Raw genomic sequence first — 72,089 nt, 5'->3', positions numbered from 1 at the left:
TGCACATGTTGCACGAGACACATCAAGGATCATCGGCGATGAAATCAATTGCTCGGTCAGCTTTCTGGTGGCCCGGAATGGATCATGACATAGAACAACTGTCAGCGGGGTGCACAAGCTGCATCCAAAATCGACCAATGCCAGTATCTACTCCGCCAGTTAACTGGCCGACCTGCCAAGAAAGCTGGTCAAGAGTGCATACAGATTTCGCGGGGCCAATCAAAGGACACATGATCCTTGTTCTCGTAGATGCTCACAGCAAATGAATTGAAGCGGTACCAATGAAACAGGCGACCACGTCTTCGACTATTGCCTGCGCAGCTTCTTTAGCAGGTTCGGCATTCCTCGCACCATTGTTTGAGATAATGGGGCGCAGCTCACAAGCCAAGAATTTACTGATTTTGCGAACAACAATAACATAACCCACCTGCGCATGGCTGCGTTTCATCCACAGTCGAATGGCCTAGCAGAGAGAGCTGTCCGAACAGTTTAAGATGGTCTGAAGAGGATGGATGAAGAGGATGGATGAAGAGGAGGAGAGGAGGGCTCTCGGCGTTCCGCAGGCTGCTTCAAACGATGCAGTACTGTATGAGTCTCAATCGAACCTCTTCGGCTAGCCGCTTCACAAAGACTTTGGCTGCAAACTGGCCGCCTCAGAGAGACTGTTGCCGGGAGAGCGCTTCTACAGCGCCTTCGATAGAGACCTGAGTCCCGGGCGTACTTGGCTTTAAATACTCTTCGTTCTCTGGGTCTCGACCTTCGAGATCGACCTAAGACGTTGAAGCCATCTTGGTCCTTTCCGAGCCTCGATTGTTCCTTGACAATTCCCCACGTTCGCGCTAAGCGGAATTCTCCTTTAGCGGCAATGCTTTCGCTCGTACTGGAACATCTTTAGACCGAATATGCCAGTCATCTTCAAATTTTTACAGACGGCTCTGTGGACAAGGTCAGAGGATCTAGTGCAGCTGCTTTTCATATTCCGTCTTTGAAGTATGATTGGTCTGTTCGTTTTACTAAAGTCTTGTCCTCCACAATGGCCGAAAGCGTTGCCATTGAGGCAGCTGTAAAGAAGCTACGGTGTTGTACGGCTCAACCTACTGTCATAATTACGGATTCAAAATCTGCCCTTCAAAGGTTAGAGTACGGGTTCCTCACTGATGCCTTGAGTCTTAGATCCCTACGTTTGGTGCAGAATCTACATAGCAAAGGCTTCTCAATACGCTTTCAATGGGTGCCCTCGCACATAGGTGTCTTAGGCAACGAGATAGCAGACAACCTTGCCCATACAGCTCTCTCCGGGATTCCAGTACATGGAGTCCCTCATGAAGTCAAGCAAATGTTCAGAGATGTGGTGTTGTGCCACTTCAGTTCTTTGTGGAGCTCTCCTCATCAGCCATGTGTGACCAAGGGTCTCAAAAGGTACCAAGCCACTTTGCTGCACCGCGTTCGCACGGATTCTGCTCGTACGCCGGCGTGGATGTATAAGACTGGCCTAGCGTTGTCACCATTGTGTTCAACGTGTGGTGTGTGTGATGACATAGAACATTACCTCTTGTGCTGTACTTTGTACAACGCGGAACGGGCTGTGTTATTCTGATCCCTCAAGAAGGCAGGAGTTCCTCACAGTTCTCTTCAGGACATTGTTTTCCCGCGCGGGAGGCAGTCGAGTAGAAGGGATGCTTCTCGCCTTCTTCTACTTTACCTGCAGGACACGGATTTGGCCTCGACATGGTGACCTCAGGAGTGTCTATTTGGGTTTTTTGCGGACAGTGTTTCTGTGATTTCTATTTAAGTGTCGCTACGGTGGAGCAATTGCCGGCAGCAACTGCAAGGCTAATCCCACCGGTAGCTTACAACCACTCAACTCCACTCAACTCAGGATGAACCAGGGCAGATTAGAAGACTGCCTTTGCCGACTACTTTTCAACTACCGGAGAACACCCATTGCCTCGGGCAAATCTCCTTCGGAACTTCTTCTGGGCTACCAAATCCGGTCCCGCCTCGACACATCTTTTCCTCCTTTGGTTGCAGGAAGATCGGGAACATCGGATGAGTGGACCCTTGCACCAGACACAAATGTTTACGTCCGTAACCTTGGTAAGGGTGATAAATGGAAGACGGGCACGATAAAGTCAGCAGTCGGAGCTCGGATGGTGACAATGTAAACGCCTGAGGGCCTCGTTCGGCGACACGTGGATCAAGTTCACGCAAGGATAGACCCAACGGCTACACAAGGCCACAGGGAAAGTGCAAGCTCGTCGATCTCGAGAACTCCGCAAGAAACTCCCGGAGCAGGGCCCAAGGCAAAAGCCGAAACGCGTGAAACGCCACCACCACAGCGTCAGTCATCACCCCAACCCCTGGACGCACAAGAGAGAAACGGTGAACCTACAGTGGCCACGGAACTCCGACGCTCAACACGAGAGCGCAGACCTGTGCAGCGTGTTCAGTATCATTGATGGAGAAGTGTTATAACTGCAATGTTCTTATCAGTTATCAGATGATGTCGACAGCTACACGTGCCAATCTGGTTGCTTATCTTGTTTTCTTACTTTGTTTCCCTTCCCCTCCTTTCTTAAGCTGTCTTATATATTTGGACATGCACTGCAAATAAACGCCCATTCTTCCAGCTTGTCACCTTGTGTCTGCCTCGACTGCGTCAAGCGCACTGTCCGAGCTACGATGTAACACTTTCGGCACCATGAGCGCCACTTTCCTCAGCAACAGCCGACTATTGATGGCCGCATCGCGCAAGAAACATCTACCTGCTCTCTTCTCTCTCATAACAGTGCAATCTTCGCTGCCTGTGGTTGCGATAGGTACAAAACTCTTCTTAGCCATACTCTATACAGCGACAGGATCTGTGAGTTTTCTCGCGAAAATTGGCATGACTATGTTTTCGATCATGACCACGCTGGTGATGTTCGCGATGATGAGGATGCGTGTGACGATGAAGAATGCCCATAGGCCGTTTTGAGTGCCAGTAGTGGTCATCCTCATAAACACTGCTATCTCGCTCACTATTTTACTGGTTCCTGTGTTGACGACGAGGGCGGTGGTCCAGTACCTAGTGGCGCTTGGGTGCGTCTTGCTCGGCTTTCCGGCATACGCAATCCTGAAAACTTCTCAGCGGTCCAGCGTAGGACAGACGCCGCATAAGGTTCTGCAGAAACTACTGCTGACTGTTCCGTGTGTTTGTTATGAAACAATTAATCCGGGCGATTGCTGAATTCTGAGGGAAAACTTCATTTCTTCTGCGTTACAACTCGGGCAGCAAAGTTGCCAATCATTTCGGGGTAAATCTCATAACTGCGGTGTCCAGTGGCGGGATAGTTGGTGCGTATAGTTCTTCAAAACTGCGGGAAAAAACACAGGACCAAGGGAAGAGAACACACGCCCAGAGCTTTTATTAACTCTTTGTAGGGCAGCGGATTACATGCGTCCCGCATACTTCAATTGCCGGCAAACGGAAATCGCTGCACTTAGACGGAAGTACGGATATTTATCACATTTTTGGGATATTTATACGAAGTCACTGGAACTGTGGCGCACCCCTTTTCTCTACTAAACCTTCAGTCGAAACAACTTGAAAGTTGTATCATACATTTCCCAGAGACATTCTGAGTGCAGTTTTACTATTTGTACGCTTTTGAGACAAGCACAGAGCTTGCGTCTTATGAAAGGTTAAAGACTCAAGTCTCTTTTCCAAGTGTAAATTCAGCTTCCACAAAACCTGCATGCTTTGGTTAACACGAAACTCTCGTAAGGTATATATTCTTTTTGCAAACTGGTCAAGCGCGCTAATATTATTGAGTTATGTTCATTGGAGGAATAGTCACTTCTTATGTTGCAACGGCTAATCTTCTTTGCCGCTCGTGAAGCGCGGCGTACGAAGAAACCGAGAAACGAATAACTGGGTACAAGAATGGTTCCTCGCTACAGCTCTACTAGCCATGTAACTTAGTTGCTGCTGTATGCTGGCCTTCGAGCTCTAGTTAATGGAAGCTCGCCGCTGCTCTTCGCACAAAAAGGCGCGCACTCTAGTGCGTAGAGGTTGTGGCAAAAGGTCTAGATCTCATGTACTCAAAGCACTACCCTTTGCGTATATGCCGCAAATCGGTAATACCGGCAGTACTGTGGAGACATAATTTTCTTAAGTGAAGCAATTATAAAATAGTCCGGATTATAATAACTAGTTACACCTCCGAGGGGCTGAATATCTAGATTTTATACTTTTCTTTCATTTTCTGTATGTCATATAGCGCCCTTAACCCCACCCGCCCGGTTTTGGGTGACGCCAATGTTGTGAGAGAAATTTTGCAAAAGGTGTGTCCGGGTTGAAGCATTGACCTTGCTATGCTAAAGCTCTTTCAACGGTTGAAGCATTTTCGTCAATGCATCGCTTGAAGTTTCAATGGCCTCGATGTTTGCAGGTGGCAGTCCACGTGAAGAATTCAATGTACGCATCGTGACCTGCGGCCAACACAGCTCAGCTTTAACGCGACTGTCGCTGTCTACGCGAGATTTTATTTATTTATTTTTATTTATTTATTTCAGTACCCTCAGGGCCAGAGGGCATTACAGAGGGGAGTGGGGTACAATAGAAAAAATAACAAAGGAACAGCAGTCACAAGTAACACAAAAATGTGAACAAGAATATGGCTCGCGCAAATCAGTAGGTTACAGCAAATACAATCAAACGAATTAACAGTCATTTAACACAAAATTTTGAGCAAAGAATAAAAGTAAGCATAAAAGTAAACATACCACGCAAACAAGCATACCACGCAGACCAGGTCTGCTTTAACTACCACATAAGCTGAAAAGAATAAACGGCAGGGCGCAAGAATTACATGTACTATGTTACCATCAAGTTAGTTAAAGCCGATTTAAACACAGAATGGTCACTTATTTCGACGACCGATCGAAGAAGGTGATTCCATTGTGCCGATGTGCTGGGGATGAATGAGTTGTAAAAGTGGTTTGTTTGGCATGAAAGAATACCAACTTTATGACGATTATCGATCCGAGCTGAAACGTAGCAAGGTGGCGTTATAAATTCAGACCTGTACCTTGGACGAGAGCGCGTGCGGGGTGCTTTAGCACAAGGTTCTCAACAACACGAAATCAGGAGCGCAGCACAAATAGCAAGGCAAACAACATGAGCAGCTGTACCTGTCTGAACATGGCACGCACGTTTCTTTCCGGTGACTCTATTACCTGCCGACATGTAAGGTGTGATGTATTGCGTGGTGCCTAAAAGTATAGAAAAATACACAAACATCGGTTTAGTGAAGAGGGCCAAAAGAAAAGGTTCCTACCACCACCCCAAATCGTCGGTTCTTCTCTTTCTTTTTCTTACTTGGTTTTTCTTTTAATATTCAAGAAAGAGAGAAAAGAAACGCGAAAGACGAAGACAACACACGCATAGCGTTGTCCCGCTCCCGTGCCAGTTGCGCGCTGCAGAAGCTGCAAAACGGCCATGCCCTCAAAATCTGAACGGTCCCTGGTTTCGCTTCTCCAAAAGAGGACCGGCTTTTTATAAAGTTACTCTCGGCCTCAAGAACGATTTCACTTTACAAAACTTAACCACGAAGCGACGTTCCGCAACGGCTCACCAATCAACTGTCAAAGCATGTTCTCTTTTCGAAACGTCGGCAAGCCACCTGAGGCTTTCCCTTCCTTGTTCACTTTGTGTCAAGAAACCATCTACCTGCCCTTCCTCTACAATGGAGATCCCGAAGTTATTAGGTGTGAGCAGAGCAATGCAGAGATCGAGACCATGTTCTCAAAATGGGTCTTTTGAATGAATTATTGCGACACATTTTTCTGCTATTTGCAACGCTAGCATTCTTATGTGCTTTATTAAGTTTTCAGATATTTAGCTAACGGTAATTGAATTAATGTAGTAACACGGCGCGTTGGCAGATAATTTTTTCGCCAATGCCCAGAGGTAATTCCTTGCACCAATCGCGGGGAGGGGGGTCTTAAGCCCTCCCTTGGATAGGATACATAAGTGGTAGGAATGAAGACTTGTAGAAATTAATAACAGCAGTGCTGTTTTTGTGGTTGGCGGTCAGAAGTGCTCCAGCTAAGTAAACTTATTGGGCACAGTTTCTAAGAATTCACGTTTTGAGATTAAGCCGTGCAACGAAAATTCATTTAGGTGAACTGTTTGTTTTCCGGAAGCCGCCTTTCAATTCAAATAAAATACTGATAATTTCTACACCGAGAACCCAGAAGCCCTTGAAATCCTACTACAGCTCCCGCAATGCCTGCACCTCCTGACATGCGCGCACTCTGCATGAGAATATCTACTATTTCGTGTCTATTTGTTGATTTCTATCTAAATACTTCCATTGATGCGCTCATTTTTGACAAACTTCCGCACGCTTTGGGCTCTAGAAGAACACGCTTTGGGCTGCAGGTACTTTGGCGATGTAGAAAGCTTACTGCAATTTTGTTCTTTTAAATTTTTAATAGAAACTGACTACGTTTGCAAATATTAGGAAACCAAGAAAACTGCATACAGTTTGAATATAGATATAAGAAGACATCACGTAAACAAGAATGCCTTTCAAAATCTACTAAAACCAAAAGAGCCAATCGAAAGCAGGTTCATCTTTCTGATGACAAATTAAAATTTAATTATCATTTATATCTTTGCAACCATTCAGCTTAAGAGGGAATAAACCTTTCTGCTCTCTGCACTAGTGGGTAAAATTTATGCACTGTTTCAGATCACCTACCTCTTGGCGACCGTGTCTTAAACGCAAATGCCCAAAGCATAGTGAGCAAGACAGCTAGCCTTAAGGTCACTCGGTTTACTCGCATGCCGAATACAGTGAATATAAATGAGACGTCTCCACTTTCATATAACTATTGCGTGCTTCATTACTCGTACTGATACGGAGTACCTGGGTTTGAACCCGACCGCGGCGGCCGCGTTTGGATGGAAGCGAAAGGGTAAGCCACCCGTGTGCTGTGCGATGTTAGTGCATGTTAAATATCCCGAGGTGCTCGAAATTATTCCGGAGTCCTCCACAACCCAGCACGTCTTTCTGCCTTTGTTCTCTTAGTCCCTCCTTTACCCTTCACTTACGGTGCGGTTCAGGTGTCCGCCAATACGTGAGACAGATACTGCGCCATTTTCTTCTCCCCACAGAACTAATTTCAATTTCATTTCATGACTCCTCGATCGTTTTCTGTATTAAGATGCGAGAGACGACTGCACGAGGTGGCGCGGCAATTTTACTTTAGTGGAATATCTGCACATTATCCTTTAATAAACTTGACAACTATGAAAAACATTCAGAATTACACATCTCAGCCAGACTTTGATCGCGCAAAAAATAGAGTAACTACTCAATACCATCCACCGAAGTGCAGCCATACTTCATTGAACGAAAGCTACAGAGCTTTCGCAGGAACTTCGTATTTGAGAAAATTCGTCGTGATCCCGGGTAGGAACCCTAGATCACCAGAGCGGCCAGCAGATGGTAAGGTGTGGACCTCAAACCAAGATGTTTTTTGCGACTACGAAGCTTTAGTGAAAGGTGTATGGCTTTCTTTTCAAGCCGTATGACTGTGCTTAGATGCTAATGATTATTTACTCCGTTCGTTATTACAAACCTTCTCCACTTTGAAAGATTCCCTTAAGTACTGATGTTACACTGTTTCTAGTTCGATTTGTTGATCATTTTTCTCTTGCCCTATCATATTCAAGCAATCCTGGTTAGCTGAGTTGGTAGAGGAACTGCTCTGCAAAGAGTTCGTGCAATGTCGCACCCCGAGCAGTACAAGCTAGGTCTCTACAACTACGAAGTTTCTATAAACGCTATGCAGGTTTTCATTGTAGCTGAATATCTGCTTTAAGGCTGATATTAATAAGCAATTTCTGCCATATTACACATCTGTTCAAAGAAGATTACACTAAATGTTGGCCGAACACCGTTCCCACTTCGAACTGTTGATCAATTCTCTCTCGTGATCTGCTCTGCTAGCCGTCCTGGGCAGCCCAGTTGATAGGTACACTGCCCCGGACACACGTTGGTCCCGGGTTCAAGCGCCAGACCAGAAATGACAATTTTTCATCTACAAACTTTCTGTCAAAGCTTTAAAATTTTCTTTTCAGCCGTAGTCTTGCGGTCTGATAGGTTTCATGAGTACTTACTCTCATAACAAATTTTCTTCTTTATTACAATTTTTTCTCTGTGAAATATCCCCTTAAATATTGGCTAATTTTCATCTTATGTGGCCTTTATAGGCCTCCAAATTCAGAGCTCGTCTTTACGCGCTAACATCAGGACTTTTTGTTCAAATATGGAAATAAAAAGTTTGATTCTGGGTGGCTGTTATATTTTCGTCACCATCGATTGTTTTATGAAACATTTTTGATGTCCTTAAAGCACTGGCATCCTTGTCGATATTATACTATGCCATGAATTTCTTAAATAGACAAGGAACAATCTTGGATACGTGGACTGCTGACGAAATTTTTGATACCATATATAAAAGCCACTACTTTTCTCATTACCAACTTTTTCTGAAACGGCATATTAGATCACAAACTCTTCGTAGTGTATTTCCTATAGTAGGCGACCACAATGTAATTATCGTGTATACGTACAATGAACATTGCTCAAAAGCAAAGAAACACCCATTGATTACTTGTAATTACCATGTGAAAATGTTGATCTAACCAGTACCACAGAATTATGAAACACATTCAAGGAACACTAATCATATTGCATCAATAACTTTATTGCCCATAACAGAAATACTTGGAATGATTAATCCTTGGATAAGTCAGCACTTTATTCGTCTGGTCCAAAGAATATGAAGCTGGAAATAACTAAGGATGGCAATTATTTCCAGTTAACTACGTCACTTAGAAACGCTCTTAGAATGGCAAATCAGCACAACCTTGCTTTATTGAAAACCTTGCACAATTTATATCAGGTAAAAAGCATACTTCCTAAGATTTCCTTCGAGTTTCGCACACCGAAATAAAAAGCAATTCTGAACATCAATGCTGTCACATCTCCTCTCTGAACTTTTACATATTTGAACATTTCATTTAATTGTGAAATTTGTGAAGAAAGAGCCACTGCTCATTTATGCGACAGTTCTTGTGAACCTCCAATTATTGCATCCTACGCTGGTGCCATTTAGTTCTTACTGCGATTAGAAGCAAAGTCCATTAGTGCAGATAACATCCAGAACGCCTTCTCGTGCTGTTAATGCGAAATCATGGTTTATTTCTTTACAAACATTTCGTTTTTTTTCTTTGTCATCCTATTCTTTGTCTACCGATTGATGAACAGGAACAGCTGCGCCTTTGAAAACAGGAGACACTGCATACACTTGTGCAGCTATCGTCCGATCTGCCTGCGGAGTTCCTGCTGTAAAATAATTCAGCAAATGATCCACAACCGCATACTTGGAATACTAAATCATAACACTTGTTTTCTCCACTCGAGCTTGGCTTTAGGAAAGACATTTTGACTTTCAAGCACTGTTCTACAGCCAAGAAAAACATTTTTTATATAAGGTGAATGATGGCGATATGATGTCATTTTTTTCCTTTCAGCACGGCACTCGATAAGCTTTCACGTAAATTAATTCTTGCCAAGATCTGATTGATAGGTGTGCCTTTAATTCTAGCTAAGCGGAGTGCTTCATATCTTAACAACTGACCTATTTTATATAGATCGAAGGTCTCTTTTCAGGCTGCTTCTCAATTCTGGCGTTCCTCAAAAAGCGTACTGAGTCCGGCGCTGTTCTTGGTTTATCTTGATGACATAGTGTCTTATATTGATCAAATCATAACACTATATTCTAAGTAGACGACTATATGCTTTATACAAAAATCAAAAATAAAGAGGCAACGAAATACAGGAACACGGAGATTGTTAGTAGAGAGCAGAGGCGCTGGGCCACGGGAAGACTGTGAAAAGGGCCACAGATAAACAGATGTGGTACATTATATCGGGTTGGTTGTTTCATTCTTAATAGAGGTAATGTTCTGCACTGCTCAATAAATACGAACACAGGCACAACACTAGACAGTGAACGATAAAGTTTTTTGCTGATCAACTGTTACCAAATAATGCCTTGAATAACATTGTCTCCTCGTGTGACTGATCAGGACTAAGAACGAAAACCACGCAAAGGACGATACACAGGGAAGAAGTAGACAGGACGAGCGCGGACTTGCAACTGTTTATTGAAACACATCTTCCTTCCATCACCAACCCTACGCATGCGCAACAAGCAAACTCTATCTTATCGAGTTCAAGAACTTCAGCTCCTTCTTGTACAGATAGACCGAAGCCTCGCTTACACACTTCTCAAGCCCATATCTATCAATCTGCCAGGCTTCGATGACCTCACGTGTTTTCTGGTCTTTGGCCCTTCCGATTATCTTTGTACGCTCAAAGAGTGGCGTGCATTTATTGTCACAAGAAAGACAGTGTTTGGGCAAATGCATGCCGCTGTGAGAGCCCAACGAATTTTTGTGTTCTTGTAGGCGCTTATTAATGCAGCGTCCCGTTTGTCCCACGTAAACTGACCCGCAACTAAGCGGGATTTCATACACTACTCCCATTCGACAGGACACAAACTTGATTTTGTGGTTTACACCACAGCCTGCTTTTGTTCTCGTTTCATTGTTAGTTAGCGCGCACAAACGGGACAGCTTACAAGGCGCCGAAAAGAAGATTTCTACACCGAATTTTCTTGCCACCCTCTTCAGGCCATGCGAGGTCTTATGTATATAGGGCAGTACTTCAAATTTCCGCCTCTCACGAATGCCAGATTCTCGAGCACTAGAAGTTGGGATGACGGTTTTCAACAGAGACCCGGCAGCGGCCTGCAGAAGCGACTAGGGAAACCCAGCACAACTTAGGCGTGCGACTTGAGCGGAAAAGCTGAGTGAAACCTTGTGAAAACAGGACTTCAGTAATGATGACCTCAAGCAGGATGAAGCAATTCCTCTCTTAATAAGCTTAGAGTGACAGGAGTCATAGGGTAAAAGGGCCTTTTGCTAGTGCTCGAGAATCTGGCATTCGTGAGAGGCGGAAATTTGAAGTACTGCCCTATATACATAAGACCTCGCATGGCCTGAAGAGAACAATGAAACGAGAACAAAAGCAGGCTGTGGTGTAAACCACAAAATCAAGTTTGTGTCCTGTCGAATGGGAGTAGTGTATGAAATCCCGCTTAGTTGCGGCTCAGTTTACGTGGGACAAACGGGACGCTGCATTAATAAGCGCCTACAAGAACACAAAAATTCGTTGGGCTCTCACAGCGGCATGCATTTGCCCAAACACTGTCTTTCTTGTGACAATAAATGCACGCCACTCTTTGAGCGTACAAAGATAATCGGAAGGGCCAAAGACCAGAAAACACGTGAGGTCATCGAAGCCTGGCAGATTGATACATATGGGAAGTGTGTAAGCGAAGCTTCGGTCTATCTGTACAAGAAGGAGCTGAAGTTCTTGAACTCGATAAGATAGAGTTTGCTTGTTGCGCATGCGTAGGGTTGGTGATGGAAGGAAGATGTGTTTCAATAAACAGTTGGAAGTCCGCGCTCGTCCTGTCTACTTCTTCCCTGTGTATCGTCCTTTGCGTGGTTTTCGTTCTTAGTTCATGGATTACCAACTAGCCCCCATCGTACACTCCTTCAACTGATCAGGAATTGCGTTTAACCTTGATAAAGCTGTACTTTTGCGGCTGATCAAAAAATCAATCCTCTTCTCTTTAGTTATTTGGTTAGTAACATGCATAGATATTCTGGAAGTTAAGATAAAATATTATGCTTTTAATAAAGTAGCACATAAAATAGAGTGACCATACTTATTAAAATGTTTTCATCTGCAGTGAATAATACGTATTAGGACACTTGCTGAAAATATCTCCCATTAGTGTCAAAATGTTAGCCTAATAATCTTTCAATAGACAGAACCTTAAATATCCGGCTATTGTCTGGGTCCCGTACAGTAAAAGATATTGCAAAAATTGAAAACATTCAGCGAAGAGTTGTGCAATTCATTTAGAGCAAATTCAAGAGGACTGATGTTCCGTGTATTTTGTGACCGGCAGCAAAACAAAATTCTTTTCTATGTGCGAAAAAATTGCTCGATTCGTATTTATTCTCCCATTCATTATTTTAAGTTCAGAATTTCAGTTTCTTCGTATGTCACACAATAAACAATACAAAAAACTCATCTCCAACACGTCGACCCGCACTTTAGTACCTTATTTCACGGAAAAGGACTTGTTTGCAATACTCACACCTTCCACGTAACAGAAACATTGTAATTTATTTCCTGAAGCGATAAAATCTGTAGTAGTTTCTGAAGGTGTGGGAATTATGAAGAAACCTCTTATTATATTTTATTCTGACTTTTTTGTTTGTTTTTATCACTGTTATACCTAACCTTAGCCACTGTTTATAGAATTGCTCCCCAGTCTGCATTTCTTTCTTGACAACGTGAGGTGCACAGTCGACAGCAAGTAAAAACGATGAAATATCTGTTACCTATTGTGGGCATTGTAATCTCATGCCTCAGGCTTCATTAGCACTGCCCAGAAGCATCAGTCGCATACTGTAGGCCACACTGTGTAACGTCTGCAATAATCTTTTTCTTTGGGATATGAGCTTTGAGATGTGCAACAGATCCATGCAATCCTGGGCACAAGCATTTTTAAACACGAATGGGTTTATGACCGCCACTTTTATATATATTTTAACGTTTGAAAATAACACTCAATATATCCGCTGATCGCCACTCGGCGGACTTGTATTTTCTGTTTTAACATTTTTAGTATCGTCAAAAATGTTCCCCACTGGTTTACTATGCCAGTCTTTACAAATCGATGCCAGCGAAGGAAAAAATTCAAAAAAGGGTTTCGCCGCTCATCGAAAAAGTGGACCATTACCTTCAATATTACCATAACAGTACCTACCGTTGTTTCAATATCCAAAATTGTTGTCTAGTAATGCTGGACGTCGAGAGGGCCTGGCCTCTCAGCGGTGGATCTCGCGGGGATGCTGCGGCACTTATGTGTTTTTACTAGTCCTGCTGCCATCTGAGCATTGGAAGGACTAGTAGGCATTTACTGAGCCAATATTTTCTTCTATCACATTAAATGCCACGATGTAAAATTTCTCAAATGGAGGTTCAAGAAACCAATTATCGCACGTACTTATTTTCAGCGCTTAGAATATTCTTCATGCAGGATTTTGCATAGTGTGGCACAATATGCGCAAAATGGGCGCAACATAAAATGAAGCCCGGAAACGAAAGATCAAATTCAAAGCGAGCTAAAATCTACAAAGCACAGCAAAGAGAAACTGCAACTATCACACAGAATATAGCCAGGACACCTAAAATCAGGGGAACCTACTATTGTTTTGGGATATTTAGTAGCGACGAGAGAAACTTTGGGACTCTAAGGCACTTGCACAGCATCTAGGAAAACTCTGTAAGGCAATTTTATTTGGAGGAAAGCTGAGGATACTTTTGCTAAGATCCTCGCAAAACCGAGACGATATCGGTATGGACGTCTTTCCGCTCCAAGGGTAAGACGTTCCGATACAAATCAATGAGCGGAACATTCTCATTACCAACTTTGCCGCGCATTGTCATTGCCAGCCTTGCTTCGCAAAGTGTGGCCACCTACGCATCGACTAAAACAGTAAAACAGGGATGATGGCTGACGCAATCATCACAACGCAAACACACATCGTCACCATCTTTATGGCGCCCAGCAGAAAATGAGTAGAATCCAACGACGCGGCATCCAATAACGTCCTGCCGTGTGTACTAGCACCGATGAAGAGCATACGTTCATGTGGGTAAGCAACTTAGGAATACTGCTTCAAAAAAGAGCCGTCCATAACACTGTGTAAATGAACACTTTGAATGAAGAATAGATTAAATGGGAGGTTGGCATGAATAGCAGATATTTTGTCTCAATTCACATATCACATGTATCACATTGACATGACCCCAAAAACTCCACGCGTAATCCGGCCCTGGAACCCGGGCAGGTGAAGCTGACCAGCACACGCCCCAGCGACCAGGCAGCGCTGCTGCTCATCGCCAGAACGTCAGCAGAAACCTCCAGAGCCCTGTACTGAGGGCCCACCCGTATGCTCTCCAGCCACCATCCTCTTCACTAAACGTTTACTCGCTCATTCGCTCGTCTGTACTCCAGGTTAGGACAGCGGGACGTATAAATGACATAAAGAAGCTGGAAATGTTGACTGGATGCGGTAGTGACCATATACAGTAAACTCTCCGCATTATATTTATAAAAAATCCACAAGATCATGTGAATAAGGCCCAAGCACATACATCACACCCAGCTTTCGCAATGCTCACACGAAAGAAGTTCCTTCTAAAAGCTGCAAGCGTGGCAAAATCACACTGGCTAGAAATTTTTTTTACTAATGAGGCCTTCAACTGCTCATGGTGCCTGAATTTTCATCGCACCCAGCATTATTTATAGTGACGTCTTTAGTCTGGCAAACGTTATGTGTGGGCTGTATCAGGGATGATGTCCAAAAATTCTAACAAAAATTTTGAAAATTAGAAAATTGAAAGATACTTTTACGGAAATATTGCAGGTAATGCCCAATCCTTCCGATATCTAGAAAACTCTTTTTTTTTCTTTGAAGGTTTTTGCATTGATTGCACCGAACAGTTAAGACAGCCATAAAAAAAAGGAAAGGGTTATGACGTTAGCAAAACCAATTTAGAAAAGATTCAACACTGTTTTCAAGCGAACTGCGGATATGTTGATTGTTATAGTGAAATCGAACATTTTAAAGGAAAAATATTGTTCATAAAGGGTTTCCCGTTCAAAAATACTTTTGTACAGAATTGTTGGGTTTGAGCATCCTCCATCATCAAGTTTGAGAAACTCTTTCCTATTCGTAACACCACACTGCTCACTTGATTATGTAAGTTTCAAATGCAGGTGGCCGTCAACCTTGAAAAGTAGACCATCTTCCCTCAGATGGTAACCTTCTTCCCCTTCGTTCGGCATAAGATTACGCACTCATTGACTGCATCTTAAGCCTATCTGGATTATCAGAGAGGAGCAGCTTGATTGATCAGAAAGCCATAACATGCCGAAACCAAATAGTTTTGTTAGCACAGCGCTTTCATGTTGACGCTTGAGTGGCGAAGTAGGGGCTAAAGGTTTAAGCCATTCAGTGTGTTTAATCAATAGGTTGACCAATCGCATCCAAGCTAATCTGAGCGAAAGCATTTTTCAACGAAAAAATTGCGTTCATAATAGTTTCATCGATAAAATTGTGCTCATAAACTATTATCAATGCAATTTTTTCATATATTCTAAACTTTCACAATAACACTCAATATATTCGCAGAACTTTCATCGGCAGGCTTGTAATTTTCGCTATAAAGTTGTTTTTTTTCTGTCCTCAAAAACGTTCCTCACTGGTTTTCTATTGCAGTCTCTAACTACTCGATGCGTCCGATGCAAACAGTTCAAAAGGAAGCTTTTGCTACGCATCAGAAGAATGGACCAATCTCCAATATTTCCCTAGCAGTTCCCTGCAATCTTTTATTAATTATATTTTTTATCCAAGAATGCTGGATATGTTTACAATATTGCACGCAGGGAACTGGATGGTTGAAGCCTTCGTAATGTATTCTCAGTTACAAATTCGGCAGTGTGGCAGCTCCTAAGCTTCACTACAAGCCGTCATATTTCAGAGTAAGCGTATACGTCACAGAGATAACACTTGTTGGCACAGTGTGTTCTTTCTCTTTTCAAAGCAATAAGCGAACGTCGTATCGCGAAACTGAGTACAAAAACTTTTGACGGCTGGTAGGCCATATAATTACTTCAGGGTTGGAGTCTAGTTCATGGTAGGTGCAGGGGGCCTGTTGCCTTAATTACTCGCCTGAAGCTATCACCAGTTCGACCACGACGGTCACGGCTATTCACGGGCTGTGTTGTCTCTGTGTTGTCCTGCGTTGTCTCTGCACTAGCCTGTCTTCATGCGCTATGTCTTATTCAAATGTGATGCACCAACAAGCCCAAAGTTCCACCCTATTAATATTCACGGGCTGATCACGCGCTACGCTTTCGATGTGGCCCACCAACTGGTTTGCAGGTAGTAGTTGTTCATGTGGAGTTCAATTGTGTTTGTCTCTCCATTCCGTTTGTCATTTCTGCCCCCTGCTTTAGAGCTGCGAAACCAACGCTCATCAACGACTAATGTAAAGAGCGAATCTTTGGAAAGTGTATGCATGCGGGGCTTGAACGGAAATATTAGCGCTATTTAAGGTTAGACACGTGCTTCCGGTAGCGCATCGAATTGAGTATATTGGAATGCTTGTGAGAAAAATTCTTTGGGTTATATTTTGTTTCCAGGAGTTAAGCGCACGGACGGTCGAAAAAAAATACCCCTCACCAAGGGGTCCATATGATGACGTAAAATGAATTCCAGAATTTAAAAAAAAAGAGACTAGATTAGCACACTTGTGAATGACTTGTTTCAAAATCTCCTTGCACTGAAATCTAAATCAAACCATACTGTTGGAGGCGGCGCTTTTTTGTTTCTCTATGTGAACAGCATTCCAGAAGGTCGTACTTTGCAGACATGCACCGCCATATCAATCGCTGCCGAACGAAACGAGATGTGCCGGCTTCTTTATAATGCGAAGTCACTAGCTGTCTATAATGAAATACCTACCGGCTACTTCACTCAATCAGGCACCAACCGTGACGAGATATTTTTATGTAATCAAGTTTACAATCACTTAGCGCTCGGTACGATCAAATGATAAAACTTTCTTCCTCCGTAGAATTGCATGAGGAGAGCTTCAGGCCTGAAAAGAGGTAAAAAAAATACCGACTTCTTGTAAAGCTCAGGCATGTTTTAAACAGGTAGTGGAACCTTCGCAGCGGGCCACTTCATACTGCCAAGAATCTCCGTACTGTTTGTTCACGCTCAAAGCCGCTGGCACTCCACTTTATCATTCTGCTTGTGACGCGAGATGCGACCAGACTTACCTCGAATTTTCGCAGCCACTAGCGACTGCTGCCGCAATATTGAAGTTGATTTGGCTCCTTATCTCGGCGCTTACCGGCCTACTGTTACTAAGGTACCGGGGTGAATTCCAAGGGAAGTAAAGCGTAGCAGGGGGCGGCAGAAAGTTAGGCGGGCGGGTGAGATTAACAAGTTTGCAGGCATAGGGCGTGCGCAGCTGGCACAGGACAGGGTTAATTGGAGAGAAATGGAAGAGGCCTTTGGCCTGCAGTGGGCGTAATCAGACTGATGACTATGATGATGATAATGATGATGATGATGATGGCCTGCCTACTTTAAAATGAGTGCGGTCGAAAGCGACACGCACTCGGTTCGACAACCGATGACCACGCTTTCTGCCCCCGCCGCCGTCAAATCGTCCAGTTCTTTGTGGGCATCAGCCATCCCAATAAACAGCTTCTTCAGGAAGCCCTTTTCGCTGTATTCCTACTTCCGGACAGCCGTCACCACTGCGTGACAGTACTCATCAATCCTCTGATACTATCCCTACCGCCCATTTTGTACTACTTAAGTGCTACGCAGGCTCGACCTTTGAGCTTGTGAGCTTTGAGGTTATCACAAACAAAGCATTCGGTCACGCTGATTCTACACAAAAACTAAAACCGCGATCTATACTTATGTCGATCCCGCAGAGCTAAACAAATCTATCTGCACATTTTTATCTGCACATTTATGTTTATCTGCATGTTTATCTGCACATTTGTACCACGTTATCAACGACTTTAACATCAGTATAAGAGCTGCTAACTTTATTCTTGTATTATGCACTGCCTCGTTCCTTTGATTACGGATCGTCAGTTGTCTCGTTACCGGTCGTCGCTATTCCTCACGACGTTAGCAGCCACTTGTTGCACTTGCCAAGGCTGCTGAAAGAATCAGTGACTAAGCATTGCAGGGTGCTACACTGTTTAGCAGCCCTTAGCATCAACCATGCAAGCGCATTTACATCACCTTCTGCTGTCCTAGGGAGGGAAAGTGCCGCATCGCGCTCCACTATCCTGCCTTCTTTTTCGTGCGGCCGCTCACTGCTAAAACATGTCGCACAGCAAGCCAGTGCAGCAAACGGGCATACTGCAGCTGCTTTTAAGGCTGCAAATCTTAGCAATGCCCTCGCATGTACAGTCGTCCACACACTTGTCTATAGGGTTCGAATGGCAAACCAAGGATTACACTCGTGTCATTTGCCAGTGACCTAGACCACGAAACCTGCCCTTATGGTGCATGTACATTTACATGGATCTTGTTTAACTTATAATGCCTTTAAAAGCTGCAACGAGCCCGCCAGGCAGCGGCGATTGTGATAAATGGAAGCCAAGCGCCCTATTCAGAGCGCCCTAGACAAGCTTTTGGACGACTGTACGCGCTTCCTTTGCACCGGATATCCCTTAGTTATGAGCAAAACTGTGTACCTGAAACAGTCTATTTTTTTTCTCTCTCTTTTCATCTCTCCTCAAAATAAATCGAGGATATCAGAGTTGCCTCGACTGTGACGTGTGGGGTTAACGAAACTTGGCTGTGGAAATTTTCTTTCCATTTCGTAACGCGGCTGGCTGCAGGTGCACAACTCAGAGTCTGTTCTCAATCGTGCGTTCATGTTGACGAATCGTGAACGTTAAAAGGTGCGCCTCGAGGGCAAAATGGGGCGCCGTGATGGTGAGCAAACAAAACTATTTCTTTCATTTTCTTTTGAATGCATGAAATAGAAACTACTAATTGGTATTATACGTTGCTAGTCACAAGATATTCGCCTGTGTTGTTGATCTGTGGTAAATAAAATGGTAGGGTTTTAACGAAGTTTAACCTAGGAGGCATGCGAAAACATGTGCTCATTCTTCGCCTCTTCTTTCTGGCATCTGCATGAGCACGCAACCACGTTTCTCGCTGTTGATCTTCGAACTCTCTCTCGAATCGGCGGCAGCTGTCGCGGCGCCCTCCTTCCATTGGCTACAGCTGGCGCGACGCTCCTTCGAAGTAACCCAAGCTTAGCCTACTTACTCCGAAGCTTCACACAAGACTTAATTGCGTTTGACCCTCTTAAGAAGTGCTTTCGCACTGATATTTAAGTTCTAGAATGAACAGCGATGGTGCTGCTGGATTTTTAAACACAATATGATCGCATATATACCTTCAAAGCCTTATTTCTTACTATGTAAATCCCTGTTATTGCTAGTCATATATAGCTCACCAGGCATTTGAGAGAAGCCATATGAACAGCTGGGTGCATTTTGCTATGAGAAGTAACTTTTGAAGTAAGATATTCTTGGACTTAATATGAGACAGCCGCATTTTAATAGATACCAACTATTACTCATCAACTCGCCCAACTTACCGTCAATGTAAAGTGCTTGTTCAATTATAATTCGATGTACGTTCAAAAACCAAATGTGGTCAAAAAATAGCTTAGTCGAAAACCAAGTCCACTCCCGTATTCATAGTCAATTCGCAGCTTTAATAGAAAAAAATGAATTACTCACAGTTTTATCCTTTCATTGTTACTAATTGTTTGATGTAATTACAAGTTTTTGTCGAAATTCCCGGAATTTTTCGAAAAAAGTTCTTACAAGCTATACATAGATGCTGCAACGGTTATGATCGAGGTAGTATTCTATTTCTGCCCTATGCTGTTATTGATTAAAAAGCATTATTGCCGCTTTTTCGTGATTACACAGATTCAGCGCCCGGTCGGCTACGACGAGACATGGGCCTGTTCAGCGCTACTGCTGTGGTGGTGAGCAACTGCGCTGGTAAGCACGCTCCGTAGTCTGACCTTCAGTGTACTGTTTCTTTTGCGTATTTTGAGAAGGGGATACCACATGTGATGTATATGTGCATGGTCAAAATGTTGTCTCTTTGGGAAAGGCTTATGTCGGTAAATAATTTCAGTGAACAAGCACTAAGCTTGCAGTAAGAGCGGAGCCTCTTTCAAGGTGTTTTCTCTCTGGAAATGGATGTCAAAAGTGCACAGCGACTGTGGCCTCTGTCACATTTGAATTTTTAAATTATCAGTAAAATATTACCCTTATCTTAACTGCTTATGTGTTGCCCTGGACAAGAAGGAACTTTCCGGTGCCTGTCGATAGCAATACTTTCAATCAATGAATTCTGCATCCTAAAGTTTAAGTACTGAAATAAACGCCTTTACTACTTTCAATTTTTATTTATCGTTCACATAAACGGGGATGTGCACCAAGTAACAATAGCTACATAAAAAACTTTTCCACCACCTTACTTAAAATAAGCCAGGCGCCTAATACCATATCACGACGCCGCAGTTCCATGCAGAAAAAAAATTTTTTTACTTATACCAAAAGAATGCCTATTTTTGGCACGCTTGCCTCCAGCAGTCTAGAAAATTCCAGAATTTTCTTCCATGTGCAATGTTGTAAACTTGTTAATTGTTTCTTACTTTTCGTAGGAATTACTGCAAGCCATGTGCACGGATTTTTCAAGCACTGCTTCCTTTGTGTCTTTGTGTTTTCATTTCCACTATACACCACGTTTTTCAAGCAGGGCCGCTATGTGAAGACAGTTAGCTGCCACCACTAAACAATGCCTTCGGGCACAAAGAAAAACTTAGAATTCAAGTTTTAAGCTATAAACAGTAAGGGTCCACTTCTTAATAGAATCAAAGGACTCAAGAGAGTAGATGAATTGCATGAACTCGTACTGTACCTTTACAACAGTGCTGCAGATGTACGTCCCAATTTGGCCAATCTCTAGTGAAGTTGAAAAAGTAAAAGAAAAACCAAAGCTTTGAGCCTTCAACATGCGATTAAGGTGAAAAGAAAGCGCATCGCATATCACTTCTCACCAGCGCCGTTATAAATGCGTTACCGGAGAAAGCGCTGTATTAACGCCCAGCGCAAAAACGAGCATGAAGGCGCGATAAATAGGAGAGTGCTTAAGAAGACGCGATATTCACCTACCTAGTTTTCTTTTATTATTCGGTAAACAATATAAGATTTGACTTGATTTATCGGTGTTTAACGTCCCAAAGCGACTCAGGCTATGAGGGATGCCACAGTGAAGGTCTCCGGAATTTTCGACCACCTGGGGTTCTTTAACGTGCACAGACATCGCACAGTACACGGGCCGCTAGAATTTCACCTCCATCGAAATTCGACCACCGCGGCCGGGATAGAACCCGGGTCTTTCTGGTCAGCAGCTGAGCGCCATAACCACTGAGCCACCGCGGCGGCTCAACAATATAAGAGTCCTTATTTTCACGGATGTCGTACATTAAGGGCAGCAGTTTTTCAGGCAGTTTTCTTGCCTATATCTGAAAAAATTTCCCACCTGCTCATATTCGTCTTTAGCTGAAAAAATTTGCTCATTTCTTGCTACCTTGTCATATTACCAATATGTTTTTAAGATTTACCATTTACTATGGGCACAGTTTTCGATGAAAGTTTTCAGAAAATGGTAAAATTTTTTCATTGCAACATTTCTGAACCAGGTCACAATAAAAATGTGTCCTGGCATTTTCTGATCACATCAGAAATTTTTCAGACTTACGGCGCTCTTCTAGCCACGTGTTAAAAGCTTGTAAGGCGTTCTCAGGCAGATGGAAGCAAGCAAAACCTCCTTTAGACGATTAGAAAGCCAGACACTATTGGTTGATGTTAAGGTTGCAACGGTCACACCGGGAATAAGCTTTATAGGCCGTAAACTACCGGCTGAGCATTACTATTACAAACTCGACCTTGGCCACGCTTTGTGAAACAGATCTAAAAACTGCGTTTCTATTCATATTGCCACAGCACCAATGAATCTAGTGGCGCCATACTGCGGCCGAACTGTTTTAGATAGGACTTGCCGTGCCTTGCGCACTCTAGGGGCTAGAGGTTTTGATATTCTTCCTCGCTCGACCTCCCTGCTGTCTTGCACGCCCAGCACGTTTAATTAAATCTGGTTTGAGTGCTTCGACCGTTTATCAGTGACATATTTGGTGGAGCCGCTGGGTAACGGTTCATGTACGCTGACCTCGAGGACACTCTTGACGTCAGTTCCCAACGCGTGGCTACAACACCAGTCCACAAGGCGAGCCGCCGCCTGCGAGGCCTACAACCAGAGTTCGGTCAACTCGCAAGATCAGCAAGGGCCATGACGTCCGCTACGGCTAGCCAGACAAGTCAGCATTCCGGTAATGCCCCGCCGTTCGTCCTTCACACGCCTCGGTCGCCCCATCACTCCACGGTGAGAGGTTTGAGGACGTCGAAGACTGCTTGTCAGCTTTGACCGTGTGGCGGGCTTCAACGAGTGGTACGGCGAGCGCAGATTTCGAAACGTGTACTTCGCGATACAGGACTCTGCCAAGACGTGGTATGAGAACCACGAAGCTTCCTTCACTAACTGGGAGGTCTTTCGCCGAGAGCTTTTAGCCACGTTCAACACCAGCGAACGAAAGGAGAAGGCTGAAATCGCCTTGCAATCGAGGTCGCAGCAGCCTAACGAGAGCGTCGCCATGTTCATCGAGGACATGACGCGGCTCTTCAATAGCACCGACCCTGCTATGCCCGAGGACAAGAACGTACGCCACCTAATGCGCGGCGTCAAAGAGCAATTGTTTGCCAGATTGGTACGTGACCCGCCAAGAACGGTGGTCGACTTTGCCAAGGAGGCAACAAGCATGGAGCGTTCTCTGCAAGAACGGGGCGCGCACTACGGCCATCAGGCTAGTGTAGCAGCCGCTCACAACTATACTTCCTCGTCGTTACCCACTGAGGAGCTTCGAGAGCTTGTGAGGAGCCTGGTACGCGAAGAACTGGAGAAACTTCGCAACGAAGCTTCACATGCCAGCGTCGCTGCCTTACCGGGCGTGGTCCGAGATGAAGTCCGGCGAGCTGTTCAGTCGCCACTAGCTCCGCAGTCAGTGCCCTATGTGATGACATACAGTCAAGTCGTCCTTGGCCAGTGAGACAAGCCTTTTCCCCCGTCACTCCTGTGCCTTCACCGCGGTACTCAACTGCAGCTGTGCCCGTCGTACCGCAGGAGCCCCTGTCCAGCATGAGCAAAGCGCGCGTTTCGCGTACGCCAAACAATAGGCCACTCTGCTACCACTGCGGGGAGCCCGGCCACATCCTCCGCCACTGCCTCTACCGCAGAATGGGCTTAAGGGGGTTTTCACCTGACGCACCTCGACAACGCTACGGAGAACGGCCGCGGGACATCGAGCAGTATCTGTCCGATAACGTGCAGCCAACGACCTCGCGGCGACGCGAGTCCCGGTCGCCATCACCAAGGCGGTTTTCTTCTCCAAGCCGCCCGTCTTTTTCTAGCCAGTTCAGAGGCGCGTCCCCACATCGGGAAAACTGAAGACGGCGCCCCCGGGGGTAGGGCCACCGCTATTGGATAAAGTCAAGAGCCTCCACCCGACGATTCTCGTCTACGATCCGACCGACGACGACCTCAACGACAATGACGTGCTGTGACCGACTGGTGTCTGCCGAAATCCTAATAATCGCTGATAATCGCGATGTGACCGCACTTGTGGATACTGGCGCTGATGTTTTCTGCAATTAGCCGTTGGTTAGCCACGGCCCTCAGAAAGGTCTGACCCCTTGGTCTGGACCACAGATCCGCACCGCCGGCGGCCATGTGGTTACGCCAATTGGCGTCTGCACGTCACGAATCCAGATCCGCGGTGCTACTTTCCCTGGTTTGCTGTGCTGCCCGAGTGCTCCAAAGACCTGATACTTGGTTTGGATTTCCTGCGGGAGTACGGTGCTGTCAACCTTCAGGAGCTTGTCGTGTCATTTTCCACTCAACCCCCTGTTGACGGCGATCCCGAGCCACGCGGGACTAAGCTACGCGTCTTTGACGACCACGTATTAATCCCGTCGAGAGCTAGCATGTTTGTTACCGTAGATTGCGAAATCACTGGAACTCGTGGCATCGCTGAAACCAACAGGTCGCTGCTCCTTGGTCGGCAAGTCTTTGTTGCTCGCGGAGTTGTTGAGCTGAACAATGGCCGAACCAAGCTCTTGGTAACCAATTTTGGATGTGAACCTCAGTGTTTGCCCGGCAGAACAGTTATTGCGTATTTCGAAGAACTCGGCGACTTCGCGGGACAGCACGCTTTGTCCGAAGCCTCGGCATCAGTGGAGGCACCGAACACTTACATAAGAACTGACGTGAACCCGAACCCCCCGTCTAATCAGAAACTCTGCCTCGAAAGCGTTATCCATTCTTTCTGTGACTGCTTCGCCCCGACATCTAAGCTTAGGCAGACACCGCATACAAAGCACCGAATTATAGTCGACGCCAACCAGCGGCCATTATGTCAGCCGCCTTACGGGATCTCTTCAAAGGAGCATGATGTCATTCACCGTCAAGTTCAAAAAATGCTCAAGGACGACGTGATACAGCCGTCGATGAGCCCGCGGGCGTCGCCTGTTGTTCTAGTAGTAAAGAAAGATGGAAACCTACGGCTCTGCGTTGATTACCGACGTTTAAACAAAGTCACAAAAAAGATGTTTATCCTCTGCCGCACATTGATGACTCCCTGTATCGGCTGCGCCACGCCAAGTACTTCTCATCGCTATATTTACGCAGCGGCTATTGGAAAATCGAGCGGTGGACGAACGCGACCGGGAAAAGACAGCCTTTATTACACCGGATGGTCTGTACGAATTCCGGGTGCTCCCTTTCGGCCTGTGCTCGGCTCCTGCAACCTTCCAGCGGATGATGGATACCGTTCTTGCCGATCTGAAATGGCAGTCCTTTCTCGTGTACTTGGTTGACTTTGACATCTCTGATACGTTTGAAAAGCACCTGAGACGCCTGCGCGCTGTGTTCGAAGAAATTCGGTCGGCCGGTCTTTCCCTGAAGCCCGAAAAGTGTCACTTCGCTTTCGAAGAGTTCAAGTTTCTGGGCCACATCGTGAGTGCTAAAAGGGTTAGCCCCATCCCCGATAATACAGCCGCCGTGGCTGCTTTTCATGTGCCCACCGATAAGAGAAGCGTGCGCCGCTTTCTGGGTCTCTGCGTCTATTATCGGCGTTTTGTGCAGAACTTCTCCCAGATCGCTGAACCCCTTATCCGCCTCACGAAAGATTCCGAACCGTTTTTCTGGGGCCTGGAGCAACAGAAGGCCTTTGAAGACCTCCGAACTCGTCTCCAAAGTACGCCCATACTTGGACACTTCGACGAGTCGGCCGCCACTGAACTGCACACAGACGCCAGCAACATCGGCCTCGGTGCGGTCCTTGTGCAGTGGCAGGATGGTCTCTAACGCGTAATCGCATACGCGAGCCGCACCTTGTCACGATCTGAGGCAAACTATTTCACCACCGAAAAAGAATTCCTGGCCGTTGTGTGGGCAGTGACCAAATTCCGCCCGTACTTATATGGCCGCCCTTTCAGGGTCGTCAGCGACCACCACTCGCTCTCTTGGCTGGCGAACCTCAAAGATCCCTCGGGACGGCTGGCACCCTGGAGCCTTCCACTTCAGGAATTCGATGTCACCATCGTCTATAAGTCTGGCAGGAAGCAAAGTGATGCCGGCTGTTTGTCTCGTGCTCCTATCGAGGACTCCCGAGCTGACCCCGACAACGATTCAGTTTTTCTTAGCGCCATCTCCACGTCCGTTCTGATTCAACACCAAAGAGACAGTGAGCTACGGCCCCGCATTGAGTATCTCGAAGGAAGCGCTCAGTCTCCCCCACGAATCTTCTCACGCGGACTGTCGTCGTTCTGTTTACGCGACGGCATCTTGTATAAGAAAAGTTACAGCCCGACAGAAGCTGTGTATCTGCTCGTCGTGCCTACGGCTCTTCGCGACGAAGTCCTGCAGGTGTGTCATGATGACCCATCTTCTGGTCACCTGGGTTTTTGTCGAACTTTGGCACGAATACTTCAAAAGTACTACTGGCCCAGGGTTGCTGCAGTTGTGAAGCATTACGTAACAACTTGCCGCGAGTGCCAGCGTCGCAAGACTCGCCGATTAAGCCAGCCGGCCTACTGCAGCCTATCGATCCGCCTCAGGTCCCCTTCCATCAGGTCGACATGGACTTACTCGGCCCATTTCCGGTGTCCTCAATGGGTAATCGCTAGATTGTGGCCGCCACCGACTACCTCAGCCGATACTGTGAAACTAAACCTCTTCCCCGGGGTACCGCTGACGAAATTGCGAACTTTTTTATCCAAAACCTTGTGCTTCGTCACAGTGCGCCCACCATCGTTTTAACTGACAGGGGAACAGCATTCACCTCGGCCCTCACGCAGGAGGTTATACGCCTGAGCGGCACCAGTCACCGCAAGATAACCGCTTACCGCCCTCAAACCAACGGCCTCACCGAACGGCTCAACAAGACGTTCGCCGACATGATTTCCATGTATGTCGATGCGGACCACCGGAACTGGGACACCATACTCCCTTACGTCACATTTGCCTATAATACTGCAGTCCAGGAAACGACACGCTTCACTCCTTTTCGTTTAGTGCATGGTCGCGAAGCCACAACCATGCTGGATGCAGTGCTGGTTTCAGCTAGCACTACCTGCTCTGTTACGGGTGCTGCCCAATTCGTTCGTTACGCCGAGGCCGCCCGCCAACTAGCTAGAGAGCGCATCCGGCACCAGCAAATTCTCGACGCTCGGCGCTATAACATCTGCCACCGAAATGTGCGTTACCAGCCCGGCGAACAAGTTTGGGTCTGGAGCCCAATCCGCATGCGTGGGCGCTCCGAAAAGCTTCTACGGCGATATTTTGGCCCCTACGAGGTGCTCCGCGAAGTCAGTGAGGTGAACTATGAAGTTCTCCCCAGGGAACAGTTCACTCCTCTAGACGGCGGACCCCCGAAGTCGTACATGTCACACGGATGAAGCCGTACCACGCTCGCTAGCTCTTCAGGCGTGTCTACACCAGCCGCCGGAACATTCGCCGTCCCTTGTCTTCCTGCTTCTCATTGTTGCGGCACCGAGTCGTTGCCCTTCAGAGAGGGGGAGTAATGCCACAGTACCAATAATCCAGTGGCGCCATACTGCGGCCGAACTGTTTTAGATAGGATTTGCCGTGCCTTGCGCACTCTAGGGGCTAGAGGTTTTGATCTTCTTCCTCGCTCGACCTCCCCGCTGTCTTGCACGCCCATCACGTTTAATTAAAACCTGGTTTGAGTGCTTTGGCCGTTTATCAGTGACAATATCAAACAAAGCAATAACATAGTCATGGTGCTCTGAACCGCAGATGCAGTTAATATACGCAACGTTTTTAAGCACATGAGTTTCATAAAGCAAACGAGTGTCACTTTGATGTTAATTCGTACTGAAGCGCAGGGAACCTCTGGTTGTGCTGTCATGTTGAATACGTTCAAGAGCGATTTTTGTGCAGCAGTAGTGTATTTAATTGGGCCGGCAAAAAGGCAGACGACTTTTTCGCCTTCTTCTGTGCCAAAAAATGAAAACAATGCCTACTGCGCCTCTTTTGCTCTCCCCCTTTTTCCCACGCTTGGTCTCATATGACGACAACCCTACAGCGCCCTACACTATAAGCCTACAGCACCATTTGCTTCGGACAAGTACGGGGAAGTGTCTTCGCGAAGCTCGAATATTTTATTCCACGTTTAGAGACGAATGGATACACGACAGAAATAGAGAGGAATTAAAAGCTGGAGGATGAGATGCAAAAGTATTTTGACCTGTCCCTGCGATGTTCATGCAAAATACACTAGAGCACGTCACATCCCACATGTACGTACACCACACGCACTTTTTGTCAAGGCTTACAGAAGCGGCTCCTACCGTTTTTAAATCGAGACGTCTATACTTACTGCCTCCTTTTGTCCTGTTGTCAACCACTCCAGGAGCGGGAATTTTCATCACACCGACCATTATCTACATGGACGCTGGTTCTTTGGCCGCTGATCTCTTGGTGTGGATTGGAGCCGGAGTGGCATCCCTGATTCGTAAGTTCGATCAAATGCTTCCTTTTTTTTACGCCACCGCTCAATTCGGTTTATGAGTTCCAAAAGCGGGCGGCCGTCGCTCTAAAAAGTCGATACCTTTAATGTTCATTTGCGATGCTCTGTTATCATTCATCCAGAAGCCAGTTATACGCCTTTTTTCTCTAGCTGGAGCTAGAAGGTTATATACTTCACTAGGCGTGGCATTCAGTTCGTTGTATACCACAGTACGACAATGTCAACCTGATCTATACAGGAAGACGGCAGTTCAAGATATTCTAGCGCTATTTAAGATTCAGCTGAGTGATAAGTGCGTCGCTATTATTGTAAAGTAGACGTTTGTGATTCGGTGATATTTTTACAGTGTGAAGTAATACTGAAACTCGTAGTTCGTCCTTCCCAAATGTGCACCAGCCGTGCCTTGCGTACCCTATCCTCTCTTCCTCTCCCCTCACCTCTTTCATTCCAGTTCTCCATTCTGCCTGTTATCCTTTATTTCCGCTGCCCCAGCTCAGGTGCTTCAGAGTCGATGGCAGATGCCGGGGCTAGCAAAAATCTTTTCCTTCCTTTTTATTATTAATTTAATAAAAATCACTTACTAATTACTTACTGCGTGCCTTGCGCTATCTTCGTCGTTATCAGGTGAAGCATGCGGTTGCAACAAGACAGCGCCGAATGCGATAAAACGACGCTCAATGTGCCTGAAACGGCTGCATGCATGGAGCGGCATCCTGCGTTCCGGTGCAGTAGCAGCCGCAGAAGGTCTTATGAAGCAGCTAGCACCGATATGTCAAATCATTCACGATACGGGAAGGTCATCAATGCACTCGAGGCTGCCCTCATACTGTCGGCCAGGGCCCCAAACGTGGAGTAGCTCGAACAGAGGACAAACGCTCTCAAGCAGCTTCCCGTAAATACCTCGCACAAGGTGTACAAAGCCCGTGCCAGCGCGTTTTTCAAGCCGTAAAGCACTCGCTGTAAACCTCGCTAAACAGACACAGCAATCACACACTCATGCATGGCAGCTTTATTCAGAAGAATGCAACAACTGCAAAAGAATGTGCCCCATCTATATATAGGGCTCATGACTGGAATCACAAGGAATGTAATGAAAAGTTGGCTTTTCTGTAGACTGGGTGGCCTCTGTCGCAATACGTTTCGTCTGTTCACAAAATTACAGACGGACTTTGCATCGCCGAGCTGGGTACCATGTTGCCATCCGCCGGCGGGCCGTACGAGTACGTCAGTGTCGGCTTCGAGTCCATGGGAAGAACGGGAGACATATTGTCGTTCTTGTTCGCCTGGAGCTTTCTCCTCGCGGATCCGACTATCGTGGCCTTACACGGACTCACTTTCTCCCGATACGCTCTCGGCGCAGTCTACGACACCTGCACACCACCGCATGAGGTCACCGTTCTGGTGGCGGTGATAGTGATTGGTGAGTTGAGTACGATGCTCGTAACATCTGGTAATCCTAAACCAATGTTATGTCTCATAAAATAGGCAAATGTAATTCTTAGAAATCACATTCTCTATTGCCATAAAGGGAGATATTCAGGTCGGTTTTCAAGTTTACCGCGTTTATTACCTGTTGGCCCGGTATACAGCTAAGATGAATAGCTGCGGTGGAACACACTACTTCTCTGCTAACTAGACTTCGTTCACAAAGAAACGAGACCGTTGAAGATGACCCGACGTAAGCACCAAACACAGAGCGCTAACTTCGTACTTGACTGGATGGAAATCAACCGCCGCGTATATAAGGCACGACACGCAGTCATACGCCAGTTAGGCCTGGTATGATGATCGAAACGGAGTCAAATTTTGCGCATGAAATAAGGTCTTTCAAGGCAATTTAAAAAGCTCAAGGCGCCTCTTGATGCACCACATTTCAAGATTTATTTAGAAATTGTGAGGTAGAAAAGAGAGCTGTTGTAAAGGGAACACCAAGTAAGGGGCTCAATATTAACATACACGACCATATTTTGACATAACATCGACACACTAGGGACTTCAGACTAAAGCTATCGAGTATGGTGTAACAATGCTTTATTCTTTACTACTATTTCACTATGTTCCGATATATGAGCTCAGTACGTTTTGGGCTTAAGAGAGAGATTAATTTACTGCAAAAGTTTGGCTCGAGGTTACGTATTGTGACCACTCATAAAACTTGAAAAAACGCAAGCTGCGTGCAATTAGTGGCACCACAACATTGCGCAGTTATGTACGGGCCACTGATTATGTTCCTGCTATGGTCAGCCAGTCATCGCCGATCAGATTAGGTGCATTCATGGCCTGGAGACTTGCGTGGCGAAAGTGATACTGTTTTTGCCACCACTCCTTGGCATCAGTGGGCTAAAATGTGCTGTGCTTTTTTTGATGGTGCACTCGATGCACCTTCTGTCGTGGGACATTTATTACATAGTAACAAGAGCTGCAAAGTGCAGAGTAATAAATACCCATCAAATAAAAATGTTCGCCGCAAGAAAATAGCTTTGAATTGTCATCAGTGACTTAGACACATTACGATTCTTTAGGAATTATAAAATCCTAAGATTTAATGTGGTGTCAGGCGACAATGTTTTCATAACAATCATTTGTGGAAACCTAACAAAGCCTAACCTAACGAAAATAGCATTGCGAAGACTATCTTCAGCTTGAGCGCGCAAATACTAGCTGACTTTGGCATCGATGACATTGGCTCCCGTATGTGGGTTTCATTACAGCACTCTCAGCTGTTGTGAACACGTTTTCGCTGAAGACGTCCATGAAAATTCAGAACGTCTTACTGGTTGTCAAGCTTGGACTGCTTCTTGCCATCGTATCCACCGGCATCGTATGGTGCGTCCGAAGTAAGTCAACATTTTCTTCGGTGCACATAAAAAAAATGAACATGCTCCTGAGCTGCTATCGAATGTGCCAGTTTTGTGTCACTGATCCTGTATTAATACTGCTTTTTAACAAACTCGTGCATGAAGTTTAGGAACAGAAAAAGCGATTGTAAGTGCGCATATAGACATACCATCCTACTGCAACGCCAGCTCACGTTCCTGAATGTCACCGCCTTAGGTTTAAAGCGCTCACACAACGTTTCCTGAGGAATACTTCGCATACCATTGCTGTTTGTAAAATAATTTGTAGGGCTAAGCCCGCCGGCTCAGCGCTTTAATAAGAAAATCTGTTATAGTTTCGTTTAAGTCATTTAGCCCTTCATTCGCTGTGGAATCTACATTGTTACCCGTAACAGAAATCCTAGCCTCTCTAATGACACCCAAAGAAATCTTCTAATCTGGACGACTGTCGCCTCCCGCCCTTCCTCTCATTCGTACACTTTCCCTTTTTCACCTCTAAGCTAAAGGTACAAAAAATGAATTTCTCTCCACTTTGTCACCTTCAAAGAGTGGCCGGGGGCAAATCGAATTTCCTTCAGTTTAGTTTAATTGCATTAGATTAATTTAGCTCAGTTAATTTCTGTTTTTTTATTGTGCACTAGGAAAACCAGACAGACATATTTGCTCGGTGTCCACAATTATATTTTAATAGATCGACTCAGCCAGGCGTAAACCAGACTGTGTGCAGACTGGGCAGAATCTCTTCGGGGCGCGCACAGCGCGTAAGCCGGCACGAGTCAACGTTCTCTTCGGCCGGGCCATCGTGTCACGTGTAGGCCACTACAATATAATTAAGATACACTGAATATAAGTGTTTAAGTAATTAGGATCTTTCGACTGACTCTGCAGATTCCTTGGTAGAACGAACGGGCTGTGTGGCTAAACCAATGATATAATCACTTCCGCTGTACAGTCGAGGCTGCTACAAGGGCTCAACTCCTGAATAACCAGACAAGTATACAATAGTTGAAATTTGCGACATTCAAAACGCCAGAAGTCATAGCTTCATTCCCCAGCTATCACCTAGCCGTCCGTGCCACCGAAAGTGTCCGGGAACGGCTGAACCCAAGCGCAGGCGCTAGCGCCTAGGAGAGAGTTGTCAACGAGTTAGACATAGGAGGAGAATGCGAGTAAAGTTGTTCGCGCGGCGGAAATTCATGCAGGCCACCTGCTCGGTGAAATTAAAGCCGTGTTTCAAACTGCCATGGCAGTCGCTGCAATAGCAGGGCTATGGTCGTGGAAGAACAGCGTCATACCCAAGCGATTGCTCCTCACGCGGTGTGTAAGTTGGAATGCCAGGCAATTTCTTGCAGCCCAGGGCAACGGTCATCAACAGTTTCCAAGCACTGGAGACGGAACGTGACGCGGAGCGCCGGCCTCGGTACGCAGCGGGAATCCGCGAGAAACGTACTGACCACGTGATGCGAGGTGCGGCCCACAGTGAAAACGAACGGCGTGCCAGGACCCCGAGGAAGCCGCTCTGGAGGCGGCTCCGTGACACGAGACGCAGGAGGACGGACCCTGCAGTGAAGCCGAAGCCGCTAGGTTTCGCTGATAGTAGGATTAAGCGGGTGCAACGCGGGTGCATCCGCTGTGCAGCAGACTGTGGTTTCAGCGCAATCTAGCATTGCTGGGAAGAAAAAATCTCAAAGCTCGCAATCGCTTTCCTGATGCATAACTTAAAACGTTCTACTTGTGTCGCGTGCGCGAGGTAGCCACCGCTCGGCATAGTGAGTAAACGTCTTCTAATTTGAATTTTCCCCACCAAGAATCCAATAATATTACGTCACGTCTGTTCTGGGTAGCCCTCGGTGTTTTATGAGAGTTCCTTTGTCTTCTGAGATGCGGAAACAATCTTTGTAATCTCTACAAACAGATCGTAAAGAAACGCGGCGGAAAGCCAATGCACTTATCCGTAAACCTTAAACAATTTCCTCCGCAAATTGATGTGCTAGACTCTTTATAAAAACATGCAGCCCATTCTCCTGTGCACCCGAGCGGTTTCTAAACTGTCGCTGAGAAGTCACAGAATAAAGCTGTTTACAATCCACACACTCAACCACTCTGGGTACCTAAAGCCTCAGCGATGCCTCAAAGTTCGGTCCTTATGATGTAGCATGGTAGCTTGCTTGTTTCCAAAAATTTGCTTAATTTCATAGATTTCTCACCGATTACTGAAATATGCTCCTGGTCTATTTCTATCTTTCTTTTACAGCGCCGACTTTGCTCAACAAGGTGTCGTTCAAGGGACACACGACACCTGGTAGAGTAGTCGAGGCCTTTGCTGTGGCTATCTTCGCCATGGCTGGAAGGTGAGTACCTGTGCTTAGCGTTCACCTTCAGTGCGCTGGCAATGGCTTGGGGAGAGCAGTTGACAATATGGACTAGCCCTTCAACACTGACGTCTTCTTTTCAGCTTCATGATTGCCTGCATGGCCGAAGAAATGTCAAGCCCATCTCGAATACTCCCGAGGTCGCTCTTGGGTGGCCTTCTCCTGATGACAGCGTTGCTGGTCTTGACCAACTTCGCCTACTTCGTTGTCTTGGATCATGACGCCGCGATCTCTTCCGAAGCGACTGCCATGACCTTCGGGCGCGTAGCTTGGGGTGCTGCTGGCACTTTTGTGGCGCCCGTTATTGTGTGCTGCTGCTCATTTGCCGCGCTTAGTGCCACATTCTTGAGCAATAGCCGTTTGTTCATGGCCGCAGCGCGAAGGAAACACCTTCCTGCCGTCTTTTCTTTGATCACAGTGCACTCTTCACTGCCTGTTCTTGCGATCGTTACCAGACTGTTCCTGGCCGTTCTGTTTACGGTTACGGGGTCTGTGGGTTTGCTCGCAAAAGCAGCCACAACAATGTACTGTTTCTTGACCCTACTTGAGACCTTCGCAATGATAAGGCTGCGCCTGACCATGAAGGATGCCGAGAGGCCGTTTAGAGCACCGGTGTTTGTTATCGTGCTCAACTGCGTCATATTTCTCACCATTTTCCTCGCGCCAATACTAGGAACGGGCGAAGTGGTCCATTATATAATGGCATTCGGATGCATCCTGCTAGGATTTCCCGCTTACGTTGCCCTCAAGGCTTTCCAGCAGTCTAAAGCACTAGTTCCAGCTCAGAAATTTCTGCAAAAGCTGTTTCTTAGTGTGCCTTGCGTTTCACAAGACAGAATGCATGCCGCGAGAAGTTAGCATAGATATCGTTCCGTTTAGTGAAACGAAGAGTTCTACCCTAGCGTTACCATTTTATTTTCATTTTTAATTTCATTTCTTTGCATTTATTTACCCAAAGGGCCCTTTCGGGCATTACAAGCGGTGGAGGGGGGGGGGGGGGGCATTGGTTGTACGTGCACATAAGCAAAAATTGCACTTACAAGAAACCCATAGTATATATACCTGGAAAAAAATGTAGGAAGAACTTTAAATTATTTTTGAAACCTGAGTATTTATACAATAGATACATAGTTTTTAATTATTTCACAAAGGTATGAAAGTATTAGCTATATACACGCGCAATACCGGGAAGGGCAAGCAATACAACACGAAATAGAGTCATAAACGCTACAGCAATAACAACACAACAATAAAAACAGCTAACATTCTATTCTCTCCAGAGCGTTGAGGAATGTTGCGTGGCCAGATATGGAGGCGACATCTGCTGGCAAACTGTTCCATTGTGAGATGCCTGGTAGCAGAGGTGAATATTTGAACGATTTTCTGCGCGCGATTATGGGGCTGATTTTAAATGGGTGAAGAAGATATGTGATGCCTGCCTATCCCTTGTGGGGTGTCGTTTCTGCTGAAGGACGAATCCTAACATAAAACGTAATAACTGCTTATTAGCAACGGAAGCGGACGAGCATACCAACGCTACGCTCGTCTCGGTAGCGGAAGGAATACAGCCGCTCTTCCCAGCCGGGCAGCATGTTTTTGTATCCCCCGTCGGTGGCGTATGCCTCGGGTGACGCAGTGGTGGCGCTGCCTTTTATCGGTAACGCAGTCCAGCGTGTGGCCGTGTTACGCTGGGCCGAATGATAACAAGGCGCAGGTTGCACGGAAATATGCGCAGACTGAGTCGCCACACGCTCATGCAAAAACTGGATCATGGTTAATCAGACTTTCGAAAATTGTTTCTCAGCAGCAGAGCACAGAAACAATTCTCGAAAGTCTGATGACCCATGATACAGTTTTTGCGTGAGCGATAGGCAGGCGTTTCGTCTTCCACTTTGCAGGGGCAATAAGCTAAATTGTGGCTTAAGGCTGTTTACGCTGGTTCGAAATGAATAATCGTGGGCAATAAACCTGGCTGATTTACTCTGAAGTGATTCAATGGAATGTAATAAGTAAGTTTGATGAGGGTGCCAGTTGATGGAAGCGTATTCAACTTGGGACCGGACAAGAGATAGACAGGCTAGAACTTTTTTTTTGTTCGTTAGCTTGATACAAGTTACGCTTCAGGAAACCTGATGTTTTAGCGGCCTTCTTAATAAAATATTCAGTACAAACATCCCAAGTAAGGTTGGAAGATATATGAACTCCTAGATATTTGATGGATGGTACACGTTCTATGCCATTGCCTCTAATGAAGTATGTATCAAGCACCTGTTTCTGTTTTCTTTTTAGTTTCTTTTTAGTAAATGTTAATTCCTTTTCATTAACCTGTTTCTTTTTTGTAAACATAAGTAGTTTAATTTTGTGAATATTTCATTGCATTTGCCACAGCGTGCAATAATCAAAAATACCGTTAAATCATCCTGCAAGAAATTGTGGTAAAGAGGGTTTTTAATGGAACTGTAAATGACGCAGTCCTCTGCGAATAAACGATTACTTGAGGTGATGTTATAATGCAAGTCATTTAAGTACATGAGAAAAAAGGTTTGGTTTCGTTTACGAGGGTTTAACGTCCCAAAGCAACTCAGGCTATGAGGGACGCCGTAGTGAAGGGCTCCGGAAATTTCGACCACCTGGAGTTCTTTAACGTGCACTGACATCGTGATTTCACCGAGACAAGAGCGGAAACATTTTTTAATGATAAGCGACTGAAAAAGATTGGTTTAAAAAAATCTTCAATCCGGTTCATTACCTGAGATGACAAATTCAATATATTAAGTTTATAAATTAATCCATTCTGAGGAACATGGTCGAAGGCTTTAGCAAAATCAATGAAGATTGAGTCGATGGGATGAGTCACTTAAACGATTCATGGTGGATGAACAGCGCAACAAAAGCGGGACAAAGGCAAAACAAGCGCTTTACGATCTGTTTGTAAATGTCAACTTTACTCGCTTAAACTAATGGGACTCATTTTAATGTGAGTCATTTAAACTTTCACACTTAATCTCCAATAATCATAAAATTTTAAAAAGACTCCAAGCAACACCGGGGACATTAAGTGCAACCTGACTTTCATTTATTCTATCTCCCGAGTTTTTCAAGCGTGACATAAAAGACTCCTCTCGGCAAAGCGCGTAAACTTTAGGGCTCCTCGATCAACGAGAGCGGCTTTTGTGGTGTGGTGGGAGAGGGGGTGACCACCGCTGTAGTGTTTTCCATATAGTGTCAACTATCGCTTGTAATTCTGCACACTTTGTAGACTAACGAGCGATAAAGCCGCCAGACAATGTTGCAGCACTGAAGTTAAGTTCGGAAAAGGTAGCAATTAATATGATATGTATATTCCATTACAATGTCTTCCTTCTGTATCGCCATGAGCTTCGGACAACGAATAAAGCATATTCCTTTGCAAACTGTTGAAAAAAATACTCTCAGTTACGCCAAATTTTCCAACACCAGCATGAATTTTTCTGTTGATGCGTGGAAGCGAGGAAGGCGGTAATTGTTCGTCCTACTCCCCAATGAAATTTTGCCTGGCGTGTTTCAAGACCCTGCACAAGACCAGTAATGAGGCGCCCGGTGATGTCGAGCTCTTACCGAATTCCGTCCGCATTTACGCTGCCCGAAATAAGAGGTCGCTGGTGACACGTCCTCCATGCGCCGACCAGTTTTGCTTTCGTGCGCTTCTACGCTTGCTGTTAAGACTGAAAAATTAAATTTTTATTGGGCAAAATGGAGCACTCGTAGAGCCGGTGATCAACATTCTTATTCGGAACGCTGGTGGCTGCCGCTGCCGCTTTTATCCGGTCGATGAGCTGGTGCTGATCTTCCGGATAATTCCTAGACAGTGCTTCCTCGCACTGCTCTAAAGATGAGCATTTTGTTTTTAGTTGTGGTGGTTTGCCACTATAACCCTATAAAATGTGGAAGAGTGTTGGGTGGCTGGTGCACAAGAGGCATGTTTTGAGCACTCGTTACGGGAAAACAAAACGTATGAATAGAGGTTGGGTTTTGAATTTATTTCTATTTGTCGCCAACATATGTCCTCTTCTATGGTAAAGATGTTATATGGCTGGAAATATATTCTCCTGTTTAGCTTGAGAGTTTTTAATCGGTTTCTAAAATTTAGGGGATGGTGGTTCGTGCGTCACAAAGTGTTCGAGCTATAGCAATTCAGTTGCATTTCTTTCGCAAAGTTTAATCGTAACCCTTTGTGTTTTAAGCAAGAAAAGTTTTGTTAGTTGAGCACGCATTGCCTACTCCGGCATTACCCCATGCTCACTCTTCACTGCACAGCAAACCGGCGCTGCAAGTAAGGCAACACGTAAGGAGCTCGCAGTGGATGCTGCGGACGTCTGGGTGTTGAAAGACCAGTTGGCAATTTCATTGATGCCGCGACAGTTTAAGCCGTTTTTACGCCCAGTACTACGACTTCAGCTTTCACACTTGACAATGACAAAGGAAATCCAAGTCAGGTCATTACCTTTTTGAATAATTTCTTGCGGCACGAAGAGGGCTATGAATGGCATGCTTTAAATTTTTCCCCGATAAAATATTTTAACCCTTATGGGGGCACGGGTGAGTGCTTGAATTTTGTATGGAAACGGAGACGTAGAAGAACCAGCTGGTTTGTCTCGGTGAGTTTCCACCAATAAATTTTTTCCCTCCTCGTCCCCCCTCGACAGCTACCACGAGGTTATCGGAGCCAACTCCGCTTCGCTAAGAGCATGCGGCACGATCTCTCGATACATTTTTCACTTCCATTCCTTTCTGCCCACAGAGTGCTGTTCTGGTCAGGAGTGTAGCTTCGGATGTTCATATTACGAGCCCTATACTCTTTTCGTCGAGGTACACTGGCATCAGTAATGGTACTCAGACTGATGGTGGATCTTGAACATGGTACTGAAGCAAGGCTGAATGGCGGGCCAGTTGGTATGACACGTCGAAGAATAAATTTTACCAGCCGAAAAAAGACGAGGGACAAGAGGAGAAACTACACAGGACAAGGCTGGACTAACAAATGACATCTTTATTGTGCACATTCCTTCGAGTAACCGTCACGCATGCGCCAAGTAGGTTGTCTGCTGTGGCTTGGCGTATGCGTGACGGTTACTCGAAGGAATGTGCACAATAAAGATGTCATTTGTTAGTCCAGCCTTGTCCTGTGTAGTTTCTCCTCTTGTCCCTCGTCTTTTTTCGGCTGGTAAAATTTATTCCTCGACTTGAACATGGTAGCGTTTTTGTTATGTTTTTTTTTCTTGCTAGCGTTTTCATGTGGCCTCCAGCATTGAGGAATCTATTCCTTCTTCCACGTAAGGAGTGAGGCTGCAGCGATGTTTGGACTGCCTGTAGTTACCACCGATGCCATGTTGCTACTGGTAGGCGGCAACATCGGTTTTATCTTTCACAAACTTGCCCTTGAGCAGATCGCCCAAGATTCATTTGCTCTCATTTTTCATATCACGCTAGCGTTTCCGCACTAAACTTCCAGCTTAATCTCCCCACATTAGCCTGTCGACACAACATCGCCCGTTTTTCCTTATATCATAAATTTTACCATACCTTTAATCAAGAAGTTATTCCTATCGCACACGCTCATCGTATCTTCCGTAATTGTCACCCTAACACCGTCTACCCCGTTAAAGCCCGCGACGAAACATATCAACAGTCTTTTTTTTACTGAAAACAGCCCCAGACTGGAATGACCTTCCATACGAAGTGCCAACCATCATCGACTTCAGCAAATTCAAAACCGCCATCGAAGATCATCTGTATTCATGCTAATTGCCCTTTTAGCCCACCCCTCATGTAATGCTCCTTGAGGACCTTTGAGGAAAAAATAAATAAATAAGCACACCATCACATTATGGCAGAGGAACAGTGCATCTGTGCTTAGCTGCGGAGGCGGCGTGTAGTGTAGTAAAAACCGATTGCGGTGCAGTGTGCGGTGGTTAAGCTTAAAAATTAATTTTTTAAAATAACAAGCGCTTTCGTTAAACTTCCTGACAGAAATGTCATTCAAAGATGTCGTGCAAAGCTCTACCTTACATATATTTACTCGGATCACCTGACTGAGTAATTGATGGTTCAACATGCCGCGAAAGTCTTTCTAACTTTAGAATTTGTATTTTCTCACGTGGTTTACATGCCCTACGCATCGAACCATGTTTAGACACTTTATTTATCTCTGCAGAATATGGGAAATAAACATCGATTTAGTTTTATGGCATCAAGAAATAAATTTAAAATTTTGAGGTGCCATGCGTCTATATTTTTTGGAGAGTTTCATACATGAGCTAAAATCTTACAAAATCTTATGAAATTATTTTATATGCAAGCACAATGTTTCTATTGACATAAAATGTTTTCATAGCCCTGCGTGAATAATTAAATACAGAAAACGTGTGGATGTCCATAATAATATTTTTCTATATCACACGGACTCCATGATCTCGTAATTCTATACTCGTGTGGAACATTTCAGTAGGGTTGGACAAGAGATCTAAACATCCTAATCATCACTAATCGCATATATTAATGATAATACTTTAAATAACATCAGAGCAATGGCTATGAGACTGAGTTATCTGCTGGGCTGCGGCGAGATGTGTCTCAGTGCTTATCGCCGTATCTGCCTCATCCCAGATTCATTTTTAAGGTGATATTGACGAAACGAACTTGGGGGCTTTCCCAACTACATTCTTGGAGGAGAAAATGTTATATCATTTATATTTTGACCCACTCGCAAATTTTGGACTTGGGCCACCCCAGAAGAATAATTCAGGTGGATTAATGGTGACTAGTTGGCGAATTAAGCTGGATTAGTGGGGGTCTATGGGTGAATTACAGTATTTTGCCGAGGATTCACGCGGATTAAGGCGGACGAGTGAATCGGCGTAATAACCTTATAGGATAATCGATTGGAATGTACAGCCGCTGAGGTGGCTCTGCTGATATAGCACTGGGCAGCTGACCCGAAAGACGCGCGTTCGATTCCGACCGCGGCTGTCGAATTTCGATGCAGGCGAAATTCTAGAGAACCGCGTACTGTGCGATATCAGTGCACGTTAGAGAACCCCAGGCGACCGAAATGTTCGGAGCCCTTCACCACGGCATCCCTCGTACCCTGAGTGGCTTGGTACATTAAGCCCCCGTAAACCAATGAAAATGACTCCAACAGTATCCTTCTCAGAATTTCAAACTTGGCGTTGCTGATGACGTCACGACCCTCTCGACACAGTGGTTTTGTAAGACAACAATCGGAATGATATCGCATTAAAAAGGATTAGAGGACGCTCTGCGCAACTGCATAGAAAGCTACTGTCGCGCAATGAGGTGGGTTGAAGGCGGTCGTGAGTAAAGGTTTCCGCACTGGCATCAACTCAACCATTTTCTCCTTCCACGCCATCTGTAGCTGGGTTCGGGCCTTTGGAGGCTGTCTTTAATGTTTAGCAGAAAATTGTTTTTTCTAAGGAAATTCTCTTAATTTCCTAGTGATTCTTAAATTGTCCTGAAAACTTATGATTGTTCTCTGTGTCATGACAGGCCCGATGTTACACCAAATATTTCTTTAAAAAGGCAGCATTCCCGGCATGAAACATTCCAGCATCCGCCACATATTTACCTTCTAACCCATCATTCGTAGTTCCTCAAGACTGTCTTCTTGTTGCTGAGAAATTTGGCGCACTACTAGGATATTTTTCCTTCCTAATTCTGACATGAAATCTAATGGAATGCGCCCAAAGAGCGAATTCAGCGAAGAGCAAATTCAGTCTTGAAAAGTGCCCTGGACAATGTTTTTGCTTTCCGACCACTCGAAGTTCTGAGATGTGCTGTGGTTACGTTCATTAAGCTGGAGTTTCTGGGAGAGATACAAGTGGAACGGCCATAAACCAGGCTTCGACAGAAGTTTTGTGAAAAGCCTTCTTTCAGTTGTGGAGAGCCATATAAGCTGATGATGATGACAGATTGCCCTCGTCCAACGTGTGTTGCGGCGGAGACTCATTTTAAATGAGACCTTGCAGAGCATGATGAAATTTCATTCAGGTCCTTGGCAGATTATTCTCTTTTAATTCGTCCTTTTACCTGTACCACCCTGACATCGGCTCGTGACGGCGAGAAGTTTGTCCTACGTTCAGCAGCAATGCGAGGAATGCTCGCTTGTGATAGTCGGAAACACATGTGCACTAAATATGAACACTATTCTGTAGCACAGCGCACTCGCTTGAGTCCAGCTGTGCGAACTGTTCGCACACGCGGAGATAATATCATAATGACACTTGTCCCGGTGAGGACTGCCACGTGCCCACTGACCTTTGTTAACGACGCATTCAGCAAGCTCGGCTTCCCGCTTCTTGTAACGCGAGTGTCTGAACTGTGGCTTTCTTGCTGCTGTATATAGCGACCCAAGAAAAAATAAGAACTGCTTCTTGAAACTCCCTCTTCCCGGTGCTTCCTTAATGTTCACAGATCGTTTGCTTTCACTTGAGTTTAGTAGTGATTGAGGTTAAACTGGCGTGGTTCAGTTGCAGCTCAGGAGAAAGAGGTTTCGTTGCAGCTGCAGACTTTGTAGCCTTTCCGCTACAAACACCGAGGGTCAGTTGAGTTTGCCAATCCAGTTTCGCCTACTGGTTATTAGGTGGAGAAAATTATAGCATTGGCTGTTAATTAACTACTCGTACATCAGTCTTGAAAGACTATGTAATAGTGTTATCATCTCGCTGATATTTTTTCTAGTATGTAAAATACACCAATTTCACTAATAAGAAAGATCGGCACGGAATAAAACCAAACCCGAACATCAGGACCTGAGGCATCTCACTGTGTAACCTTTTCTTCCGAAGGCTGATGACGATTGCGATTCTAGCAATTTGAATAGCTGCATGAGCATTCTGAATTGCTAGTAAGACGCAGATACTCGTGCAGGAATGAAAGAACATACCTTTTATTTTGCAACCATTCTTTTCATTTACATTAAGGTATCGATACCGGTACCTCATTCACTAAAAGCACGCCGACAAAAAAAAGGGTTCCTGTAAAGTGAGCCATGGACGGCTTTCGTGGTTTCGGTTAAAGTGACGGCAACGTGATCGCACATTCTATGCACGAACCAGGGAGTCTATCGTAGATATTCAGCGCTCTTGTTGCAAAACAAAACCAGCGCCGAACGAACGGTAATCAATCTGATCTATGAAAAGCATTCACTTGTGGTTGGAAGCAAGTTGAAAAGGATTTTCACATTTCGCGACGAATGTCGTGCCGTACACCTTAACCCTTTAGAGCCCTGCAATTGGAATCCAGTGCTTAATCTTAACTTTTCCGCGTGTTTGATTCGTCGTAAGGCGTAGGAGCACAGAAAACGCAGGCACGAAAAGGCACGCATGATAACTGAAGAGTTGGCTGGCAGTATTCTGTGTTTTGTATAAGTGCTGTCATAATAATTTTGTTGTGATTTCAGTGCACAAAACGTTTGCTCCGTTTGAACCAAGCCTTGCCCGTAGAAATTAGAAGTCGTAAATATGCATTATTATAATTGGTGGCTAGACGAGTAAAAATAATTGTAGTTTGCAACGAATGATAGCCGGTAGATAACCGGTTACAATAAGGGACTCATCAAAAAATGTTTTCGTCAAAAATTTCCTATGCTATTTGGTCAAAACAATGTCATCAGAACCTGCGGCGCTTTTAGCCTTCAACCTAGGTAGTCATCTATAGGCTGATAAGACTTGTGCTTTAAATACAACGAGTTCCCTATTATAACTCTGCGCATCGAACAATAATCAATCACCGGATAGGAAATTAGAAATTTTGGGGTTTATCTTCAAGAAGTGACACATAGACTGGTAGACGACGCAGCTCAAGATCCTGATTTAGACCACATTAATATCTTGAACGAGCGCTGATGTCGCACAGCACTGGAGCACTCTTTTTTTATGATATCCCTATCAGAATCCTACCGTTGGCCAGGATTTAAACCCGCGTCCATGAGATCAGTAGTCGAACGCCAAAGCCACTGATTCACTGGGGCGGGCAACTTCGATATTTAAACGCAAGTTTCTTTCCTTCATTAGTCGCCTTTTCTCTTTGCGATTGCCAAAGCCATAATTTGCCAGTAATGGCTCTTCTAATGGGTTCCACTGAAAAAGGATAAATGACGTACAATACCCTCCGTGTAATTTACTTCGAAAGATTATTACTTTTCATTGCTACTGGGGCATCATGCACATGCGGCAGGGGTAGCCCGTAAAAGCCCCTTACGTTCAGTAATACTCATATAGAAAGTCGTCAATCTAACCTTCTTATTTACGACCATGGTCTCATAGGCAGTAGCAAGGCAGGTGGATGAGAGGACCTGATTTTCTCCCTTCAAGCTACATCCCAGAATGCGCTGCTGCCTTTTCTACTTCCTTCTTTTGGCATCGGGAGCAATTGCTTGACATTTCAAGCAACTTTTCTAACTCTTCGCTGTTAAGAACAAATTGGTCTACCTGTAAAATTACGCAGTTCAAAAAAGACGCTTCTGAGATGGCAAAAAACGAAAGAGGGAGGGGTTATCTTAGGCATATCCTAGGGTTAGGGTTATCTTAGGGCTATCTTAGGAAGGGTTATACCGTAGCACTCAGGCAACTATATTTTCAAGAGTAGATTTCGCTGCCCACTTTGGTAAGCCCGGAACCGCCGTACCATAACGTAACCATAGCATTACTGATGCGCACGCACCGAACCACTAAAATATCCGTACTTTGGTGTGATAGCTTGGTAACTTTGAACGTTCCGCTCACGCCATGCCACTAAGCACACTTTTTCTTCAGATGTTGTTGCCGCAAATGGCGAATGCTTCATACTTGACTAGTGTGCTTAAGATTTACTCAAGTATGTATGCACCAGAGCATATTAAAACGTATGTAGTAGAACGCCGTGGGCTGCCTTGAAAAAAAAAAGTTAAGATATTTCTTGCAAAAGTTTCTATGTCTGATTCACGGTAAGATTGCCGCTTTTGTAGAGTCATGATGTGCGCAGCACCGCTGTTGGTGGTCATAGATAACTTCAGTGTTAATCTAGTGGAAAAAATTGCGGTTTGGCTGATCTTATTTATGAAGCATACAACAAGGAGGTTCACTGTGAGCTTGTGCTATTTGTGTTCGTTCCATCCGGGTAAGTATTCCACATATACACCCCTGGTGATCACGATAACCTTGAGAATTTTCCCTCAGTTTTTTTTTTGTTACAGCGAAAGATGGCGCATGAAGTCTGCCCCATGGATACAGTAGCGTGGCCGCTTAAGTGACATCACGTGAGCAGCAACTCCCATGTGGCCAGTGTCAGTTGCCAGGCGTGCGATTGTTATGGTAACATGGGTTTCCATAAAGTCTTTACGTCCTATACTTTTTTGCGCGTATAGGCATTACCAAATGGCAGGCAGCAGCACGGTGATATATTCCCGGCTACGTGACAATTATCTAACTTCACGTAGCTTAATCTAACCCATACTTCTATATGCGACTACCGTGATATATATCTGAAAGCAACCAGATATTGGCTGATCTTTCATGAGCACTTCGATACGGGGGCAGCAATAGGCCGAAGCCTCTCTGATGGCTGCAGTAGCCCGAGCTGTCCCCTCTCCCAGCAGGAACCTTTCTCACGAACCGTTACCACGTCTAGAAGCACCTACATTAATCTCGCCTTTCAGGGCAGAAATGTTCAAAGGTATCAATCATGTCAGCGTGCACGCAATAATAACACTGAGTCACGGCAGTGCGCTAGCTGAAACACAGGCAGATCGCATGGTGATTCGCCAGTATGCGGTGGCGTCACCCATGATGTCATCCCAGCGCCGCGCTCAGTGATCCGAACACAGGAAATATTTGACTCTTAGAAAAGTAATAAGTAAAATACCGCGTTGCTGAAACCACTGACGTATAGCGGGTTTAAACCAAATTTCAATTACAGACATATGCCGGAGAGGACAAAAGGGTACTGACACGCCCCAAGGTGGAGAAATAAAATACTGACGTCATGAGTGAGAGCATAGGAACGTCACGCATACTTCACCAAAGAAGAGGACAAAAAAAATTGGTGGCGGTTTAGCTCTGGTTAAACCTGGAGTGACGCCAAAACTACAGCTGGCCGAGTGGAACTTGCTCAGTCGAAATGCAAAGTCAGTCATTCACCGCTCCGTTTCGCTGGGCGTTCCTTCTTCATCTTCGTCCCACTTGACACGGCGCATGCGCACAGCTGTGGCAGTTGCTGCTCCTCACCACGTGGCGGGCCGCGTGACGAACCACGTGATGAGCCACGGTGCCGCGTCGCCGGCAGCTGCTGCGCACCACGTGACCCACCACGTGACAGCGTTCCGGCGCCGCCACGACGAAGGCTCGAAATGCTAGTGTAATGTAGCTGTCGCTACAATAAACAATAAAGGCGACATTCGCCCCTGTTAACAGCTGTCGCTAACTCTGGCGTTGCACGCTGGTAAACGTATCCTGAGCATTTTCCTTCTTTTTAAATGCCACGGCCCTCATAGCCTGAGTCGCTTTTGGACGTTAAACTCTCCAGAAACCTATAAATGCCACGGCATTCATTCCTTCTCCGCATCTTTCCTTACCTGTGAAATTCCGTGCATCGAATTGAAAATATTTTGGTGAAGAGAAGGCGGTCAGCTTAAGCAGGAGTTCAGCCATTATAATAGAGTGTGCTGTCCTCATCGCTTGTATGCCGATAACTATTTTCTGGATGCTAAGCAGTACAGGGCTCTCCACAATGGCTCGCTTGGTCGTTGCCCTCATACACTGTTTATCTCGTAGCCCTAACCTTCATCTTGTAGCCCTAACCCTACCATTTATTTAAAATAGTCTAGCGCCATCATCATCATGTCGACGATGAGTGGGATAATGCTGCAACTAAAGTCTTTGTATCAAGTAGGCACAGCCTTCGTTTTCTACACGCGGTATTGAGTGGAATGTACAAATTAAGAGAAAATAAATTAGTGGGAAAACAGAAAAAAAGATAGCCAGGGATAAAAACAACTTGTACAGAGCCGAAGTTCTGTCTGAAGGCACTAGTGGATCTTTTCCCATAAAAGGAATCCAAATTAGCTTGGCTTCTTTTCCCCACAAAAACTCTGGATGAATTCTCGCTTACAAGAAGATGTATTTTGTATTGGCCTTGACACCAAGGCAACATGAAAAATAATAGTAACTGGAAAGGGCAAAGTCGCAAGGAATAAACGACGAGAACAATCTGAGCCTCAGGCCAATTGTATGCACCGTGTGCACCTGTGCTTTGTGCGGAGGTTTCAGTGGGTGAGAATTAGTCACGTACTTTAGCACCGACTACATCATTAAGTGGGCTGCTGTCCATGCATGTTTCACACCCTCTGTGCAAATTGCGCTCCTGTGATGAACATATATATCAGGCGTTTCAGAAAAGACTTTCAGAAATCTTCAAAAACAGGCTTTTTGGGGTAAAAATGGGGTAAAAAAAGTGCCACGGTGCGCCATTATCACTAGGCCAGGAAAGAACTCTACTTCCAAGGAGAGAAGAACCAACCCTAATTAAACGTGCAGTTGACGGACTCCGTATTTTCACGTCGCTCGCGAAGAAATTCACTCCGCTTATTCTTACCTTTGAGACTACCGATAGTTTCAGATCATTACATTCAAATTGTTTTAACGAAGGAGTACTGAACCTCTTTTCGTGCGTATTTAAAAAGGGCTTTTTCCTCATTCGCCTGATATAAATCATCTGTGCCCTGACCTGAATTTCAGGCGGCCACAGCTACAGAAACATATCCAGTGCAGAAGCACACGCCACAATAACGCGGCTTTGAATGTTCTTTTTGTTCCTGTCAGTGTTCTCAGTACACGGCCGTCAGCGCATGCTTTGCTTCGGCACATGTGCAAAACTAGCCTACTTTGGACATATTTTTGTTTTATAGCGCAAAAACTGCGACCGACAAACCTATGTTTAACGGAACACTAGAGCAACGAAGAAACACGTGTAAAAAATGCAGATGGCACTAAATAGCACCCTAGGGAAATAGGTGGTTACCCATAAACATTTTCGGCTGGAGAGGTGCATGACGGTCGGCAGGTGTTTTGAAATTGAAATTGCCCACCATAGCATACAGACAGCTCCAAACTGCTGTGATAAGTGTTAGTTACCAGGAAATGAAATAATTTATTTAATAATTTTGGAGTTCAGTTTCCATTAGCAAATTGCCTGTTTAGTTTCTCCTTCATCACATAATGCTTGATGTGCTCTCGCCGCCACGTGACGGGGCTATCCCGTTGCTTTGAAATCGCTACCGTAGAAGCTTATTTGGCAAATAGGCTGTACTGTAGCCTGCAAAAATTTGTTATACAGAAACTATAAACTCCCGAAGGTGCGTCTGAAGGAATGCTTGTCCCGTCAACACGCGTATTTTCCACAAATTTCTTGTTGTAAAGTATAGAGCGATAACAAAGTCGAAAAACTGCAACTGCGCTTACAGTTTTTGCTACGGCCAAGTTCCATTTTTTTCTTTCCAGCCTACCTGAGCAAATAGATTTTATACCTTCTAAGTGGCGTCTGGTTCCGGAAGTAGCACATAAAGAATTCTCGCGCTCTAAATCACGATTGGGTCGCCGGCCATGCATTTTTGTGGCGGCATTTTATGCGGACAATTACCGCTATTTTCTGGCAAGGGCTGAGATAATTGACGCTATAAGATTATCTTAACGGTCACCAAAATCCAACAAATGTCGCGGGTGTCGCATTGTCTCAGTCTGTGCAAGCTCGTTTCTCTTTTTTTCTTTTTTGTTGTTTGCGCTGTTAATGCAGGCCGCATTTTACAGGGGAAAACCGTAAATAACACAATATGAAGTTGCAATATGAAGCAAAGCTATTCTCAATTTGCCTTGCGGTTTGATATTGCTAACAACAAAATATTGTGCGATAGCGCAGTTTTTTGCAGGTGGACACCTACACTACGTACGTAAAAGCGCGATTGAGGTGTCCACTGACCCAAAGAGCCATTTATGCGTGCCTTCAGCTTTTTCATCGTCAATGCTAATTTACCCAATGTGCGCCAATTGCCTAAGCTTTAGTGTCATGTTTGTGCAGAAATGTCGTCAACGCCAACGCTTTTTAATCAAGTGCCCTGTTTCTGCCACAACGTTGTCCGCGTCAACGCATGCAGCGCACATCTTTCTGTCACTACCGCCACATAGATCAAAGCTCATTATTAGTTTGATGGTAGTATTAGATGATGAACTAGACGATGTGAAATGCACAGCGTGAGGGTGTGCTGCCATTTAATGGCTGCTGCGAGATCCTATTGCTGTCGTGCAGTTGCCAGCGAAGCTGATATGTTTGCTCCACCGCGGGTTCGAATCCCAGACGCAGTAATATTTTGTTTATTTATGGTTTGTGCAAGGCAACTCTCAAAGTCAACCTACACACAAACCGCTGAGCAGGTTGGACATCGTGAAGTAGTGCCTTAGCACTAAAAGCCGCTAGACCGTATCCGGTGAGCATTTTCAGCATATTAAGGCCTCTTGATTTGACGGTTCCGAAGCGATCGAATCGTGCAGCCTTTGTACGCGCGATGAGTTTTTGGGTTTTAATACTGATAAAGAACCACTATCAATTACTTTGAAAATAAAAGAAAGACTAATTGCATTTGGTCGAGTCTCAGTATTTGATTTAAACGCCCGCAGCTGTAATAGCACATGTTTTAAATTCTGATAAATGAGAACGAGGATATCGACACATTCTAATGTTTTTACTCCGCACACAACTTGAGGTCAGTGTGCAGGGCGTTCTACATAACAAGTGGCCGCTGTGGCTTAGTGGTTGTGGCGCCCGGCTGCCGGCCCGAAGGACGCGGGTTCAATCCCGGCCGTGGCGGTCGAATTTCGATGGAGGCGAAATTTTAGAGGCCCGTGTGCTGTGCGATGTGGGTGCACGTAAAAGAACATCAGGTGGTCGAGATTTCCGGGGACCTTCTCCACGGGGTTCCTCATAGCCTGAGTCGCTTTGGGACGTTAAACCCCCATAAACCAAACCATACCTTAACAAGTATTTTAAAACAACTGCGTCGCACTTGCTAAGCGTATTTACTCTCGTGTGGAGCAACTGAAAAGTTCATCCGGTGGATGAACAGGGCACCAAGAACGCACAGAAGCAGCGACAGGAAAGACGACACAGCACCAACCAGCCCAGATTGCTTTTTTCGTGCTAATCAGAGTATATTTAAATTCAATCAATTTAGTAATTTAGCTGCAATAATTACTCAGAAATTGTTCTTATTCATATTAGGCCGAAAAGCACTTCGTGATGATCTGAAGAGGGTCCAAAACCGGTGTGCAGTGTTTGTAATACTGTACTGTCAGCTTCAAATGAAACGCGAATAAGAGAACTGAAACGCCAACTGTGCAAAACTGGAAGATATTAAACTAGGAGGCAGAATACCTGGGCGGTTCGCATCGATGGTGTGAAGGTATCTCTCTAAAAGTGTTAATAGGCCACACCTGTATCTCCTCTTCCGCCGTTATTATTTTTGATTGATTGTTCTCGCAGTTCACTCGTTTTGTTCCGTTTCATTTGATGTGGATGCTAGAACTTGTGTCGCCCTTTTTACAGCATTTAAAGAAATCCCGTGAAGTCTGAAAAAAAAAAGCGACAGTGCTTCTGCGCTACCGTACTGCAGCGCTCTCAGCTTTATACGGAAAGTAAGAAGCTTGCGCACTGGCCGCACTGGAGTGAACTGCCGACTCAACTGTCGACGTCGGCCGGATAATTCGTTTTCATCTTTGTCGGTGTCGTAGAAAGGGCTCGGTATCATCTGCGATAAATGATAGCCTGTCTATCGAAAGCCGGTTGCGACGAAGCTTCTCTTCAGTCACCACGCAGACATAAACAGGAAAGACAAATCGGCGACATCACATAGTTCAAGGAAGTCTGCGTTTTCTTTTCATTTTGTGAGTCGTAGTTCACCCCGTCGAAATCAACGCCGGCTGCTCACTTCGGCACATCAGCGTGCACGCTTAGTCCATTCACAACATGGTTGAGAGCGCCGCAGTATAGTCTAGCAAGGCGCCAGCCATGCGGGTTTTTCTGTTTCTCGCGTCTTCCTCAAATTCAGTAGCTATTTGTATGGCTACAAAAAAATATGGTGGGGTTTTAGCACAGTTAAATCTAGTAGACAGTGAAATCACGAGTGAAAGCATGTGTTTATCCTGGTTGGCTCATGGTTTTGCTTTGCTGGGTCACCGGCAGGTCTGGCGAAGATATTAGTCCGGTAGTAGTATTAGTTGATGAAAACGACGATGTGCAATGCACAGCGGGGGAGTGTGTTGGAGTTTAACACGATGCGCCATCTAGTGTGGCGATAGCAAAGTGCTCTCGTGCAATGGACAGAGAAGCTGATCTGTCCGCGCCGCCGCGAGTTCAAACTCAGTGGCGGTGGTATTTTATTTATTTCTTTGTTTATGGCTTGGCCTAGGTAACCCTCAAGGTCAAGCTTCATACAAACAAAAAGTAGTGCTTTCTCATTAAAACACGGTCGCCGATTTCTTAACCCACTTCATATTTTAGCAAAGAAAATTTAAGAAATAATCTGAGTGCTGTAACGTCACTGCAAAATATGTACGTTTTTTTTCGCTTGTGCGCGGAGAACCACGTTTCTTTAATGCCTTGGCTTACACCACAAGAAGTGCCCTGCATGCGCTCTAATTTTAGTTCCCTCAGGTTATATTAACCTTGAATCTCACTGCTCCGAATATGAAAAATTTTTAAAAATGAAAATGTCTCGCTAAACAGCAAATGTTCATTGGAAACATCATCTTACACTATGGACAAGGGTGGCGCTTATGAGCACTCTCAAGGTTGGGTTACACGTGAACATAAATACGCCCGAAAGGACGATATTGGACCGCTGTCGCCGTAGCTCAGTTGGTAGAGCACCGCACGCGATATTCGGAGGTCGCGAGTTCGGATCCCATCGGCAGCATGTAGCTGTTTTTAGTTCTGCTTTATAATCAATTATCGTTCACCTTCAATTAGTTACATAATGAATTTACCATTAATTATCGCCATGATTAAAGAAGTTCGGACCATTTCATTGTGCTTCTTGGTTTCGAAGAGTGTTGGCTTTCTTCATATGAAAGGCTAATATCCTGTTACATTACTAGACTATTGCAGTGGCAGGATTATTTGTGATTGCATTCGTAATTGCGCACTCCAATGAAGTTTCGCACTGTTTGAGTTGCCCCTGCCTTTGTTTGTTTGTTTGTTTTTTCAAAGGAAACAAAACCCTCTTATTTACACAGTGCCGCCACGTATTACGAAAGTTATGCGTGACCTATCATGAACGTCCACGCTCTATTTTATTGAAAGGGGTGCACGGCACGGACAGAAAAAGCTTTTGCAAACAGGTAAAAGCAAAGACCGCAGCGTTCGTCCTACCCAGCGCCCTGAAGACGCAGAACGCAGGCATACCGAGCAAGCAGAAGCATAGCGTCACTAAATACTCGGTCACTTCTCTGCCTCCCAAGAGCGGAATGACAGTAAGCAAACTGAGTATTCCAATGTTGATGAAAATGAGAACTGTGGGCACTCTGAATGTCCTGGAAGTGTCCTGAACGTGACCGCGCCACTTGAGCATGGCGAACATCGTCAAGACGTTCATGAATGATATGACACCCACGAATCCTTTGGCGAGGAATTCGACCGAACCTGTGAGGGTGAACAATATGGCGAGACACGTCCTACATATTATGGCGACCACAGGCAGGGAAGAACTGGTGGTGATTAAAGAGAGCATCTCGGGCAGATGCTTGTTGCGCGCCGTGGCCAGGAGCAACCGACTGCCGGTGAGGCAGGCGGCGCTCATGGTTCCGAAGGTGCAGATGCAGACGATGACGGGCACCAGGACTTCACCTGCAACTCCCCACGTTGGCCGGGCAAATGTGAAGGCCGTCGCCTCCGAGCTCGTCAGCCTTTGCGGGTCTAAGACGATGAAGTATGCCATGTTCGTGAGGACGTGAAGAGAGATGACCAGGAAAAGGCCACCCAAAAGTGATCTCGGGATTATCCGGCCGGGATTAGACATTTCTTCAGCCATGCAGCAAATCGGCGTACTGTAAGCGACAAGAAGGTAGAAACCAGTGAACGTTAAAAAAATTGTGGCGGTTTAGCATTTCTAAGAACGAAATATTGTGTGAAAGTTGATTTTCCCTTTTTCTCTCATGGTACTTTTGCGCACATATGGAATTTGATGAAGACGACGACGTGCAATGCACAGCGCGAGAGTGCGTTGCAGTTTAACACTAGGGGCGATCGGCTGCGGCCATAGCATAGTGCTCTCATGAAGCTGCCAGCTCAGCTGATATCTTCGCTCCGCCGCATGTTGAGGCCCTGTCACGGTAATATTCATTTTAATTTTACACGTATCAGAGAAGCTTCAGACACGCCTCGCCTTTTTCATGATTCCTAGTAAACAGTGCTTTCTCTATAACAAATTATTTTAATGCTACCAAAATTCAGTCCATCCCACTTGTAGCGGCTGCAGTTACAACGAACGTTTACTTATTACGAACCAGGGTGGAGCTAGCATGAAAAAAATGGGCGGTGGTTTATCTCTGGCTAAACTTGGAGTGACGCGATAGCTACCGCTGGCTGAGTGTAACTTGGTCACGTGACCAACCACGTGACGAACCACGTGATCAGCCACGGCGCTACGCCGCCGGCAGCTGCTCCGCCCCACGTGACAGTATGGCGGCGCAGCCACAGGGTGGCGGCGCCGCCACGCTGAAGGCTCGAATTGCTACCGTAATGTAGCCATCGCTACAAAAAATTCAGGGGGCCCTTTACTGACCTAAAGTGTGATGAGGCGAAAGAGTTTAGCGTGATGTTGCTGCTTGTGTCACTGATGTGTGGTTAAGAAGTCGATTAAGTACACAACTGTTTGTAAATCTTAAATGCTGGAGACACTGGAGGGCGTTTGGGCGGCATCTGTCTGATTCGATGCCTATCCGCGAACACTATCCAGCGTCCTAGACAAGGCGAACTACATATGCGTTGGCAAGAAGTAACGTAGTGGTTAGCACGTCCGGCTGCGGAACGGAGGGATGGTGGTTCGAATGCCATCGTGCACAATGATTTTTTTTTCTTATCGAGTTGCTGAAGAGCGCGACATCGGTCGGACAGAGTCGCGGCCGCGAGTATGAACCATTAAAGGCTTTCGCCCTAATATCCATTCTAGCAGCGATGCTGTATCTCAGAAACACCCCGGTCGCACGACTCGGTTACTTCAAACGAGGAGGCACCGTAAACACGCCATTGCAGTTAAATATCTCCCGGTTCCTGCAAGCGCGGACACAGAAAAGCGTCTGCTGGCACCCATAATACCGTCGCTGTTGTACTTGAAAAGAGCACAGCGAACACGATGGCACACGTGCAATGCCGTTGAAATATTGTTCTTTTCCCGGATCGTGTCGTACAACTGCACGCTTTGAGAGGCAACACCTGCTATGGCGGAGAGCATAGCAGCCTTCAGGCTCTTCGACGATGTACCCTGGGCATAAGGTTACAGGAAGGATGTCGGTGACCTACGACCTATTTGCTCTGTGGCTTGTTCACTTTAACCATGATATGGCGAAAATAAAAAAAAGGTCCTGCTCAGCCTTGGCAGCTGTGCCACGCACCACATGCGGTTTTCCCATGACTGCTGTCACCATGCTCTTTTGCCTCCGAGTGGGACGTGGAAGGTCCAGCCACGTGAAACGGGGACATTCACATGCTCAATGTGCCCGTTTGGCGGCGCGTTTTACACCGACATCCCAGTTCTGGATGGAACTGACTGCGGATCTCGCAACTGCTTCCATGAGGCTGAGTTTATGGGCCTAGGAACGACGCGGGAAGCTGTCCAGCTCCGCATGAGCCGACGCACGTGTATTTTAGTGCACTAGCACTAAGGCTTCAATCTCGAAAAAAACCCGTAGAGTGTTTGAAGCAAGCTATATCTTCAGAAATAAAACAAATGTGGCCACGTCTGCGCCACGCCTCAACTTCGAACCCGTGACGGCGCGAACACATAACCTTCGCTGGCCACTGCACAAGAACACTGCGCTCTCGCAAACTTTTTTGTAGCGATAGCTACAGTACGGTAGCGTTTCGAGCCTTCAGCGTGGCGGCGCCGCCCCCCTGTGACTGCGCCGCCACGCTGTCACGTGGTTTTCACGTTTTGCAGTGCAGCTGCCGGCGGCGCGGCGCTGTGGATGATCACGTAGTTGGTCAAGTGACCAGCCACGTGGTGCGAAGCAGCTGCTGCTGGCGGCACGGCGCGCCGGCGAAACCGAGCTACATCTGTGCGCATGCGCCGTGTCAAGAGGGACGAAGATGAAGAACGCCCAAAGAAACGTAGCGGCGAAAGACTGACTGCAATTCAACTGAGCAAGTTGCACTCGGCCAGCTGTAGCTATCGCGTCACTCCAGGTTTAACCAGGGCTAAACTGCAGTCAATTTTTTAACATAGTATTTATTACACTAAAAATACGTTCTATTACATAAACGATTTAGAAAATGCCGCAGCCAATGACCCATCGTGTTTAACTTTCTTCCGCAAGCTATGCATTGCATGTCGTCGTCGTCATCAACTTCCATCCGTGTGCAGTGGAGTCAGAACACACTGCTGTTGCAGTACCCTCCTAAGGTGCGTGAAGGGGTCTCAAGAATTTAGAAGTGCGCTACCAATAATGTCCCCAATCAGCGATTTCGCCGATGTTCACCTGAAGCCTGACCTCGAATCCTTAGCCTAGAACCGAAATTGAAATGAAACGGGACGTGCTAGCGCACACATGAGGTCACTTAACATGGATCACGAATGCGGGGCTCGATAACTGTCTAGAACCAAGTGCGAGCAACATCAATTGGAGAGCGGGTGACTAGGCTCACGGCACGTCTAGCGCGGCAGTGCCGTGAGGGAACCTCGACACCATGCTTGTAAGGGCAGATGGCGCAGCAATGCAGTTTTTTTTTTCGATCACTCCGCCACGCATCGTAGATCGTGCAAACTTTTGTGGCTGATGGCACTTCTAGCGTCCTACATTGAGCCACCTTGACGTGTGTTATTGCGTGATGCCGCCAGGTTACCGAGTCACTGTGTATTTCTAGTACCAGTACAGTGTGCAGGAAGAGAAACTCCCACTAGTGAACCCCTTCCTCAGCGAGGAAATTGCGATAAACAACGTTGCGCTATTGCGAAAAAACTGTGGCGGGGCCGTTCACACCTCCTCTTCAGTGGCTGGGGTATTGTGAGGGGCACTTACCTCGTGTATAAAGACCGCGCGGAGAGTCCCGCTTCACAGGGTTGCCCGCCATAAGCGAGAATGAGCTTTACTGCTGCTGGAATGCGCAAGCGTTCCGGCCATATGAATGCGGCAGCACTCTTATGCACCTGAAGGCCGATAAGGCATTCTGCCAGTCTTGCCAGCTAAGCGTCTGGTTAAGGAGCGATTCAGGAAGTACAGGCCGCGGCAGTATAAAAGTGAACACGACAGCGCGTGGCTTCCGCGCTTAGAGAAGCGGAATGGGCGGCAAAGAGACATGCGCAGCAAACACAGGCGGACGCTCTTCCTGCGCAAGCGTCTGGTGCCCCCCTTTCTCGTCGGTTCTCGGTGGCAGCGTTTGCGACGCTCTGAGGCTACGTACTTAAGTGTTCTTTTTTATATTGTCGCTACCCGCAGATTCAGCTGCTTATGACAAGCAGGCAACACGTGAACTTGCGTCCGAATTCAGGCGTGGCCGCCAAACAAGCAGTGCAGAGCAGCGGTGATACGCCGCCGCGGTGGCTCAGTGGTTATGGCACTCGACTGCTGACCCAAAATACGCGGGTTTGATCCCAGTCGCGGCGGCCCAGTTTCGATAGAGGCGAAGTTCTAGAGGCGCATGTACTGTACGATGTCAGTGCACGTCCCTGACATGGCCTGAGTCGATTTGTGACTTTCAACACCCGTAAACCAAAACAAGCGGCGGAGATGCAATGAGCAATAGCGAACGGTTATTTTATAACTAGCTCTCCTGTGCAGTAGCAATAGAAATGGCGTGGCGATTCAGTCGCTTTTTTGGCTTGCGTGGCAGGGGCGCCTGGAATCGCTCTTTCCACGTGCCACGGAAGGTTCGCTTGTGGGAATTTATTTACGTGTACACTGTACATGCGGATAGATTAAAAACAGCGTATATCTAAAGCATTCCCATCGCCGATTGTCAGCGACACGAAAATTGGAGACGAGCGGAGCAGTTCAGCAAAAGAGGTTTCCAGTGACACAAACGATAATAATCTTGTTTGCTCAGTTGATCATTCGGCAAATAATACTGAGGTGCAATACTTCTGAAGCAACAGATTAGTTCCGCTAAAAACATGCTACACATACCGGAAGACAGAAGATTACGCTAGGAAGATCAATATGCTGATGAAGAATCTTTCATGTCTTCAGAAAATGATTAAACTGGCTGAATTGGTACAAAGCCGTGGTGAATTCATGCTTAAATGACTGATTTTTTTATATTTAGAAATCATTACTCTTTGTCAGCTGATCTCCACCTTTTATTGATTTTAAAAAGTTATGGTCGAAACAACTTGAACAGCAGCTAGAAGGTACGCCATCATCTCATGTCGTCTTATCTATTTTTCAATGATCAACTTAAAAATTAGAGGAACAGTGACTTTACCTTCCAGCCCCAGTGAACATAGCGACAGACAACGCTTGCAGTGCCCTCCCGGGCGTTGTGTCACTCTTGAATGAAAATCTATCAAATGGAAATGGCGCTGGAAAAAAAGTCGCATCGACAAAGCCATTTAATCACCAGCAAGAGGCAGCGCTTGGTGTTTTTGTGCCTGAGCTTCACTTAAGTCTTTTAAAATACTGTTTCATGGTTAAAAACATCCATATTTTTTATTTAGTTTATGTATTTTTTATTTATTTAGAAAACGCATTTACTTTCCCCGCTGTGACCCAACAATACTAATAATAATTGGTCTTTAGGGAAAGGAAATGGCGCAGTATCTCTCTCATATATCGTTGGACACCTGAACCGCGCAGTAAGAGAAGGGATAAAGGTGGGAGTGAAAGAAGAAAGGAAGAAAGAGGTGCCGTAGTGGAGGGCTCCGGAATAGTTTCGACCACCTGGTGATCTTAAACGTGCACTGACATCGCACAGCACACGGGCGACTTACCTAGCGTTTTGCCTCCAACGTTTTGTTGCTGTGACCCAACAAAATCAGGCTATTTCGATGAGTTACGCGCACTAGAGAGGTTGTTTTGCCAGCAAGTTTCTCGAAAGCAGATGCAATTTGGCGCGATGTAGCCTAAAGTTGTTGGGCCACAGCGCCGCAACGGCGATGGGCAATGGCGTTTTCGAAATTCTGAAGACTGATATAGATATTACTTACTGTGGGCTCACGCCTTTTATTCGAAAGGAGCCTAAAAGCAATAGTTAAAAAGTTCACTATTTAGTATTGGTTAACCAGCCTGCTATTTATCGCAGCTTAGCTGTACTCTGACGTGCCACACGGCTGACAACGCTATACCAGAAAAAGCGCTGTTTTAAATCAAAAAGCCTATTTGTAAAAAACTGCATAAAGTCTTAGGTGAAACACCCTATATAATTAAAGCGTGCATGTTAAGCGCAGTCATGAAGACTCGAAGGTTTTTATTTTGAATTTCTGTTGAATCTCGTGCGCGTTAAAAGCAACAACAGGTATTACTCACTTCGAAAGCTCCATACGATTCCGGTGATAATTATTGAAAATAGAACTCCAAGTTTGACGACAAACAAATAGTTCTGGACCTTCATAGACACCTTCAGCGAGAATGTATTAACAGCTGCTGAAAGTTCTGAAACCAAAAAGGCTCATATTAGTAACAAGGCCTCGACACCTGCTTCCTTCACATCTGCATGAAGGCATTCTTGTTAAGCTTGCATTTCAATATATTTTGTGGCATAGGTGCGTACGTTCGCAAAGACTTTTGCGTGGAGCGTGTCACTTTTGGCAAATGGATCTAGAATACTACCAAACTGCAGTGAGCGATTATTTTCTAGAGAGAACTGCTCTAAAAAATGAGTTTCTATGGATGTCGTCTTTTATATATTTATTTTTGCAAAGCTATTTGTGTATAATAACAAATTCTGCTCAGCACCATGGGCATATGCGGTTTACAGAACTGCTAGAGACACGGACAAACGAAGCAAGACGACGTTAGAGTTTATCGCACGAGTCGCGTATGGTTCTTAAAATAGGAATGCCTTGCGCACATGCAAGACAACACAACTAATGAAGACTGGCAGAGAAACACTGTAGCTCATGATTTGTTTACACTTGTTTCAATGAAGTTATAGAAGTTTTGTGCGTTCAAGTTAAGCCTTCGCGCGTACGTACAAGCATACAAGAATCAGCGCCTTCGTTGTGTCTCGTCTCGGCCTCTGTCGGTGTTCTTAAGCGCTGGTCTTTAACACGATGGATCAAACACCAACTCGCCCAATCCTCATTTCTTCTATAAGAATGCCTTTTGGAGGTCTCTAGATCCACATATTTGAGCGAAATCTTTACGGTATGTTGCCGGCGTTCAGATAATTGCTTAAAATTACGGAACATTTAATGTTTGGATTCTCTGCAAAACGTCAGCCGATTTGGGAAACAATATAAGGCATTATCGAGGACAACACTACGGCTGTGCGCGCCAAGCATTACGTTCACATCAATGTCTTGTGGAATGTTGGCTTGAAGTACAAGAAATGTGACGCCTGTGTTTACCTAATTGATGTCTTCCTTGAATGGAGTCACAGCTTAACATCGCGATCATAGCCATCAAGTGAGTTTGTGGAAGTTTAACTGAAGGTGAATGCGGCATCGTCTGCGCGTTAATATTACCGACGCATCTCCATCTCGGGTCATGTAGCCGAGTACATGTTGTCGAAGGTGTCTTGTTTTATTTGAAACCATCTGCATTCGGTAATTACAAAAATTATGACATGTAAAAGAGAGTGTTGTTGTAGATATTGTAATGATGTAATCATTTTATTTTGAGGGCGGTGCGCGAACATTCACAACTTTCAACTGTGATCGCAATCGTTATTCTGTTCTCGGAAGCGCGGTGTGTGCCCGCTTGTTCTCGATAAAAAAACGTCCTTTCAAAGGATGGCTCGCAAGTGGAGGAGGGGCGCTTCGAAATTAAACCCCTCACTTTTGGACACGTCTTTCAGCCTCCTGGAGTTACGTTCGGGTCGTCGCCTGAGTCTACCGCCAACAATTACTTAGAAGGGTACCGGAACCTGCTCACCACCGCAGCCCACCACTACTCCTGCGGCTGCCCCAGCCCTGACCGTCAATATAGCTGCCAGCGCAATCCCCAGGCCTTTGTCAGGTTATGCAGCGAAGACGCTACCGACTGCCCCGATGATTATACTAGAGCAGTTCCTTCCACCGCTTAGACGATTCCCACAAACGCCTTAATACTGCCTGCGCAACAACGTCGCGAAGACGGAGTTTTGCAGCGTTTTTTTTTTCATGTAATAATCTTGTTCCATGATGCTCAACGTGTATAATTAGCGGTCACAGGGAAGACATTTCGTTCGTAGTAGCATATCCTAGATGAGCTACCTCATGCCGCCAGCACCGTTCACAAGACTTCAAGTTGCTATCCTCCATAGAACAACGGCCTCTTTGCGAGTTCTAGTCGTGCGTTGGTCGACACGACGCAAATGTAAACCGGCGCTGACTATAAGAACTGGAACAATAATGAGCGTATTGTTATCTTTGCGTATAATTCTTTTTGCTGCACACCACTGAATATACAGCCGTTTGTTCTTGGTTTGTGGACGTGTTCCCTCCCCCACCTTTTATGCCACCTTCTTTACTCCCGTCTCTCCATCCCCGTCTCTGGCTGACCAGTTTTCTTCCGGGATAGCCAGTGACGCTGACTTGCCCGCGTCCACATCGAAGTGGCCCAACAAGAATGCGATCGAGCACCGCTCCTAACAGCACTACTGCCTTGTATCTGTTTGTCTTGGTGATGAAGTTCTCCGCATAAATACAGTCCTGACCACTGGCTTGTGCGACAAGTCTCTCCTCCACTTCCTCGGGCCATACAGGGGGCGGCAGAAGGTTAGGTGGGCGGATGAGATTAAGAAGTTGGCAGGCAAAAAGGGTGGATGCAGCTGGCAAAGGACAGGGTTAATTGGAGAGACATGGGAGAGGCCTTTGCCCTGCAGTGGGTGTAGTAAGGCTGATGATGATGATGACATGGTGAAATAAGAAACATTTCCTGTTAATAGTCGGGTTGCGCCCTCGCACACCATCACCGATCGCCTTCAACGCACAACACCGGTTTTTCGGCACTCGAGCATGACACCGTGCTCCTGTCTCCCCTATTCGCTTTCAACCGCGTCCAGTGTTGTTGCTTCCGTGCCGGCGGAGAATTAGTGTCACTGCTGGTCGCGCACTTTCGCTTACGCATTAAGGCGAAAGCATTTAATGGCCCATGCTCGCGGCCATGAATTTTTCCGGCGTCCGGTACATCAAGCAACTCGATAAGAAAAAAAAAATATTTTTGCACGGTGGGATTCAAACCACCATCCTGCCGTTCCACAGCCGAGCGTGATAACAACTACGGTGCTTCCTGCCAACGCATGTGTTGTTCTCTTTGTCTATGACGCTGGAGAGTGTTTGAGGAAAGGCGTCGAATCGGATGGATGCCTCCCATATGCCCTCCAGTGTCTCCAGCATTTAAGATTCACAAACAATTGTGTACTTAATCAACATTTTAACCACACATCAGTGGTACAAGCAGCAACACCACGATAAAGGCTTTCGCCTCATCGCACTTTAGGTCAACAAAGGGCCCCTTGAATTCTTAAGTAGCTACCTGTAATCGTGATTGCTTCTCTCTGTTTTCGGAAGCGGGGGTTGTGCGCCGGTCATTCTCGAATTACAAGCGGTAGCTCACAATAGTATTGCCCACCAACGGAATTTCAACACGCACGGAAATCTGTAATTGCATTTTCTCCTAAAATCAAGTGGGGATGAAAAAAAACTGCAAGAACTGCATGCTTAAAAATGAAACTTAGGATAACGCAAACGACAGACAAGCTGAGCTTTGTGCTTGGTGAGAGCTGCATCAGCTGCTTCCGCGCCATAAAAACTGATGTGACCCTCTTCCCCCACCCTCCAGCGGTTCAGTTCAAAAAACGCATTTGAAAAGAGCGCCCGCACATTAGCGTGAAAACTCACCGATTACTGCCACAGTCACCAGGATGGTCACCACATATGGCGGTGTAAAACTTCCGTACACCACGCTCAGGCAGTAACTCGTGAAGGTCAGGGCGTGCAATGTTGTACCCATGGGTTCCGCCAAGAGGAAGCACCAGGCGTAAAGGGAACAAATCATGTCCCCCATAATTCCTAGCGACTTAAAGCTGACTTTCATGTAATCGTACGGTCCGCCGGCAGAAGGCATGGTCGTGCCCAGTTCGGCATTGCAAAGTCCGTCTGGAATGTTCAAAACGCCGCTTCATACAGAGTCATCGGAAATGATATAATTTTGCTGAATGATATCAGGCTCGCGCTTGGATCAGGCATGACAAAACTGATACTATGGTAGAAACGCTTTTCGACAAGCCTTAGACAACGCATGAATATGCGGTTATTATAAGGTCTTTGCTAGCGCGAAATTGATGTGTCTAAGCGAGATTTTGTGCGGTCAAAAATATAAGGGGTATTGTTGCAACGGAAAAACAAAGAGAGAGGTCCAAAGCGCCTATGCTGGCTAAAACTAATTCAAAAGACCGGGGAGGGGGGGGGGGGGGTTACGTGACGTATGCATCGATTTAGCGCTAGCTACCGATTTAGACAGAATTTCGGACGGAAGCTCCTCCTTTTTAGTGGCGCATTCAACACCGGTGGTGTCCCTTTCAGTATCACAGTAGATACTTATAAAAAAAAAACCTGGTTCAGGACTATCTATCACAGTTGAGGCTGCAAAAGAGAACTGAAAGTTATTCCACCATTTTTTTGTCCTAATTTCCACAACTATTTTATTATGCATTTGCCGACTTACGGGTTAATGAAGCCACTCCCGCTGTAACCCATATCAAAAGGTCGACGCCGACAGATCCTGAATTCATATAAACAATGCTCGGCGTGATGAAGATTCCAGCTCCTGCAATGCACGCAACAAAGGAAGTATTTGCAATCAGTTCTCATATTGTATATTTGACAGTGTCGCTCACAACGAGCAGTACAGAACCAGACACGGCCAGCAGCGGCGACGCCTTGCGAACGCCACACAGTGGAACCCGCGAAAGCAAGACCTGCTCTTTACTAAATCACTACTGCGGGTTAAACACATAAATTTTGGTAATGAAACTAGTGGTCACCGGATTAAATGCGCTTCGTCATGTTGTCTTCGCCGCTATAGCACGCAGTCGCCAGAGCAACTTATTTATTACAATATTACATGTATTTCGTTTGCATCGTTGTTAATATATATTATTGTTCAGTGAAGGTTTCAACGAGCCAACATAGCACAACGTTTCGACATGCTCGACTTTCCGTCTATAAGGTTTATTTTGCCGTCAGTTTCTGGAATGGCATTCCGTTTGGTTTATAGATGTTTGAAACGTGCCAAAGCAACTCAGGCTATGAAGGACGCCGTAGCGAAGGGTTCCGAAAATTTCGATCACCTGGGGTTCCTTAACCTGTACTGACATCGCACAGTTCACGGGCCTCTAGAAATTCGACTCCATCGAAACTCGACCGCCGCGGCCGGGATCGAACCCTCGTCTTTCTGGTTAGCAGCCGAGCGCATTAACCACCAACATATAGAGTGGAGGCCATTGCCATCGTGGCGGAAGCTAGTTTATAAGATTTAGTTTAATTATTATAAAGGCGCAGAACAAAAGAAATGGTATGATCTGATCCGGAGTTCCCGGGTTCGAACCCGACCGCGGCGGCTGCGTTTTTATGGAGGAAAAACGCTAAGGCGCCCGTGTGCTGTGCGATGTCAGTGCACGTTAAAGATCCCCAGGTGGTCGAAATTATTCCGGAGCCCTCCACTACGGCACCTCTTTCTTCCTTTCTTCTTTCACTCCCTCCTTTCCCCTTCCCTTATGGCGCGGTTCAGGTGTCCAACGATATATGAGACAGATACTGCGCTATGTCCTTTCCCCCAAAACCGATTATTATTATTATTGGTATGATCTCCTCCCTCGGAACGCACTTGAGCGTGAGGGCAAGTGTCCCTATACCAAACCACACAAAAGCTCTCAGAGTGGTCGCAGCTAAGACAAATAATAATAATAAAAATTGGTTTTAGGGGGAAAGGAAATGGCGCAGTATCTGTCTCATATATCGTTGGACAATTGAACCGCGCCGTAAGGGAAGGGATAAAGGAGGGAGTGAAAGAAGAAAGGAAGAAGAGGTGCCGTAGTGGAGGGCTGCGGAATAATTTCGACCACCTGGGGATCTTTAACGTGCACTGACATCGCACAGCACACGGGGGCCTTAGCGTTTTTCCTCCATAAAAACGCAGCCGCCGCGGTCGGGTTCGAACCCGGGAACTCCGGATCAGTAGTCGAGCGCCCTAACCACTGAGCCACCGCGGCGTGGCCTAAGACAAACACAGAAATGAGAAAAGAACTCAAAGAGAAGAGCACGAATATGAACACAGACAAACAAACGCACCGAAAAAGAATAGAAACATCAAGGACGGCCGTCAGCGTGGCCGGAGGTAAACCTCCAGTGAGGCGCCGCCGGGTCAGAGTGGGCTGCCCGTATCGGGTAAAATGAAAACTCCTGTTCAGGAAAAAGAATTTACGCAGTAACTGTCTCAAATATCTCGGTGGACACCCGAACTGCGCCTTAGGGGAAGCGATAAAGGAGAGAGTGAAAGAAGAAAGGTAGAAAGAGGTACCTTAGTGGAGGGCTCCGGAATAATTTCGACCTCCTGGGGACCTTGTTCGTGCGCTGACATCGCAAAGCCCACGAGCACCTTCTGCGTTTCGCCTCCATCGAAACGCATAACTTTGAACAAAGCATCCGAGAGCTTCTTTAGGAGCAAATTTAACAAAAATCACACGTTATAAAGGAACAATGACGCTTCGGCCTCGCAACCGGCCTTCATCAGAAAAGCTGGGTTACACGCAGTGTCCTGTAATTATACTGTGAGGTTATCAGTAGCAGTGCTGGAGACAATGAACCTCTAAAAATAATACAAGACTAAAATGAGTTCCCAATCATTCAGTTACATGTACGCGAGCCTGTGTTTCACAGATCATCGAAAATAAAAAGAAAACAAAGGCACCTGTAGAACTTATATTGCACAACATACTACGCAGCTCACACATGCATGAGTGACCATTATAAATCATCGAAAATAGTAAGAAAACAAACACACGTGGCGGAACTATATTATAAATGATAATGCGGAGCCGACCATAAGTACACGTACAATTAGACAACACACGGTAAATATATTCACAACAGTGGCTCCGACGTGCGAATAAACCACACTTCCACTGACATTTCCGCCGAGACACCTGCTATCACCCCGCCCTCCACAAAAAAACAACAGATATATAAAGAGAGAGAGAGAGAGAGAGACAGACAGACAGAGAGAGGAATAGAGAGATTCACAAGTGCGTTGCGATTGCGAGGAGCATACCTCCTCGCATCTTCTGTGCCTTCTAACGCTACCGCATTATGTAAACCTGCCTTCACGAACAGAATACCGTTCCCGCAATTACTGGGGACTTGACCTTAAATTACAGACATTCGTTTTTGGTTTAACGTTACGATAAAAACGACTGCTCGTTATTCAGGGGCATGCGGCTAGTAGTTGGTTACGTTACAACAAAAACGACTGTTCATAATTAAGATTAATGTCGCCAGTACTTCCGGGAACGGCATTCTCTTTGCAAAGGCAAGTTTACATAATGCAGTTCCCTGAATATAAAGGCATAGAAAAAAATTAATGTTATTTTAGGAACAGCAACACACTTCAGAGTGACATCAAGAGACCCTATAACGTACCACGCAATAGCTCTCGCAACGGTAGCATCTAAGACAAACACAGACACTGGGCACATGAAAATGACGAAAGCGGAGATAAGGCAATCCCCCACTATGGCACATCTTTCTTCCTTTCTTTTTTCACTCCCACTTTCCTCCCTTCCCTTGCGGCGCGGTTCGGGTGTCCACCGACATATGTGAGACAATTACTGCGCCATTGCATTTCGCTTCTGTAAGCCAGTCTTCAAGAAAAGGTTACCATTCCAGAAACTGTCGGCAAAATAAAGCTTCAGTAACAATAGTTGCGCTCTCTGAAACGTTCCACAATAGAAATAAGAAATGAAAGAAATATTACAGCCATAGGATTTTCGCTAGCGTGGAATGTAATCGATATTTTTATTATGTATCACAATCACACAGACGAAGATGACCTTCAAAACTATCGTGTGACAAACTTGGCTATTGCGGTGAACCAAAGCTCCACAAAATCCGGGAAACAGGCTGCAGGATGATGTCTGTTATGTCACTGCGTAGGGTGGAATAGCCTATAATATTTATATCGAAAACTGTTTAGCCTGTCTCATAGCCACAAAAGAAATATATATACCAGAACTGCATGAGAAAGGCAGTGTCCGCTAAATAACTCAAAAAGCTTTGCTACGACGCGCGTTTATTTTTGTGGAACTTCTGCGAACATAACGCGAAGAATCCTGCCCAATAGTATGTTTTCTTGTGCCCGCAAGGCATGGGAGTGTTGAATAAAGTCCTGCATTCAAAGTGTTTCATGTTTCTTTAATCCACTGGAAAACATGAACGAGCAATTTTCCGTCTTTCACGGCAAGAGACGTAGTGCGCTACATCTTCAGCAGATTTCAGACTAGGAAAGATGATGCCACAGTCAAATGTTTATTTCCTGGCAAGTCTACTAAATCAGTCCGCCAACTGAAAGGCTGTGAGAGTAGCCGCTTATGTATTATTTGCTATGCCTGAGGGTGCATTACGCTCTCCGCTTCACTAGGCCTGTTTCAATCCAGCAGTGAACCACCTTTGCCAAAAGTAACCGGGCGGTGATGGCTGGTTTCTTAGCCGCGTAGCTAATCATTTATGGCAGCCTTTAAACTCTTAATATACGTAAATTAAGGAAAACCCTTGTCCTCACGTTCCGTCATTTTCGGTCTTTAGGAGTGCCGTAAAGACTCCGTCATACGGCTGAGAAGCAAAAACCTGTTGCTCGGTTACTTTTGTCAAAAGGGGACGTATAGCGAACATAAGCAATCTTTTTAGACACATGTGCTGGATGTAGCCCCGTTGAAAGGAGCGCTCCAATCAAGACGACTGATATCGGAGATGTAACGCAGTCTTGAGCACTAAGTTACACTTCGCAGTGAAACAACGCGCTTGATGAAATAAGGCATCTCGTTCTGTGTATTTTTACAGTGCGAAGGATTCCATTCAAAGCTAACATGCCAAAAAGGTGACAATTCGGTATCTAACCGATGGTCTTTTATGCCAGGCACCGGAAGATAGTTACATCAATGCGCGAAAGGTGGCCTAACCATCAGTGAGGATATCCGTATTGCCGGACAGGAGAAATGGCTCGCTCGCCACTTCCACAGTAGAGAGAAGCTTGGAAGTGTCCAGGCAAAGGAAAGTGTCCGGGCAAAGGAACGTGGCAAAGGAACGTGAAAAAGCCATCTGCAGCATATGGTGCATTCATGTGCTACAGCAGTGTAGTAAAAAAGTCCATTGAAGAGGGATGTCCACTTTTGGAATGGTCCATAAACGTGAAATCTAGTCGAGGAATGCTCCCGTGTCCTTCCGATAATTCATTTGAAATATGTTACAAGGAACGGAGTGGGCACATGTATTCTTCGGATGAGCCCTTCGAAACAAGGAAAGGTAAAGTGAACCAGGGAAGTGGTGAGGGATGGAAAGTCATCTAAGAGTTGCTGCAAAAGGAGAAAGTTTTGAATTCGAGTCTGATGTTTAACGATGCAAATCCACAAGCTCTACAGCGAGAAAAACGTACCGGCGGTGGACACCCGATATATTGGGTCAAATATTGCGATACCCAAATCCTCAAAACTTCATGGCTGCTTTGTGAAGTAAACGTTTGAAACCTGCATCAAGGATATACGGGGCGTCGCATGTCGAAAGAAACTTGTCTTGAACTAAAGGACCATTCTGACTCTTCTAAGGTGATGGCGTGGTTGTTTTGACAGCACCACTTCCCATTCCTATTCTACCATAAACGGACTTAATTCTGGTACCATGTTATACAAACTTCGAGAGCACACTTTAGAGAACGCCGACCTCCGAGGCAACCTGGAGAATATTCTCACTAAAAAGATAGTCAACACGTGATTCCTCACTTCGGTACACTGAAGTCATGTCGAAGGGAACACCCCCTACAGTGGAGAACGGCTTCTGTGATAGTTACATTTTGCTCCTTGAGCGCAGCTGGCTCTTGCTGGTGTGGCTCGCGCAACTATCGCAGAGCACGGGGATAAAAATGCCGTCATTTGTCACATATGTAGAAAGGATGCCCCGCTAGGAATTGAATGTGATTACTATGCGCTCTCGTACCAGGGACCACGTGCGCAAAATTATGACTTTATGTCGTGGAAGAGATATGCTGCGTCTGTTAGTTCTCTTTTATCTGTCAGTACGTAAACTGAATAGAAGCAAATGCTTGCTATATGTATGCTTTTTGTGAGGTTCTTCCTAAAGACTCATCGCTTGATCCTTTCAAATTGGTGAAAAAGCCACTAACGAGTCAGACTACATTTCTACCGTGTTGGTCGTGAAGCTTCCTTCACCCTTTATGACACCTGTCTACCAACGTTAACTGCTTGATGCCATAACAACGCAGCGTTCAATCGTAAGCCGCATTCTCTCTGTTAGGAGTGTGAGGGTCAGCGCTAGTTCGCTTAGTCAGAGTCGTGTTTCTATTTGTTTTATTATTTATTTACAGGAAACTGCAGACCGAATCGGTCCCAGCAGTAGAGGGTACATAAATTTGTTAGTAAGCACTATGCCTTAGGATCAGCAAATATGATGAAGTTACAATTTACAACAAGAAAATATAGTAAAAATAAACAAGGTTACAATGAAAATACACTTTGTGAGAGTACATGCCTCAAACAAAGGCATATAGACAAAGAAGCACACTATGCACTGTTAATAAATAATCATCATTTCTAACCATGCAGTCAGAAGTATAGGCTCTCAAAAGGTTGAAGAAAGGACGGTTGAATCATGAGGCATTTGTGTTCTCTGCGAACACAAATTCTCCGCTAAATAGTTTGCTTTAAAGGATTCACAGACTTCGCGAGTATTCTCGGCGTCACTGTGACTTTACGGTATTGTCATGGTTTACTTACCAATGCAGTTGCCCACCACAACTGCAATAGCGCTGAACAGATTCATGTCCCTTCTGAGACGGCCGTAAGTGCGGCCTGCGAAAGAGCAAAGCGCAGCATGCTTTCAAGAACATTTCATAATGGCTGAACATGCATTTAAATCAACAGGACCCATCCTGCACAAATGACCAAATAATCGATATTGACGCTATATCGCCTGGTGTACCACATGGCGGAGAGCATTAAGGCATATAATTTAAACGGGGGGGAGGGGGGCGACACCAGATGTTCTAACTGTGTTTCTGCTTTGGATTGACGCGAATGGCATTAGCAAACATGGGATTCGCCGGTGGTCAGTTCACCGCCAGTGAACAATTGACCGTTATAATGAAATGAAAGCTCGCAACTATTGTTCGGCCAGTCAAATCGAAACTATATGGAGAATAAATTGAAGTTACCTACTTCACGACGAATTTCACGCGGTGATTAATGTTTGCTAATGTCTTGCGTAACCTTCGAAAGCCAAATACAGTAGAAAAACTTTTGTGCCTCTACCCTGTAAGAGTAGTTAAAAATAATGCACGCCTTTTGTACATACATCTCGCCACTATACAAGTGTCTTCGTATTGATATCACAATATTCGGGAACGAAAAACATTACTTTCCTCCTAATGAGGCTAGTCACGCATATATAACTTACGAAGCAACTTCTATGCCACTGCTTGCTCTGTTAACTCAGACTTTTTCAAAGCAATTGTATATTCCGAGTTAAAATTCCTTTTCCCTATTTTAAGCCCAAAATATCAAACGCTTCCAAACTAACAAAATTGCCCGCTATAATTGCGTGCTTTCACTCATTTGAATTCTCGGCCACTGGCTGCGGCGGTCGTCGGCGGTGAAGGCCTCCAAGGCACTGCTCCGCTTTTTGAGGACTTCTGGCCTGCATGATAGGCTGTGACTTTACTCAACGCTGTGACTTCGCATAGAGACTTTAATTTCCTTCAATTGTCCTTTCTCCTTCATCTATTTCTCCCCTCACCCCTTTCTCACCGTGCAGGGTAGCAAACCGGCAATTCGTCTGGCTAACCTCCCTGTCTTTCCTCCTCCACCTACCCCCTCATTCGTTTGAACTACAAAAAGCTGCCGTAAGTACAGCCATGAATAATAATTCAGGTAAACCAATAATCATTCCGAATAGAAAAGCCTTGTTTTTATCTCAACGTCTTAAGGAATGCCACGCCTTGAAATTGTTCACTAAAAACTATTCTCTGCACCCTCCCGTCCTGCCGCACCAATGAAAGGCACAAGGTTGCGGTCAGTGCTAAAATTTCCTGCAATTTTTTTCACTCCATTCACAACAACAAATTGGAGTTGCCTGTCTTCTTCAGTTAGTGTATAATACTTGTCTATGTTTATATATATATATATATATATATATATATATATATATATATATATATATATATATGTGTGTGTGTGTGTGTATGTGTGTGTGTGTGTGTGTGTCTGTGTGTGTGTGTGTGTGTGTGTGTGTGTGTGTGTGTGTGTGTGTGTGTGTGTGTGTGTGTGTGTGTGTGTGTGTGTGTGTGTGCGTGTGCGTGCGTGTGTGTGTGTGTGTGTGTGTGTGTGTGTGTGTGTGTGTGTGTGTGTGTGTGTGTGTGTGTGTGTGTGTGTGTGTGTGTGTGTGTGTGTGTGTGTGTGTGTGTGTGTGTGTGTGTGTGTGTGTGTGTGTGTGTGTGTGTGTGTGTGTGTGTGTGTGTGTGTGTGTGTGTGTGTGTGTGTGTGTGTGTGTGTGTGTGTGTGTGTGTGTGTGTGTGTGTGTGTGTGTGTGTGTGTGTGTGTGTGTGTGTGTGTGTGTGTGTGTGTGTGTGTGTGTGTGTGTGTGTGTGTGTGTGTGTGTGTGTGTGTGTGTGTGTGTGTGTGTGTGTGTGTGTGTCCAGCGTCGCAAATATTTATAAATTTCTCAGTAGTTCAAAATCAGTGCCTTTGTCTGACTTCAATTTTTTCTCTGTAATTCATTTCCTATCCAGCAGAGCGCTGGCCTGCGGCCAGTCAACAAATTCAGCACACTTAGCTCTACCACGAAGTCTAAAACACTAGGAGTTTTATAAACGATACAATTTGTTCACCAAATCGGCTGACACGTATGTTCTTAAAGCTTTCAGGTGGCAATATCCTGTTTTGCACTAGCTTTTGCATTTTTTAAATAGTGCTCAGTTTTACTATGGACTACGAAAATCTAAAAATAATGAAGAACGAATGCATTTTTTATTGTGGCAGTGTACCTGCTGGCATAAAGCATTATTTATAAATATATGTACGCACTGGACTCTCGAAGAAAGTCCAGTAACATCCGGAAATGTGGCCCAAAAATCTATTCTACGTCTTGTGGACGGCCTGGAGGCGGTCCTCACTGGCATGCCAGTAAGATATCACTTTCGCGCTTAGGCCTTGGCACAGTAAAAATAAAAAGTAGAGGAGAGCTTTGCAGACACTATTCTGCACAATGTAATGTCTCCGAGATAACTTTGCAGTCGGATCTCGCGAACCGTGATAAAAATGTCGGAACAATCGCTCCTTTTTATCAAAACAAATTAGGGCAGTCCAGCTCATATTAGTTACACACGAAGCAATGCTGCCCCTTGACTGAAAACAAGGGAAAGGCTTTAGATACCTGCACTCTCCAACACTAAATATTAAATATTAGGTAAGTTTGCTTCTTCTTTGGCAGGAAAGAGCAAATATTTACTAGTGCCTCTTTTACAAATTTACAACTGGTGACTTGCAAGTCGGCACACATTTTTTCACACTTACCCTCTTCGTCCGCCATGTTTAGCTGGTGCAGAAAGTCCTTCCTTTCCTTTGCGATCTTGTATCCTAAGCCCCGTTGCCAGCCTCGTCACCTAGCAAAAAAGCCTTCCGATAATTCTCTCGCCCCCATTCATTCTTTACGGTGCTGGTTGAAGAGGTCCCCCTGCGCAAAACAATTCCTTCTCTATTAGGAGTAATTGTATCTAACTGCAAACACGAATGTCAGACTTGCAGCCCAGAGTCCCACGATAGAATAAGCTGGAGCACACAACCCATAAAGAGTATTTTGAAGCGAGGCTGCCAACAACAGGAATGTCGGCAGATTGCGACCTGTCGTACCAGTACACTTCGCCGACGGGAAACAGCTGCGAGATTGTACGCCCAAGCGCAGCTGTGGCGAACTTAGTTCCTGCGATATAAAAACTACAGTGCAGCGAATCTCTTAGCACGGCGTGCTTTGTCAGCACCTATATCTGAACACTCACACTGAGTGGCAATTTTTTTAGTAAGGCAAATAAGGACCTTGAAATGACAGCTAATTCGGCGAAAGATCATTTTATCAATCTATACAGTTGTGAAATTGCCCTTAAACCAATCTCCGGAAATTATCGCGCTGTCCAATTCACTAAGTGTGCATCTTC

General features: G+C 45.5%; 2 protein-coding genes across 2 annotated transcripts; one reads left to right on the top strand and one right to left on the bottom strand.

Moving 5' to 3' along the window:
* The first annotated feature begins 18,635 nt into the window (after positions 1-18,635).
* On the top strand, positions 18,636-34,196 carry LOC144105287 (b(0,+)-type amino acid transporter 1-like). Its single transcript, XM_077638428.1, has 7 exons — positions 18,636-18,751; positions 19,768-19,842; positions 27,900-28,001; positions 29,179-29,436; positions 30,728-30,853; positions 33,108-33,204; positions 33,309-34,196. Exons 1-7 carry the CDS (start codon positions 18,736-18,738, stop codon positions 34,081-34,083), a joined length of 1,449 nt encoding a protein of 482 aa, XP_077494554.1. The 5' UTR covers positions 18,636-18,735; the 3' UTR covers positions 34,084-34,196.
* Positions 34,197-50,941: 16,745 nt separating this feature from the next.
* LOC144103958 (Y+L amino acid transporter 2-like) lies at positions 50,942-71,747 on the bottom strand. Its single transcript, XM_077636691.1, has 7 exons — positions 71,452-71,747; positions 68,659-68,733; positions 62,325-62,426; positions 61,499-61,756; positions 57,981-58,106; positions 56,941-57,037; positions 50,942-52,349 (listed from the first exon to the last, which is right to left on the bottom strand). The coding sequence occupies exons 1-7, from the start codon at positions 71,465-71,467 to the stop codon at positions 51,575-51,577; spliced, it is 1,449 nt and encodes a 482-aa protein (XP_077492817.1). The 5' UTR covers positions 71,468-71,747; the 3' UTR covers positions 50,942-51,574.
* Positions 71,748-72,089: the final 342 nt, after the last annotated feature.

This window comes from Amblyomma americanum, chromosome 9 (assembly GCF_052857255.1).
Source record: "Amblyomma americanum isolate KBUSLIRL-KWMA chromosome 9, ASM5285725v1, whole genome shotgun sequence".
Lineage (NCBI taxonomy): Eukaryota > Metazoa > Arthropoda > Arachnida > Ixodida > Ixodidae > Amblyomma > Amblyomma americanum.
Note: the sequence above shows the minus strand (reverse complement) of the source record. Positions and strands in the feature narration are given on the sequence as shown.

Excerpts from the sequence above, each read along its gene's own strand:
- LOC144105287 (XM_077638428.1), top strand. Across the intron at positions 30,854-33,107 it reads CATCGTATGGTGCGTCCGAA|CGCCGACTTTGCTCAACAAG; the intron begins GTAAGTCAACAT and ends TTTCTTTTACAG. Across the intron at positions 33,205-33,308 it reads ATCTTCGCCATGGCTGGAAG|CTTCATGATTGCCTGCATGG; the intron begins GTGAGTACCTGT and ends TCTTCTTTTCAG.
- LOC144103958 (XM_077636691.1), bottom strand. Across the intron at positions 62,427-68,658 it reads TGTGGTGGGCAACTGCATTG|GAGCTGGAATCTTCATCACG; the intron begins GTAAGTAAACCA and ends CGTGCATTGCAG. Across the intron at positions 57,038-57,980 it reads AATCGTATGGAGCTTTCGAA|CGCCATTTCCATTTGATAGA; the intron begins GTGAGTAATACC and ends CTTTTTTTCCAG.